The 64,716-nt window shown below is 33.0% G+C and overlaps 5 protein-coding genes and 1 non-coding gene across 6 annotated transcripts; 3 read left to right on the top strand and 3 right to left on the bottom strand.

The window, feature by feature from the left end:
• Window positions 1-6,533: 6,533 nt before the first annotated feature.
• On the bottom strand, window positions 6,534-8,201 carry LOC128034843 (uncharacterized). Its single transcript, XM_052623710.1, has 3 exons — window positions 7,926-8,201; window positions 6,724-7,512; window positions 6,534-6,590 (listed from the first exon to the last, which is right to left on the bottom strand). Exons 1-3 carry the CDS (start codon window positions 8,199-8,201, stop codon window positions 6,534-6,536), a joined length of 1,122 nt encoding a protein of 373 aa, XP_052479670.1.
• Window positions 8,202-27,253: 19,052 nt separating this feature from the next.
• On the top strand, window positions 27,254-31,312 carry LOC105802390 (phytyl ester synthase 2, chloroplastic). The gene is made up of 14 exons (XM_012634000.2): window positions 27,254-27,684; window positions 27,765-27,816; window positions 27,916-27,971; window positions 28,081-28,239; window positions 28,331-28,435; window positions 28,539-28,645; window positions 28,839-28,960; window positions 29,096-29,204; window positions 29,300-29,430; window positions 29,722-30,097; window positions 30,278-30,391; window positions 30,552-30,637; window positions 30,808-30,917; window positions 31,057-31,312. Exons 1-14 carry the CDS (start codon window positions 27,285-27,287, stop codon window positions 31,254-31,256), a joined length of 2,127 nt encoding a protein of 708 aa, XP_012489454.1. The 5' UTR covers window positions 27,254-27,284; the 3' UTR covers window positions 31,257-31,312.
• Window positions 31,313-37,828: 6,516 nt separating this feature from the next.
• LOC105802397 (glutathione S-transferase U17) lies at window positions 37,829-40,168 on the bottom strand. The gene is made up of 2 exons (XM_012634006.2): window positions 39,799-40,168; window positions 37,829-38,966 (listed from the first exon to the last, which is right to left on the bottom strand). Exons 1-2 carry the CDS (start codon window positions 40,111-40,113, stop codon window positions 38,580-38,582), a joined length of 702 nt encoding a protein of 233 aa, XP_012489460.1. The 5' UTR covers window positions 40,114-40,168; the 3' UTR covers window positions 37,829-38,579.
• A 2,368-nt stretch (window positions 40,169-42,536) lies between these two features.
• On the top strand, window positions 42,537-42,608 carry TRNAQ-UUG (transfer RNA glutamine (anticodon UUG)). Its single transcript has one exon. It is a non-coding gene; the product is annotated as a tRNA-Gln (tRNA).
• Window positions 42,609-42,747: 139 nt separating this feature from the next.
• Window positions 42,748-48,405, bottom strand: LOC105802395 (serine/threonine-protein kinase PBS1). The gene is made up of 5 exons (XM_052624433.1): window positions 48,395-48,405; window positions 44,373-44,493; window positions 44,088-44,277; window positions 43,421-43,812; window positions 42,748-43,197 (listed from the first exon to the last, which is right to left on the bottom strand). The coding sequence occupies exons 1-5, from the start codon at window positions 48,397-48,399 to the stop codon at window positions 42,844-42,846; spliced, it is 1,062 nt and encodes a 353-aa protein (XP_052480393.1). The 5' UTR covers window positions 48,400-48,405; the 3' UTR covers window positions 42,748-42,843.
• Window positions 48,406-49,319: 914 nt separating this feature from the next.
• Window positions 49,320-56,281, top strand: LOC105802388 (protein ESSENTIAL FOR POTEXVIRUS ACCUMULATION 1). The gene is made up of 10 exons (XM_012633998.2): window positions 49,320-49,672; window positions 50,332-50,394; window positions 50,519-50,613; window positions 50,897-51,745; window positions 51,840-51,912; window positions 52,023-52,160; window positions 52,244-53,023; window positions 53,108-55,387; window positions 55,474-55,543; window positions 55,721-56,281. Exons 1-10 carry the CDS (start codon window positions 49,600-49,602, stop codon window positions 56,148-56,150), a joined length of 4,851 nt encoding a protein of 1,616 aa, XP_012489452.1. The 5' UTR covers window positions 49,320-49,599; the 3' UTR covers window positions 56,151-56,281.
• Window positions 56,282-64,716: the final 8,435 nt, after the last annotated feature.

Raw genomic sequence — 64,716 nt, forward strand, 5'->3', positions numbered from 1 at the left:
AAATGCAAATCCATGCTAGCATAATATTAATAAATTTATTTTCCTCCTCCTCCTCTCCATCCCACATCATTAATTTACATAACTTGCTTATAAGTAACATTGTCTATAATTTCACTATTTTCTTGTAAATTTATTTAAAGCTGTCTATTTGCGTCATAGTCACTAAATCATTTATATCTTGAGCTACAGAAATCCAAATTAAGATCCATTAATTTTCCCTGAAACTATACTTACATATCTTCTTTCCATAAAATTTTCAGAATTTTTGGTTCAGCCAAATAGTACAGTTTATTCTTTAAAGTTTCCCCTATTTTGCTGTCTGACAGTTCCGACCACTCTTCACTAAAAATGAATTATCTAATTGTACAGAATTTGGATGATGTTTCCGTTTATTTCATTTGAAATTAGATTCATTAAGGATTCTAATCATATAAATTATAACTCATAATTATTTTTCTTAAAATTTTGTTGATTTTCCAAATTCAGAACAGGGGAACCCGAAATCATTCTGACATTGTCTCACAAAATTTATTATATCTGATGATTTACAATTCTATTGCTTACACCGTTTCTTCTATGAGAAACTAGACTCAATAAGCTTTAATTTCATATTTTATTCATCTTCTAATTCAATTTCCACAATTTTTTGTGATTTTTTAAAAGTTAACCTACTGCTGCTGTCCAAACTGTTTTAGTGCAAAATATTGATTACTAAGTTTATAACACTCTTATTTTCTTTCTCTACACTATTTCTCATCACTTTCTCTTATTTTCTCTTCACTAATATACCAATAACATAAAACCTTATATAATAAAACTCTAGATTAACATCAAGTTCATACCTTTTCAATAATATCAAACTCAAAAATATATTGATATCTTGATGTTCTTACCTTGCTCAATTGATTTCAATCTTTAACTTGATTTTCTCTCCCCTCCAGCTTCTATTTCTTGAATCTAACTTGATGTTCTAGCTCCCCATAGTCTCCTTGTTATCTTTCTCTCTTGATGGATATGGAAATTCTTTTGATTTCCAAGTGAAAATGGTGAATTTTCGATAAAAGGACCAAATTGTAAAGAAAAGAAAGTTTCTTTCTTTCTTTCCTCTTCATACGTTGGTTGCATGGGGAAGAAGATGATAATCCCTCATCTTTCCTTTCATATATATACTAAATAGAATAATAATAAATTAATAAAATATCATTTAAAAATCATATTAAAATATTAATAAACTAATATTTATTTAATTAATTAATCTAAAATATCACCAACATCATCATTGCCTTCTAGATTTCTCTCTCTTCTAATTGATCATTTTGCCCTTAATAATCTTTTAAAATTCCATCATTGAGTCAAACTTAATTTGGTAAAGTTATGATTTAGTCCCTCATAATTCTTATCTTATTCAATTTGGTCCTAATTCATCCATTTTCCTTAGTTTCTAGATCATTCCACCCTTAAAATATTTACACCTTTGGTCCTTCAACTTTTTCATATTTACACTTTAACCCCTCAAATTTTGAGTATTTACTCTTGGGCAACAATAATTTTTCTCACTTTTGCGATTTAATCCTTCATTGCATTAATATTTATCTCCGACAAGCTTCCAATCCAATCGAGCTTCCGATAATCATTTCAGTGCATCTAATAATTATACATATTACCAATAATAATTCAATTCCAATAATAAAATACATATTTATATAATATTCATCACCAAATAACATTCACTTTAATTAAAATTATACAAAATATAGTTCATACGAACTTACCAAGCTAAATTATAAATACCAAAATTTAGGGACATTTTGGTAATTTTCTATTTTCCTCAAATTTTCACCCAATCTTGATCTAAATTAATATTTCATTCAATTTATTAATTTAAATAATAAAACAATTCATTTCATGCAATTTGGTCACTTTTTGACATTTTACAAATTTACCCTTAAAGTTTCACATTTGTTCAATTTAGTCCCTAAACTTAAAATATGTAATTTAGATATTTTTAAAATAATCTCATATTAGCTGAATATTCACATATATTTTCCTCCTTCTCCTCTCCATTCCACATCCTTGGTATATACATAATACCACTATTTACTTATTTACTCATAACAAGTTGTTCACTTGAGTCATGGTCACTAAATTAATTATATCTTAAGCTACAAAACTCTGAATTGAGATCCGTTAATTTTATATGAAACTAGACTCACATATATTATTACCACAAAAATTTTAAAATTTTTTGGTTCATCCAATAAGTACAATTTATTTTTTAAAGTCATCTCTGTTCTGCTGTCTTACAGTTTCGACCCTTCTTCACTAAAAATTAATTATCTCCTCGTACGGAATTCAAATGATGTTACCGTTTGTTTATATTGAAAATAGACTCATTAAGTATTTAAAAATATAAATTTAAGTCCATAATTATTTTTATCCAATTTTTCATGATTTTCCAAAGTCAGAATAGGGAACCTGAAATCATTCTGACCTTGTCTCACAAAATTTATTATATCTCATGATTTACAATTTCATTACTTACACCGTTTCTTCTATGAGAAACTAGACTCAATAATATTTAATTCAATATTTTTTCATCCTCTAATTAGATTTGCACAATTTATGGTGATTTTTCAAAGTTAACCTACTGCTGCTATCTAAAACTGTTTTAGTGCAAGATGTTGATTGCTAAGTTTATAACTCCCTTATTCCCTTTCTCTATAATATTTCCCATCACTTTCACTTATTTTCCTTCACTAATATATCAAGAACATAAGAAATTATATAACAAAAACTCTACTATAACATCATTTCCATGCTTTTCAATAATATCAAACTTAAAATGTATTGAAATCTCGATGTTCTTACCTTGCTCTATTAGTTTTAAATTTTAACTTGATTTTCTCTCTCCTCCAGCTTCTATTTCTTGAATCTAACTTGATATTTTAGCTCCCCATAGTCTCCTTGTTATCTTTCTCTCTTGATGGATATGAAAATTCTTTTGATTTCTAAGTGAAAATGGTGAGTATTTGGTGAAAGGACCAAATTGTAAAGAAAGTAAAACTTTCTTTCTTTCTCTCTTCTTCTCACGTTGGTGCATGGCAAAAATGGTGGGATGGTGGCTTTTTTTTCCCTTTCTTTCTACATATATATACTAAATAAAATAATAAAATATCACTAAAAAATCAAATAAAATATTATAAACTAATATTTATTTATTTATTTATCTAAAATATCTCCAACATCATCATTGCCTTCTAGATTTCTCTCTCCTTATAATTGACCATTTTGCCCTTCATGATATTTTAAAATTCATCCTTGAGTAATCACTCAATTTGGTAAAATTACGATTTAGTCCCTCATAATTCTTCACTTATTCAATTTGATCCTAATTCATCCATTTTCCTTAGTTTCTAGATCATTTCACCCTTACAATATTTTCACAATTAATCCTTCAAATTTTTCATATTTACACTTTAACCCTTAAATTTTAAAGATTTACTCTAGCCAACAAAACTTTTCTTACTTTTGTGAATTAGTCCTTTATTTCATTAATATGTCATAATATACTTCCCATTGTTGACATAAATCAAAATTTTGCTTTTTGTCACTTTATTTCCTTATTTTACTATATCAAGTATACCTATTTTCTTCTGTAGTAATTTTCGAGATATTACAAGACTCAAGTCCAAGTTTCGGAAAATGAAATAAAATAAATAGTAATTATTATAATTACTTCGGAAAAAATATTGTTTCTTATCCTGCAAGAAAATTTCAAGCAAAGATTATATCCTAGAAGTACAAGGACATAGAGTTTTACGACTTTGACAAATATGACCTATAAACGAGGCGACAAGTTTAAGGGTAGAGGAAGATAGGAGGACCATTTTTTTTCGGAGCATTAGGATCCACCTCATTGGCGCCACCAGTGCTACAACCAATCGGTTTCCTTAACGGTGGATAAACATTACATGAAAGAGAAGTTTATGGCTGGAGGGGCAAGATAACGATAGAGAGACTATTTCTATTCAATTATTATTTATATTTATTATATTTAGAATTTATTATCATTTAATTTAAGTTAAATAGAAAAATTAATAATTTAATTTAAGTATAATTAAAATAAATTATTATTTTAATAATTTAGAATTTCATTTTTTATTATGATTATGATTTTATTATTTTCTTTTCATTCATCATTTAAATTATATTAAGGGAGAAATTTTTTTTTGGAATAATTATAAGGACATCCCAACATTTTAGTCAAAAGTAAAAAAAAAAAGTGTCGCGTGTCATCAATTGACTAACGTGTCACGTCAACAATCTATTAATGGATTAACATAATTTTTAACGACAGTAACCAGTTCAAATAATTATCTTAATTAAAATGACTTAATTGAGAAGAAAAATTATAATGATCAAAATAAGACACCCTATTTTAAAGCAACTTTAAGTATTGTTTACCCTAAATATTAAGATAAATATTATTTATCTTCATAATAATTAAATAATATTTATTTTATTATAATAAATAAGTATTAAATTTAATTATCAAAACTTTTCATACTAATGAAATAAAAATAATAATTGGTTAAAATATTTTTTACACCAATAATAAGTTAATTAAAATTCATGTTTTAATTGAATGATGGATGCTTATTTAGCAATTTTTTTTTTAAACTGTGCTGATATTTATATTATGAATAGAGAAGATGAAAATGAATACAATCTTAAAAGTAGCAAAAAGAAACAAAAAAGATTGGCTACCTAAACGATGCCTTGAGAAAACAAAACTTTAAAGCTGTTCCTAGAAAATCAAAATCACCTAAAATAAAAAATGAATGAACATATGAACCCTTCATCTCCTCTCTTCTTCATCAAACAGCAAAACTCCCTTATCAGCCATTCAAGAGACCTCTTATCTTCCAAAATCTTACTTTCTTGATTTCACAGTCTCTCTTCAAAACACGAGTTCTTCGGGCGCACCATCACCTCAAACCCGGACTCTACATTTCTCTCATACCACTGTGCCTGTTATTTCTCCTTTCTTGATTTACCAGAAACTCTACTGCATGCGGTGCTTCCTCAATCCAAAATCGAGGATGCTCGTATCGTTCTCCATATTTCGCCATCGCATGAGCCACTTTATTAGCTTCCCTCAGTATATGATGAAAACTCAGTCTTCTAAATCTACGTCCTTTTTCCTTAATCTCTTTAATCAAGCTGCGGATGCACGATTTATCTTCATCCGTGGCTCTCAGTTTGCGTATTATGGTTAGCGCGTCCCCTTCAAAGCATACATCCTGGAATCCCATTTCTTCCGCCAAAATAACAGCTTGCAGACACGCCCTTGCCTCAGCCATAACTGGATTTGCGATATTTTTCCATGGGTAGGTACTTGCTGCCATTATCAGTCCATCTTTGTTTCGTGCAATGGTTCCTGTGGTAGAGAAGTTTGCTGATTGATTAAAGGAAGCATCAAAATTGATTTTTATGGTGTCATTGTCAGGTGGTTCCCAAGTGGATATTCTACCATCACATGACCTCGCTAGCTTTTCCCTTGTAGCAGATATCTCAATGTCGTAGGCCTTAATAAAACCCACTACTTCAGTTGCTGTCTCCCGTACACCCTCATGATAACTTTTATTGCGATTATGCCAAATTGCCCAATAGGTGATAGCTCTAAGTTTACAATCTCTTATGCTCTGATTTTCAAAATCTTTTACTAACCAATTTTTCCAACTGGTTTCTTGATTGCATGTTGTGATTGTCACTCCCAATTCCCTCAAAACCTGTTGCGTAAAGATACAATCTCTAAAGAGATGTTCCACCGATTCCTCTTCAACTTGACAACCAGGCAAACAGTATTACGGGCCAAGCTACGGGCTTTTAGATTCTGTAAAGTAGGAATATAGCCATTAACAATTCTCCAAATTAGGATGCATATTTTACTAGGGATCTTGAGCTCCCAGAGCTTTGTAAAGAAAGTGGTAGTATTTTCATTATTTAATTTTGTACCCCCTCTATAATAAGCCATCTGTAGCCACTTTTTGCTGTATATACCCCGGAGTTGTCACCACGCCATACTAGAGTATCCTGTAATCTGCTGCTCACTAAAGGAATTGAAGCTATGTTCTGCCATTGTTTCTCTCCAAATAGCGTGCGAATAACTCCTTGATTCCAGGTATTCTCTTCCTTATTAATTAAATCAGACACTCTGGTGTACCTTATATCAATATTTTGACATTCAATTCTGCCATTGCCAGGTCCAGGAAGCCATTTATCATTCCAAATGTTCACTGATTCCCCATTACCGATTCTCCAGCCCATTCCTTCCTCAAGAAGATATCTAGCTCCCAAAATGTTGCGCCAAGTATACGAAGGGTAGGTTCCTATCCCCGCACTCATAAAATCACCTTTTGGAAAATACTTGGCTTTCATTACGCATGCCAACAAACAATCAGGTTGCATAATAATTTTCCACCCCTGCTTCGCTAACATGGCCAAATTAAATTTTGACAGATCTTTAAATCCTAATCCTCCATTTGCTTTGGCACTGCATAACTCCTTCCATTTACACCAGTGAATCCCTTTATTTGTTTTAGAATTCCTCCACCAGAATTTACATATTAGAATCTCCAATTCATGACAAAATGTAACTGGTAACTTAAAACATTGCATTGCGTAAACCGGAATTGCTTGAAAAATAGATTTTAAAAGTACCTCCTTCCCTCTAGCCGACAAAAATTTCATCTTCCAGTTGCCCAATAACTTCATGCATTTTTCTTTTAACTCAACAAAAGCATGCTTTTTTCGGCGACCCACCATGGTTGGAAGCCTCAGATATTTTTCTGGATTATTGGAATTCCTGACGCCTAATATCCTTCCCACTTGATCCTTTGTAAGCGAATCCACATTGCCGCTGTAATAGATAAGGGATTTTTCAAAATTAACCAATTGTCCAGAAACCTTTTCATACTCCTGTATCACACTTTTCATACGGTTAGCTCCTTCTGCTGAAGCTTCTCCAAATAGAATACTATCATCTGCAAAGAACAGATGTGACACTGACACGTTACCTCTCCCCACTTTTGTCCCAACAAGACTCCCTTCCCTTTTTGCAAGTGCAATCAGTCTTGAAAATCCTTCGGCACAAGTGAGAAATAAATATGGACTTAATGGATCACCTCGTCTTAATCCTCGTTGTGGCCTGAATTCTTCCCCGTTTTTCCTGTTAACCACCACTGTATATACTACATTGGTGATACATCTCATAACCGGTAAGGTCCAGTTCTCACAAAATCCCATACTGTGCATCATTTTTTCTAAAAAACTCCATTCAACTCTGTCGTATGCTTTGCTCATATCTAGCTTCAAAGCAAAACTTTTTTTCGATGTTCCTCTTCTTTTTTTGAACGAGTGCAATACCTCATAAGCAACTAGGATGTTGTCTGTTATTTGTCTTCCTGGTACAAACGCTCCTTGAGTATCCTCAATACATAAGTCCAGTACCTGTCGAAAACGCGAAACAAAGACTTTTGAGACAATTTTGTAAATAACATTGCACAAGCTAATGGGTCGAAACTTGTTTATAGACTTTGGCGATTTCTCTTTTGGTATAAGTACTATGTTTGTTTTGTTTATCTCTTTACATTTCTTCGTCCATTAAGAACATCCAAAAAATATTTTGAAACTCCCTCTCCAACAACATGTCAGTACTTATGATAAAAAATTGCTGGAAATCCGTCTTGTCCTGATGCCTTAAGGGGTGCCATGGATTTTATCGCCCTCACCACTTCTTCTTCTTTTAATTCATCCATTAAAATACTATTGTGTTCCTCTGTGATGCATGGTAAAAACGTTTAGTCATTGTTTTCCACTGGTTTAGATGAGAACAAATCTGTGAAAAACTTACTAGCTAGAACCGTGATTTCAGACTCATCAGTGGTCAAGTTTCCAACTTCATTTTCCAGCCCCTGAATCCTATTTTTCCTTCTGCGATGTGTTGCATTCTTGTGAAAAAATGCCGTATTCCTGTCTCCCATTTGAAGCCAGTTAACTCTTGCCCTTTGTTCCCAGAAAAGTTCCTCTTTATCTGCCTCGAGATTCAAATCTAGCTTAATATCAGTAATCTCCTCCAATACAGCATCACTGATATCGCTAGCCCCCAGTTTCAGTAGTCTACCATTTAAATCTTTCATTCGTTGTTCTTTCTATCGTTTCTTCTTCTTCGCCCAAGTACTCAGATTCGTACCCACTTTTTTCAACTTCTCAAGCACATCCAGATTATTTGAATTCCACTCTCGTGTTATCCTCTCCTCAATTTCCTTGTTTAGAATCCAATTTGCATCAAAACGAAAATGCCAATGTTTTTCCTTCCCTAGTATCCCTTCATCCCCAAATGTATCAACCATGACTGGACAGTGATCTGAAATACTGTGTTGTAAGTGGCTAACCTTAAATCTTGGAAAAAGATCCCACCATTCCATATTTGCAACATCTCTGTCCAATCTTTCCCTAATGTTGTTGTTAGCCAGCCGGCCTCTTTCCCATGTGTACCATTGTCCAGAAAACCCCAAATCATATAAATCGCAATACTCAAGTGTTTACCTAAATGCATTCATCTGCCTTTCATCACGGATTCTACCCATTTTTTCTCAAAAGAAAAGAGAATTTCGTTGAAATCTCCGATAGTCAGCCATGGTTTGCTACTTTCACGTTTTAGGAGCTTTAATAGATCCCAAGTCTTTTTCCTTTCATTCTCTACTGGTTCTCCGTAAAATCCCGTGAGTCTCCATGAACCCATCTCCTCTTCATTTTCGATTTCTACATCGATATGAGATTTCGAAAAACTTTTCAACGATACATTCCCTCCCTCCTTCCATCCTAATGATAACCCTCCACTCGTGCCTACTGCCGCCACATCAATACCACATGTAAACCCACATTGTCTTCTTATTGATTCCATTCGTTTACTTATAACCTTTGTTTCTATAAGAAACAATATTTAGGGCTTGATATGTCTCAATTTGTTTTTGAGACGTCGTACAGTTCGAGGATGCCCCAAACCCCGAACATTCCAACTTAAGATTTTCATTGTGCCCGGTCAGTCACCTTTGGAGTGACCGCCGATAAATTGATCTCCACATTTCCTTCTGTTAGGCTCTTACTATTTCCTAAAGACACCTTTTCAGGATTAATCATTTGCCGCTTTTTTCCATCAACAAGCTCTACTGGTAAATCTTCCATTTCTTCTTCAAACTCTTTTTCCTCTAAATTTCTCAAATTAAATCGATCCCTTTCGTTTATGATCCGAATTTGCCGAGTGATACGTCCCAATGCACCTCTTTCCCCCCTGAGCTCGTTCCTATTATTACCCTTTTCGTCAGATCTTCTTAGCCTTCTTTCCCCATCAATCTCCATATCATTCCATTTTTCCTTTTCTGTATCCTCTCTTAGCCTTTTGCTCACGGCCTGTCCTCCCCGTCTTGGCATTGCTCTTAGCGACAAATCCCACCCAAACTCCACTTGTTGGTTCCCAAGTGTTAATCTTACTTCACAGAAACTCTCTCCATGACCAAGTCGGCCACAAATAAAGCAAAAAAGTAACAGTCTCTCATACTGAAATATATCATATATAAATTTATTCTGCTCGATGCTGATTTATTTTTTCCTTTTCAGTGGTTTTCGAATATCAAGTAGAACCCTAATTCTCATGAATTTACCTCCCCCTCTTGTCACCATTGCAAAATCATACTCCATAAATTTGCCAATAAAGTCACCCAGCTGACGCGCTATTCCCTCTGATGTTACTCCTTTGGGTAGGTTGTGGATTTGAACCCAAAAAGCTGCATTCCATAGGGGGATCAAATTAGGATCTTCATCTCTTGCTAACCTATGAAAAATAATGAGATGTCTATTAAAAAACCATGGCATCCCATCCATGACACGCTGTAAATCAATCTCACTGTAGAATCTAAATAAAATCCTTTTATTCTCTAATTCTGTGATTGATACTCCTCTTAATGGATGCCATAAATCAGCCAACGTGTTTCTTAAAGATGTGAAATTTACAATGCTATCCGTAATAACTCTCCCCACCAGACATAGATCATATAACTCTTCATCAGCCTTATTTTCCTCCAATACCACCTTGGGATCTTCCTCTTCATCGTTGATATTGAGGTTGGCTAACTCATTATCCACCTGATTAACATTGGCCATGACCCTTCTTTGTCTTCTAGTAATTAACTTCCCTTTAACCGGCAGAACCACCGTCTTAGATTTAAGATTCGTGACAAGGTAAACAAAAAAACCCTAAACTTTAAGTCAAAAATTCCTTCCAATCGGCAGTATTTCAATCACCCTAGAATTTGAATTTCGTGCGACAAGGCAGACAAGAAAACCCTAACTTCGTGCAACAAGGCAGACTTCAAAAGTGAGAAAAGTGAGAAAAGTTTAAAGATAAATTTTAAAGGCAGACTTCTTTATAAAGAAGTATAGTTTTTAGGCACTAATAAAATAGTGTCACGCTATTAAATTTTAAAGATAACAAAGTATTATTATTAGACCTGTCCATGGGTAAGGTCGGGTTGGTCGAGCCGAAAAAATTGACCCGACTCTTAGGCTCGGCCCGGCCGACCAAATATAGGCCTAAAATTTTGCCCAGGCCTACCGAAAAATAATAAGCCCGAGCCCGACCTGCCCGGCCCGATTTTTAATAAACACAAAAAATATTTTTAAAGTATTTTAAAATTAAAAATAAAATAAAATAAAAATATATTTATTATATTCGGGCGGACGGTGCAGGCTCGAACAAAAAGTTGAGCCCGAGCCCGCCCATTTTTAAACGGGCCTCATTTTTTGCCCAAGCCCATATTTCGGCCTATATTTTTACCCGAACCCTCCCATATTTTGGGCGGGCCGTCCCGGGCGGGCCGGCCGACCGCCCGGCCATGGATGTCTAATTATTATACACTCATCTATATCTACTATCTTCTCTAACTTAATTTAACTTTAATTAAATTACTTAAAAATTAATTTTTAAATTATAAATAAACATATTTTCTTCTTTTACAATTTTTAATCATTTTTTTTCAAAAGTTAATATTTTTGTGCAATCAAATTTTTTAAAAAATTAACTTCTAAAAGTGGATTTTTCTTTTTCCTTTTAAATTTTTTCTATTTCATATTATACATTTTTAAAAGTAAAATTTTTATTGCATTGAATCTTTAGTAATAGAATTGTGTATGTCATTGGCTTTTTCTTATTTTAATTAATTATGTTTTTAAAAATAGAGTTGGAGAGTAGGATGAATATAGATGGTCGTATAATAATAATTTCATGTCTTTAAAATTTGATGACGTGTCAAAATTTTATTGGTGCCTAAAAATTTAATTTTAGGATCATCTTAATATAAGTTATTCCTATGAAATAAATTGTATTAAGATTATCCTAAAAATATAGTTTTAGACACCAATAGAATAGTGCTACGTTATTAAATTTTAAAGATAACAAAGTATTATTATAGACTCATCTATTTCTAATATTTTCTCCAACTTAATTTAACTTTAATTAAATTATTTAAAATAATTATTTTTTAAAATTATAAATAAACATCTTTTCTTCTTTTACAAATTTTAATCATTTCGTTTTTTTCATAAGTTAATATTTTTTATTTTTGTGCAATTTTTTCCATATCATTGACACATCAGTTTGGTAATTATTTTACCCAGAATCTTGAACTTTGACCTCGAACTTTGAACCTTAAACCGTGAACCTCGAACCTCGAGGTTCGAGGTTTGGGTTCAAGATTAAAAATTCAAGGTTCGGGTTTGACTTCGAGGTTTAAGGGTTCGAGGTTATGAGTTATGCGTTTGGGATTCGAGTTTAGGGTTTTAGGTTTTGGATTCAAAGTTCAAGATTCTATATCCATGATTCAGGATTTACGATTTGAGGTTCAAGGTAAAAAAATTACCAAAATGATGTGTCAATGATATGAAAAAAATTGTTGAAATGTTATTAAATAATTTCTCTATGGATGAATGTATAATAATAATTTCGTATCTTTAAAATTTGATGGTGTGACAAAATTTTATTGGTATATAAAACTTTAATTTTTAGGATTATTATTAAGTTAATCCCTTTATATTAAACAACCATCTAATCTTATTTTATTGATTTAAAATTGTTAAAAAAATAATTACTTACGTCGGATTTAAATAAGTCGTCCAACTCAACATTGAATCTTGTAATATATAATGTGGAAAACTATTTTGGAAGGGTTTGCAGAAGAGGGGAAAAGGACTCTTAATATAGAAGAAAGAAAGCTAATGGTATAGATTTGAAGAGAAAACTCAACAGTGTAGATGCGTCCGTATTTCTGTAAAGGAATCACGGATGGTGAATTAATAGTTTTCCATAAAACTTACTGTTTATGACGGACTGCCAGGAATGTAAGACCTATATGATTATATATATTACATTGATGGTTGCTTGGAAAATCCCAGGTGGCATGGCATCTTCTACCCTGTAATCATGAAGGAGAATCCACCACAGAAATAAATATACAGTGGATGAACATGATTTTCTGGTACATGGGTTTGGTTAATTATGAGAAACCATCCAAAGCATACATGTCTCAGAGTCTTTACAATTTTGTAGCATTAAGACAGGACTACGTATATTTACAGGATTCTTAATATTTGTGGTTTCTTTTTGGAAATTTCTCTTGGATCTCTCTTAGCGTTGGATCAGTATTCTTGAAATTTACCCAAAAATTAATCATTAAGCTCTGATCAGTATCCCTTCCATGAAAATATGATTAGGTTTCATAAACTGATAAGTAAATATAAACAGCTTAAAAAAGCAAATTGAAAATCGATCTTCTTCCTTGAACAAACAAACGAATGTATCAGTTTCCAGATTAATTTCTCTTGTGTAAAAAGATTGATCTTATAGCTGGTGGTACAGCCTCTGTTCAATTAATATATAGGCATCAGACAAGAAATGATATACTGACACATGATCCATATCATCAAAGGAGTGGCTCATCACCTCACCTGCCATTCTGTTTCCTATCTGTAATCTCTGAAATGAAGTGATCAATGCATGCCCCTCGACTAACTTGTTTAAAGGAAGAAGAGAAGGGTCTATCATGAAAGAGAAGAACCTGTCAGCTTAACCAAGGATGATTGCCTGCAAACCAAAAACAGGGCTAGCCTTAGTGAAACTTGTCGTGAGGTGCAGGCAAGTCATCCTTGGCTACCAAACTAGGTTCTTATCTTCATGGAAGACCTCTCTTCCTCGATCATATGCTTATGTATGCATGCATGCATGCTCCCATTGTGATCCCCAACAATTCCTTATCCAAATGTTAAGCCAAGATGGGGAAGACAAGGACTAACATGAAAGAAAAGAGCCTGTCAAGTTAGCCAAGATGACTGCCTGGTACCCAACAAGGGGTTCTCAAAGAAAATTTTTTGAAACCTCTTTGAAAGGAGCAGCAGGCAAGTCATTCTTGGCTACCCAACTCAATTCTTATCTTCATGTTAGACCTTTCTTCCTCAAATGCGATGCCAACACCAACATTTTGAAGTCTATATTTATAGTAGATGGAAATGAAAAAAAAATTAATTTGATCAGATTCGTATTGCCATTCATTATTTTGATCCCTTCTCATCTATTTGCCTCATCCATAGGTTTTCTCTTTATGAACTTTTTTATTTTGGTTGCTTCCATTCTCGCTGCCCATAATGGAATATATTCGCTAGGGACCTCATGTTATGAGAGGTAAAGAGTCTACTCAAAGATTATGGGAAGTGTCTTGAAGTTTCTGACCATATACCGGTGCCATTAGTCACCTGCCCTAAGGTTTAGCCCCCCCCCCCCCCCCTGAGAAAAATATAATGCTAGGGTTGTTGTGGCATAATCCAGATATGCATACCAATGCCCTTCTTAGCAAGGTCTCGTTTATGCTACCATGTGGATTCGTTAGGCTTTAGATTTAGCTCAACCCCTCTGTTTTTTATGTATTTTTTTTCAGGACTCAAAAAGCATGTAGCTCTTTTTTTGGGGGTCTTGGCTATTGTCTTCAAGCTAATATCGTGTGACCATCTAAAACCCAAGAACATTCATACGAATCAACAAGTTCATTAAATTTGCGCCTTCCAATCTTGATCAGAAACCAATTTATTCGCAACCAAAATCAGATGAATTTTTAAACCATAGATTTCAGGACATTGGTATGAGAGAAAGTGTGCTTAGTGAGGGCAAGGCCAAAGTGCATACATTGCATGCATTTGACTTTAGACAGAAGGAAATGGAACGAGTTAAAAAGAGTTCTGAGCCGTTCATTTAGGCCCCAAAAATTTAATGTTGAATTAAATGAATTTGAATTATAAAATAATAGATTTATGACAAAATTAAATGTTGAATTCAATGAATTTGGATTGTAAAAAAGTTTTTATAAAAATATACTTGTTAAAATTTGGTTTAAATGGTAAAAATAAAAGTTGTATATGTATGTTCTTATTCAAATCTAAATACGAAAAAGATGAAATTATTCTCATAATTATATAATTTTTTGTAAATAAAATGATTTTTTTTTTTGTAATTCTTTAACTGAGCTAGGATAGATTGATAGGTGACACCAACTTAACATTGTTTCTAAGAAGCACTTTTGAGACAAAAAATACTTTTGAGTTAAAAGTATTGTTAAACATTATGCTTTTGAGTTTTTCAAAAGTGCTTTTGGGACAAAAAAATATTTTTAAAAGCACTTTTTTAGCCAATAACAGAAACAAAAGATTTTAGCTTTTGAGAAATAAAGCTTTTGAGAAATAAAATATCTATTTTAAACATGATATTATAAAATAACAAATATGCATTTAAATAATATTTAAATTAATTAGTACTATGATATTTTAGTATGAATATAAAAATAATTTATTATAACTTGTTGTTAATATTTTAATATATGAAATATAAATTTTAAATATTTTTAAACAATTAATATTAATTATTTATAAAATTTAATTAGAATATATAAATTATATTTTAAATATTTAAATATAACCATTAAATATTTTTAATTAGATATTAACACATTTGTATTGTTTTAAAAAATAATAGTGCGAAATAGCAGGTTTCTTCCTTCTCTATGGCGATAAAAGTAGATTAGGGGATTTCACGGAGGAAGAATATGGTGACAAGGCAAACAACAAAAGGGATGGCAGCAAGCAAGACGAGGAATTGTGCTAGGTCATCGAAGAAGAGGGCAGAGCATAAGTCGAAGAAGACAGCGGTGTTGAGACCGACATACCCTTTAAAGATTCCAGAGACCGGACAACAGTTTCGCCGGAAGTTGTGGATGCAAGTGACACGGCAGTGTTCATCCATGTGGTGTTGTTGCCTCCCAAGCACATAAATATACACATCAGACAATAAGGAACTGGTTGAATTTTCTAACTGACGACAAGGCATTGAGCACCATAACCAATCAAGCCTTCAATGGGACCAATAAGGAGGATGACGGGAGTGGGCAAATGATCAGAGGCAAGACCAACAAGGAGGCTAAAATGATAGAAGGGAAAGGAACGAGGGATGAAAAAGTAATTAATTACTTAAAAGTGCTTAAAAATTTTAGTTTTTCCATTTGACCAAAAGTGCTTTTAAAAAGTCAAAAATCTCAAAACAAAGTTACCTATTTAGTACAACTTTTCTCTCAAGGGTGCTTTTCAAGCTAAAAGTGTTTCTTCAAAGCATTATTAAACACGACCTTAGTAAAGAGTTTTATAAATAGTATATAGATATTTAGTATTTAGTGAAAATTAAGTGTTAAGCACAACAATGTTATTTGATAAATGTAAATTTAAATATTAAATAAAAATTATAAAGTTAAAAATGTATGTTTTTAAAAATATCCAAACATTAAAATAATTTAAATTATTATGATCCGATTTTTTATTTAAAAAGAAAATGTAAGAATAAGATAAGAAACTTAAATGATATTAAATGTTGTTATATATTTGTGATCACCAGCCCAAATCTCAGGTAGGATTTGGGTTGCCTACCCGTGACTTGGATAGGTCCCACCAGACGATTGAGTGTGAGGCAAACCATGAGAGGAAAGCCAGGGGGGCTTGCGGACCCAGCTCGCAAGGAGAATTCGCACGAACCAAAGGAAGGTCATGGTCTTAGTTCACATATACTCAAAGAGCTCGCAGAATGGAGATCGTGTGGTTTGACAGGCAACCCAGAGTGAAACACGTGTCCAGTATGCTTGAAGTCCGCTCAAAATGTTAGTCCTAGAAATAGTAGGGTCAAGTCATGAACATTGGGGTCATGTCGTGAACAGTAACAGTATGTAATATATATAAATACCCGAATATTCTCATTATTAATAAGATACGAGATTAAATTACTCTCATTAATAAGATACGAGATTAAATTACTAAACAAATATATTCTTCAATCTACTTGTTTTTTCAATCAATTTTATAAAAAAAATTCCAATTAAACATATTTTTTTAAAATTTGTCATCAAACAAATTTAAAATTTTAATATTCAATAAATTAAAACTAATCAATATACTTTACAAATCGCTTTATGACCACTTTCTGGATTTGAAAATATAAATGATTTTGACTTGGCTCAAGAATAAAATCTAGTTTTAAGGCACGATATTGGTCAAATATATTTTTGTAAATGCTGATAGAAACACACATCAATATACCAATTTTCATGGGGCACATGATTCTATTGACATCATACGTCCAATTAGAGATGCCCCAACTAACCAAAACCAAGCAAAATTGAAAACAAATTTAAAAATGTCAACACTATTTGTACCAAGCAATATGGCTTTTTGCCTAATTGACTTTCCTTGTGCATGCATTTTAGTATCTATTCCTCCTCCTTTAACCATCTTTGTCTCATTCTCCGTATCAATTAATAGGCAGATACTGCTTTCAACTTCATTTACCTTAAGCTATCCTCTTCTTTGTTATGGCCTTTATCTCTTCAGTAGAGTTAATCCATGGATCAGGTTGAATTCGAATTGGATCCTAACAAAATTTTAGGCTTGATTAATAGGTCAAGTTCGATTCCGACTGAAAAACAAACCTAAATTTTTATTCAAATTCAGCCCAGATTATATATGCTAAACTTGAGCTCAGCTCGACCTGGCTTGTATTATTTTTAAAAAAAAATTATTATATAAAATAAATTAAAAAATATAATATATCAAATGCACTAAAAATATTAAAACAAATGTTTCCTAACAAATTTTAAAAAAAATGCATCCGGGTCGGGTAAAAAAAAACCCGAGATCCGACTCATTTAGAATATAGGTATTATTTTTTGTTCAAGTCCATATTTCAGATCTATATTTTTTTGTCCAAAACCCTCTCATTTTTCGGATGAGCCTTCGGGCCTGGTTGGGTGACCCGACCCATCGACAATTCTACTCTCCCGTATAAATCGGTTATAACCAATTTAATTAATTTAATCAACACATTTGGTTAAATTGATGTCGATTATATCAATTTTATTGGTTAAATCAATTATGATCTTCATTAAATTGATTAAATCGAACGGTTTTAAATTATTAAAATTTATAATTAAATCAACAAATTTAATCAACTTAATATATATTATTGATTTCGTATTTATATTATATAAAAATAAATCAATTAACTGATAAACTGGCCAATATTAAATAATGTTAAAATTATCATTCAAATTCTAAAATCTGAACAAATTTATCGAAAAATTGAATGCTAAACCCGACTCTTAATGGATACTTAAAGTCAATTTTAGCCTCAAGTGATACAAATGTAAGGTTGATAGGATTGAGAGTTCATATATATATATATATATATATATTCATATTTATGATTTTTTCTAGACCTATTTTATACAATCTTCAAAGTTTTCAATGGGATTAAGGAATTCACATCATCAAATTTAGAGAGTCAAATTTATTTTTGGTTCATGTAATATTGTGTGAATTTAATTCTACATTTTTGGATTTCCAAAAAAAATGTAATTTAATCCAGCATTTTAATTTGTCACAAATCACTCCTCTCACTATTATATTTTACTTCAAATTTACATCATTGAAAATTTTCTATATGACTTATGTATATATATAACTCAAAACCAAAAATTTTCTATGGTATTTAAAAAATATTTATGGTATGACATTAAAATTCTAAATCTAATGATGTTGTGGTTTGAATTAAGGCGTAACATTATTAATAATAAGAGCACAAAATTTAATTTTAGAAATGAAAATATAAAGAAGAAAATTCATCGTAGTCGATATTGTATTGTTTAGTATATATCGTTTTGGTCCTAAATCGGTATCAAGTAGTTTAAGCTTTATTTCAATTAAAATTTCAAGTATGTTCGATTGTTCGATGTGCGCTAACTTGCTTTAATCAATACTGACTTGTATTGATGCATACAAGCTTGTACTAATTGATATAAATTTTGATATCTTAAACTAATTTAAAGTTACTTTTATCTTAACCATTTAATTTTACTAAACTTACATTTAAAATTAAAATATAATTATTAAATTAAGCTATTAAATCTAATTGATTTTAAAACTTATATTTTATATTTAAATGAATGTAATTGAAATATATTTGTGCTTATTAAAAAAATAAAAATATAAAAAATATTTAAAATATTAATGAAATCGTAAACGATATATAAATATACAAAAACGATAAATTGAACCAAAACTTGCGTGTGGGAGTGGATTATAGAGATGAGCCCATGCTAGACTCTCCCCAAATTACTCAAATGTTTCTTCTGTTTGAAGACCTTGCGAACTAAAAGCCTTCATATTACCAACTTTGGGCCTCAATAAGCCTACAAAGAGGTTGTGATCCAAAACTCGATCAGATTCTAGTCAAACTCCAAGCTCAATCCGCCATTAAAGAGAGCATTATGTTAGTTTTCTTCGAAGTTGATACACTGACCGAATCAAAACAAATGACATAATTGAAAAACAAAATAAAAGCTTTTATATTAGTCCAAAATTTATTATTAATGATTGTATTATGCGTACGTCGTACCATTTTAAGTTTTATTTTAATTTTAAAATTTTAAATTTTCAATATGGATTAAAAAGTCCTTAAAATCATTATATTATATTATTTTTATAATTTAATGCAACAAATATATTATCATATATGTGTGATGTCTCAACTTGTTATTTTTATAAAATACTAAAATAAATCATATTATTTTAATTAGTGAATTTAACCACAATGATTTCAGTTAAGATTAAAATTCAAAAAATATAAAATTAAAAATAAATGAATTAAAAATAACAATAAAACTCAAAATTTTCATATAATAGGAAATTAACAATAAAATTTCATTCACTATTTGAGTCAAAGCTTTAAATATTAAAAATACAAAAATAAATTTAATTAAATTAGAGGATATTAATTAAAAGTGAAAGTTGCGCATAAAACAATTACTAATACTACACTTTTGATATTTATATTAAATGTATTTTTTAGCTTAAAAGATGATTTAATTCATAACACTAATTCGATTAACATGGATATTGTTGTTAATATAGGAGGACGTGGGTTTGAGTATACTGAAGCACATTATCTTTCTATTTATGGGTTGATGAGAGACTATGTAATGAGATTGTTAAAGAAAATTCCTATCACCAATGTATGTATATATTTTTTGAGTAATCTCATTATAGATTATCCCAAACAATAAATAAGAATATAATGTGCTTTAAAGTACTTGAACTCACATATTCTTACAATGATAACAGTGGCGAATCCAGGAACTGGCAGGATCCGATCCCCTTTAAAGATATAAATTATTAAAATAAAAAATATATTTCTACTATCATAAGAATATATAATTTAATTTCGATCCGTACAAAATTTTCTGATTTCGGCCGCCATTAATAATAATAATTATACAAAATCATGTTAACACTCGTAAGGCGAATAATTTAATACGGTAAAACACAAGTACACGACATGGACAACCTTTTCCTTTTCTGAAAATTATTTTAAAACATTTTTCCTGCCAACTATTCAAAACTCGTGGAAGGGCCTGCCGTCGTCTTGTTAATAATATTATTTTTTGGTAGAGCTGTCGGCTTATTATTTATAGTGAAATAAACTATGCCGCCTAGGTAGGCTGATGCCGTCATTTGCGTAAAATCTTGATTTATATTTAATATTCATAAAACAAAAAAGACAACGTTTTTTTTTTAATCTATCCAAAAACGCAAAATAGTGAGAAATTCGGTTCAGTTTCATGGTGGCCATTGCAGCTTCTACGTACCTCGCAGCCGGTGTATCGACGCTTTCTCAGCGGCGCACTACCACCTCATACGGAGGAATAAGGAAATGTTGTCGGATTTTAGCTGTTTCGGCTGAGCGGGTAGGAAGAGGAACCGATTTTGGAGAGAATGAAAAGCTTGAGAAGAAGAAGATGAATCAGAAAATGGTGAAGGAAGAAAGTGAGGTAAAACCAAATATTTACGCAAATCCAGAGGAGTTACTGGAGTTTGAGGAGGATAAAAAGTGGTTAAAGGATTACTTTAAAGAGTGTAAAGAGATGATCATAGCGGACGGCGGCCCGCCTCGCTGGTTCTCACCTTTGGAGTGCTGTTCTTCTACCTCTCCAGATTGTCCTTTGCTTCTGTTTTGCCTGGTTCGATTTTGTTCTTCGTTCTCAATAGGACTAGAATCGTTTGATATATATAGTTTGCTATATTGAATGAGAATAAGTTAAACTATATTATATATTATTTTATTTTAAATCAATTGAGTTTTACTTTTTAATTTTTATGACAAGCTGATGAGAGTGGACTTGTGTTTGGTTATTTATTGTAATTATTATTTCACCAAACGTAAATTACATGAATAATTATGTTAAAGTATGTAGAAAAAGTAAATCCTGTGGGCACGATGGTTACGATGTTTTGAGTTCGTGTTATATTAGTTGTGTCGAAACTATTTTTTTGAAAAACAAAAATTTTAGGTTGTCGATTTTAAAAAATGAAAATTAGGAGTCGCCACCAATCTTTTATTGAGGTGTGATTGGATCACCTAAAAAAAGGGCTTTGGTCTACGAGTTTTAAAAAAACGGATCCGGGAGTCAGTTACGTACGAGGAAGGATTAGCATCCTCGTAACGCCCAAAATTGGTACCTAGTTAATTAATTAGTGTCTTAATGTCGAAAATTTAAAAAATATAATCCTTAGCAAAAACTTAAAAACGTTACTTATTAAGACCATTATCATTTCGGAGAAAGAAAATGTCACACCCAATGCGTTAGGGCACAACATTCTAATTTCCTCAAAAATGAATTAGTCTAAAACTCGTGTGATAAAAATTTAAAAGAATATTCATTTGTTTAAGATTTAAGAAATCGCGGCCTAATACGTTAGGGCACAATTCCTCAAAATCCCAAACTTGAAATATTTCCTTTATTATTATTTTTTTCAAAAAATCTTTGTCTCGAGAAATCAATACGTTACATCCAATACGTTAGGATACAACATATTTAACTCCCAACAACAAGCTTTTTATTTTATATATTTTTTATTAATGAGCAACCCTCGATCGTTGGATTTAACGAAGAAAATTGAAACCCAATACGTTAGGGCTCAATTTCCTTGAAAATCCTAAATACGAGTGTTATCTCAATTTTGAAAATTTTAAAATCGAAAAAAAATGATGTGATGCTACATTAAATATAAAATGTAATAATAAATACAACAATAGTATAGAAATAAACGAAATTAATGTACATAAACAACGACATGTAAAATATCAAATGAATATAAATGAAAACATAAATCAATAAGCAAATCAAGGAAATAAACAAAAAATATAAAGAGAAAAAGGTACAAAATATATATACATTTGAAACTGTGAAGAATAAAAGACATAAAGATAATTTACTCATAAAATTTTAGGTTATAAAACTTTTATATATATATATATATAAAATACATAATGCATTTATGAAAACAAGGAAAATATAAATATATACATATAAAATATATTCATGCATTTACAAAAAATGAAATATATAAGTATAATATAAAAACGTGAAAAATATTTATAATAAGCTTTGAATGGAGTATAAATATATGTGTATATATTACAAAAATGTATAAACATATAAAAATCATAGAATATGGGCAAACGTATAAATATTATGAAATATAAATGTGTATATATATATATGTATAAAAAAACTATGAAAATAAAATAATAATAAAGTATGTATATAATATGTATATATATTAAAACATTTAAAATATATATGTATATATATTAACATGCATATGCGCACATATATGTAGGTATAATAATATATAATATAATAATAAAAATAATAATAGAAAAATTAATAAAATAGACTAAAAACCTAAAATGAAAGATTAAGGATTAAATTAAAAATCAACAGAATTAAAAAAAAATGAACAGCCCAATTAAAAGGCGCGAATAACTTATAGGGCTCGAATGGGAAAATATCTCCATCCTTTGAAACGCGTCACTTTATTAGGGCTAAATAAAATAAATAAATAAAATTCACAGTGGTATCACCTTCTCCCTTTTTTTAAAATCGTAAATAAGTAAAAAATAATCGAAAAAGAAAAAAAAAAGAAAACAGTAAGCCACCTTTAAATAACTGTCAATCGTTCTCACTTTTTTATTGATTCTTTTTTTTTCAATGAAGGGAGAGACATCTATTTATAGCTGAGCCTCCCCAAATCCAACGGTACAGATCAATTACATCAACGGCGAAGATTAAAGGGTATCTATAAATTAAATCTCTAAGATTACAAAATCATATCTAAGATTGCATATCATATCTAAGATTGCATATCATATCTAAGATTACATATCCTCGAAGATTATGTTTCCATATGTGAGTCCGGGCTAAAATTGAGTATTACAAGTTGTATTGTTGTTAGAGTTTTACTCTCTTATTGTAATTTACCAAAAATAATAGTAAAATTACATGATGATACATAGTTGGCACGTTTTGTTTTACCATTTTTTAATTTTACTATGAAGATATATTTTTAAAAAACATTATTATTTTTATGAATATTAAATGCATCGTCCTCAACTCACTTGCTCCATTTTAATTTAATTTTACTACTTTTAATATTTAAATTTTTAAAGCTAAATAAATATATTTAAACATAATTTTTAGAAAAAATTAAACATAAAATATATAATAAAATTTATATATACAAAAATAAAATAATAATTTCATGTAATAAAACGAGACGGAACAAATAATTACCATAAAAAATTCATGCCATTTCGCCCCAACATCTATTTTTTTTTAAAAGAATGTACTTTATTCAAATCGAAGAGATTTGAAATCCATCGGATAGTTCGAATTTTATCTTCCCAAATTACAACATGTGTGAAATGTCAATTATGACATTAATCTCGAAATAATATAAAAAAGGATATGTTCTTTTATCACTTTTTTTGGTTTCTTATATAGTAAAAGTTGAGAATAACTTACATTAGGATGATTCTAAAATTAAGATTTTTACACACTAATAAAATTTTGCCAAATCATCAAATTTTAAATATATTAAATTATTATCATACACTCATCCATAGAGAAATTATTTTATGGACCTTTCCCACCACATTATTATCATACACTCATCCATAGAGAAATTATTATCATACACTCATCCATAGAGAAATTATTATCATACACTCATCCATTTCCAATTATTTAATTATATTTCAACAATATTTTCCATGTCATTGATACATAGTTTTGGTAAATTTTTTACCCTAAACTCTAATTCTTGAATCTCGAATAGAGGTGATTATGGGCCGGCTGGGCCCAGACAAAATTTTAGGCCTATTTTCTAGGCTCGGGCCTGATCCAGCCCGAAATATGGGCCTAAAAATTTGTCCAAGCCCGGCCCGAAAGAAAATTGTTAAGCTTGAGCCCAGCCCGGCCTGGCCCATATTAAATATATATTTGATTAAAAATAAAAAATATATATTTAATATATAATTCGGGCCAAGCCGGGTGGGCCAAAAAAGTTTTACCAGAGGCCCGACCCGTTTTCTAAACGGGCCTCACTTTTTTGCCCAAACCCATATTTCGGGCCTATATTTTTACCCGAACCCTCCCATTTTTCGGGCGGGCCGCTGGGCCGGGCCGGGTAGCTCAACCCATGATCACCTCTAATCTCGAGCCATGAACTCAAAACTTAAAACCACAAACCCTAAACCTGAACCTCAAACTTGTACTCTTGAACTCTTGAATATTGAACCCCAAACTTGTAACCCATAATCCCGAACCCTTGAACTTTAAATCTCAAACCCAAACCCTAAACCTCGAGATTTGAGATTCAAGGTTTAAGGTTTAGGGTTTGAGTTCAAGGTTTAGGGTTCTAGGTAAAATAATTACAAAAATTATGTGTCAATGACGTGAAAAAAATTGCACAAAAATTATATTTTTAAAAATTGGTTGCACAAAAATAAAAAACATTAACTTATGGAAAAAGAAAAGAGACTGATTAAGTTTTATAAAAGAAGAAAATATGTTTGTTTACAATTTAAAAATTAATTATTTTAAGTAATTTAATTAAAGTTAAATTAAGTTGAAAAAATATTAAAGGTAGATGGGTGTATAATAATACTTTATTATTTTTAAAATTGAATGACCTGCCACTGTTTTGTTGATACTAATAATTATTTTTATTGTTTTTTATAGCTTACAAAGTAAAATTAAAACTCTCAAAAGAATGTTCCACGCCTCATTTCAATCTTCTTAATTTACTGTTTTATTCATTATTCAAAGGTTAGCATAAGTTAACGAATTTTCAGTTTTCACATTTCAGGAATTGATGGCACCGGGCTTGGACTTATAATGCATCATCATAAGCTTGGAAAGTACGTAAAAAACCACAGCTAAATTTTAATCTGGCTGTTAACTAATTAACAAAGTTATCTAACATCCAAGTACTACACTTGGAATGAAGGATGCTCAACATTTGGTGCTTGCATATTCCTGTACAGGATAGAACTCAATTTAATGGTACATGTTTTTCTCTCTTTTTCAGTATCAGTCGCTTAATTAATGGTTATATATAGTATGACATTGTGTTTCTGGTTTAGAGCTAGTGAAGCTTGAGGAAAGAACAATTAGGTCAGAGAACTACAGGACGCCAAACAAGCCAATATATCTTGTTGCGGAGTCTCTTGGAGCATGCCTTGCCATTTCTGTCGCAGCTCGGAATCCAGACATGGATCTTGTACTTGTTTTGTCTAACCCAGGTCTAGAGTTACAGTCTTACACCTTTTCTATTTTACACAAAACTCTTGGGTTGATCAATGTGGAATGCTTTAAATGAATTGAGTTAGATGCTCTGCTTTATCCATGGAGAATCTGATCAATGCGTCTTTTTTTCTTTGTTTTCTTTCTAACCCACAGCAACATCTTTTAATAAGTCACAGTTGCCTGATCCGTTCCCACTTAATCTCCCTTACATGCTGAGTTTAGCAACAGGTTATTTTGCCACCATGTTTCTGGGATGCATGCATAGTGTCCTTTTACTATAAGACCTGAGTGAAATAATATGCTTTTATTAACAATTGCACTAGACATGTTTTATGTTTAGGTAATCTTTGAGGATGGGAATGGATAACATTGTAAAAAGAGGTCTTCTGCCCCAAACTATTGGAGAGCTGTCACAAGAAATCGCTACAATGTCAATGTACCTCCCAGTAAGATCCATAGCTAAAAGTCTAAAGCATGTGCCATTACTGTTTCTCATGCCACAGGCAATGCAGTACATGATTTTCTTTTTAAGTTGTCCATCCATTTCTCTGCAGAGCACACTGCACATAATTTTGAGCTAAATATAAACAAAATAACTACATGTTAAGCTACGAAATACAAAAAGAGAATTGATCTTTTGTTGACAGGTTCTGGCTGATATTTGACCCAGAGAAACGCTTCGATGGCAGCTAAACTTGCTGAGATCTGGTTCTGCATGTGCCAACTCATGCCTTCATGCAGTTAAAGTTCAGATGCTGATACAGGTCCTTAAACTATGGCACATGAAAACTCATAGATATACTTCGCTTCTTTGTCTTTTTAAAGCACTTACAAAACTCTTCAAAGTTTTATCATTTACAGATGTGTCTTTAAAAATTCAAACCTGAAATCCAAAACATAACATATAAAAAAAATGCATAAGTTGTTTATTTAAATTAAAAAAAAAACCAAATTATTTTTTGAGTTATACTCTCACCATGTAATCAAAATTCACATAAAAACATTTCACCACCAAAGTCTTATTCCTAAAGAAAATTAGTTATGGGTTATGCTCTCACCACACCAATAACTAACTAAATCCAATCGCGAGAATACCTAACCTAATTAACTCAAATGTTCAGTGTTCGAAGACCATGCAACTTAAGCCTCTACAGAACTTGGGCTTCAAGCAAGACGCATCAGCTTTTATCTAAGATAGCTAAGCAGACAACAGAAGAATATACTATCTACAATATCAGTACCGTTTTTGACACTTATTATTTTAATATATGAGTTAGTATTAAATTAATTTCAATGTATATAGTTAATCTATAATTTATTTTTAACAAAAAAAATTGTTTATTTTGAAGAGAATTTATTTTTTACAACAGTTATCATTAATCCTTTTAATTTCAATTTCAATTTTAAATTTATATTAATTAGTCTTTATTTTATATTAGTGTATAATACAATATAATTTTCAGTAAAGCTAATACCACAAACCAAATCAAATCACATCGCATAACTAAAAACAAAAAGGTTTTTTATACGTATTAACTGATTTAATTCATGAATCCATACCACTAATACAGTAGGGATAACATCGCCGGAAAGTTCAATAGAAGACAAACACGGTACAAAACAAGCTTTTCCTTTTCTGAGGAATATTTTAAAAGATCGTTCGTTCAAAACTATTGGTAGAGATTTGAGCAATAACAATGCTTGCCGTCTGCTAATTAAATATCTAGCAAATAAGCAATGCCGCCTAGGCTGGTGTCGTCATTTCATTTGTTTAAAATCTTAGTTAGTTAGTTAATTAATTAATTGATATAATTATCAGTTTTTCTTTTTGGCGCCATTCAAAATTCATATAATAAAAAGGACACAACGGTTTTTTAAATTCATCCAAAAACTCAACTACCATTGTTAGTAACAAATAGAGAGAGAATTTGGCTCCGTTTAATGGCGGCCATTTCAGCTTCTACATACCCCGCCGCCGGCGTATCGCCATTCTCTCAGCGGAGAGCCACCTCCTCATACCGAGGAATACGGAATCTCAGTCGGATTTTAGCTGTTTCAACAGAGCGGGGTGGGAGAGGAACCGGTTTTGGAGAGAATGGAAAGCACGAGAAGCAGAAACTGAATCAGAAAGTGGTGAAGGAAGAAAGTGAGGTGAAACCTAATATTTACGCAAATCCGGAGAAGATACCGGAGTTTGAGGAAGATAAAAAGTGGTTAAGGGATTACTTTGAAGAGTGTAAAGAGATGATCAGATCGGACGGCGGTCCGCCTCGTTGGTTCTCACCTTTGGAGTGTTCTTCTTCTACCTCGCCAGATTGTCCCCTGCTTCTGTTTTTGCCTGGTTTGATTTAACTCTTCTCATTACTGTGTTTTTCATTATTCGAAGATTGGAAATAAGTTTAACTAGTTTTCAGTTTACAGGGATTGATGGCACCGGGCTTGGACTTATAATGCATCATCATAAGCTAGGAAAGTAAGTCAAAACTATGGCTAAATGTTCTCCTTGATGTTAATTGATTACCAAAGTTGCCTATCATCCAAGTAATCCACTTTAAAAAATCTTTGAATGAAGGATGTTCAATGTTTGGTGCTTGCATATTCCAGTGCAGGATAGAACTCCGTTTAATGGTGCCTTTTTTCTTTTCCTCTCTTTTTCAATATCAATCGCTTAATTAATGGCTATATATAATAAGTTTGGTAATGTATTTTTCTATATAATTGTGTGTTTCTGGTTTAGAGCTAGTGAAGATTGTGGAAAGAACAGTTAGGTCAGAGAACTATAGGTCGCCAAACAGGCCAATATATCTTGTTGGAGAGTCTATTGGAGCATGCCTTGCCATTTCTGTCGCAGCTCGGAATCCAGACATGGACCTTGTACTTGTTTTGTCTAATCCAGGTCAGAATTTACAGTCTTACATAGACACAATGACTCTTCTGCTTGATCCATGGAGAATCTGATCGATCTGCTTTTCTTTTCTAATCCACAGCAACATCTTTTAGTCAGTCACAGTTGCAACCACTAATACCTCTACTGGAGATGATGCCCGATCAGTTCCCAATTAATCTCCCTTACATATTTAGTTTAGCAACAAGTTATTTCGCCAACATGCTCTTAAACTTTCTTGGATGCATTTCCAATAGTCCTTAGTGACAGAATAGGATTTTTTTACTAACAATTGAACTGTTTATGTTTAGGTAATCCTTTGAGGGTGCTGATGGATAACGTTGTGAAAAGAGGTCCTCTGCCCCAAATTATTGGAGAGCTATCACAAGATCTTGCTACAATGTCATCATACCTCCCAGTAAGATCCATAGCTAAAAGTCTAAAGCATGAATTTTAACATCACAGGCAATGCGATACCATGATTTCCTTTTCCAGTTGTCCTTCCATTCCTCTTCCAGACCACACTGTACATAATTTTGAGCTAGATATAAATAAAAAACCTACATGTTGAGCTACAAAATTCAGAAAGAGAAATGATCTTTTGTTGACAGGTTCTGGCTGATACTGTACCCAGACAAACGCTTCTATGGAAGCTAAACTTGCTCAAATCTGGTTCTGCATGTGGCAACTCATGCCTTCATGCAGTTAAAGCTCAGTTGCTGATACTTTGCAGGTCCCAAAATTCTAGCTTATAAAAACTCATAGATATCTTTGCTTATTCTGTGGATATGGATTGCATCGAATTTGCATATTTAAATTTGTACCATAATCATAGACTGAATTCACTGTGTTTCCTTTATATAATTAGTGGAAGAGATCAGCTGTTGCCTAGTCAAGAAGAAAGTCAAAGACTTCAAAAGGCACTACCAGATTGTGAGATTCGTATGTTTGAAGAAAGTGGTCATTTTCTCTTCCTGGTATGCTTCTCAATTTGAGTAGGCGCTTGATCTGAGTAATTCCAAACTGCAAGTTACTTTCTAATACCAAATATTTGTTTTGTTGACTTGTTCAGGAAGATAATGTTGATTTGGTCACAATCATCAAGGGAGCTTCTTTCTACCGCCGCGGGAAGCACTTTGACTGTGCCTCAGATTTCATGCCACCAACACCTAGTGAATTCAAAAAGCTACATGATTCGATTAGGTAAACATCAATTAATTTTACTACAAAATTTACTGACAGGGTAGCTGACTAGCAACTGTATTAGTGTCTGAACTAATGCTTTTTGTAAATTAAAAAAATTAATTACAATGTCTGAGCCGAATTTTAGAATATAGACCAGTTAACGAGGATCTATCCTCACCACAAACAAAAACCAAAGGGGTTATGTCTCAGAATTAACCTGCCTTTTGCATCATCAGTCTTGGTTATTAATCGGAAATTAATGGATTGATTTTAATTATGATTAAGTAATTAAATTGGTATTGTTCCTAGCTGGGTTCTTACAGCAACCAGCCCTGTGATGCTCTCAACATTAGAAGATGGGAAGGTGGTCAGAGGACTTGCGGGAATTCCATCTGAGGGACCAGTCTTGTTTGTCGGCTATCACATGTTAATGGGATTTGAAGTTATTCCATTGGTAGCTCAAATTATGATGGAGAGAAATATTCTAGTTCGTGGGATCGCACATCCAGCGATGTTTGTAAGAGTGAAAGACAGAAGGCCGCCGGAGCCGGAGCTATCAGATTTTGACGTAATTAGAGTAATGGGTGCAGTGCCTGTCTCAGCAGCAAACTTTTACAAACTTATGTCCTCAAAATCTCATGCTCTGCTGTACCCTGGTGGCGTACGTGAAGCCCTTCATAGGAAGGTAACATATACAATAAATATGCTACCAACATTTACTTTTACATACATAATATTTCCTTTAATTATAAAGCATTTCAGATATCCTTTTTCTCGTCAGCATTCCATGAGCTGACCCTGACTGAATATGAGAGCATGCATCACATTTTGTAGACGTATACTCAAGCGTAGAGTGATCCTGCAGGGCGAAGAATACAAGCTATTTTGGCCAGATAAATCTGAGTTTGTTAGGATGGCAGCCAGATTTGGAGCCAAAATTATTCCTTTCGGTGTTGTTGGAGAGGATGATTTCGCTGAGGTAATTGAGGCCAAGCATGAAAGCTTAATTTTTATTCTCCTTCATTTACTTAAAACATATTTTAGCTCAGGATCTTATACATGCAATTTATTCTATTTGTATAGATGATAGATATAGAACGAGTAGTTACTTTATATGGGATGTCTCCCTAATTTTCCAGATTATTTTGGATTACAATGACCTAATGAAGATTCCATGGAGGAGGGAAGAAATAGAACGCGTTACAAGTCGGACTGCAAAACTGCGGTAAAAATTAAAATTAAGCTGAATTTTGTTTTCTGTTCCATTGATCACGTACTCCATTCACGGAATCTATTACATAAATATATAAGTTAATTTGCAAATACCCCTTTTATGATAACTATGATTTTTCATTGCCGTCTGCATGGTTTGAATATTTTAACTCCCTTAATCAGGACTGATGCAAGTGGTGAGATTGCAAACCAACAAATGCATATACCATGGGTGCTACCAAAATTTCCTGGCCGGTTTTATTATTATTTCGGGAAGCCGATTTTGACCGAAGGTAAATTAGCAGAAATTAAAATCCATATATATTATAAATAGCTAGCATTGGAATTTGGCAATATATATGTAATGCATAAAGGAAAAAAAAATAATTAGTTAGTTGTTAATCATTGAATTAACTTGAATTGTACATGTAGAGATGAAGGTGGAGCTAAGGGAGAAGAAGAAATGTGATGAAATGTATTTACATATAAAGTCAGAGGTGGAGGGTTGCATTGATTTCTTGAAAAACAAAAGAGAAAAGGATCCTTATAGAAATCTATTATCTCGGGTGTTGTACCAAGCCTCTCATCCTGGTTCTACCTCTCCCTTTCATCTTCCATCTTTTGACCTCTGATTCTGATTTTGATTTTCCTCTTTCTTTCCTTTCGCATGTGTATGATATAAACAAATTATTGCTGCATATTTTAATCCCAAAGAAGTAAAGATTATGATTCTTAAACCAAGAAAAATGATATGCTCGTAGTCTATAAATTTATAGATAATTGTGAAGGGTTCGATCTTTTTTTTTCAAAGATAATTTTAAAATCTAGAATTTTAATATTTTAGAATTTAGGGTTTTGAATTTTTTATAAAATTAACATCATTTTTTTAAATCTTAAATCTAAAATAATAAATTATATATTGTTGGGGTTACAAAAGAGGGCAACAATCCTAAAACTTAGATAGTATATATGAACTATTCTTGATAAGATACCGCTTTCCATATCAGCCTTCAGTTGTAGAACACTTTGAGGAAGATGGTCCATGAAATGTCTTCTATCTATAATTCTCAAGCTCGTCTTTGCCATCCTGTCGGCCACGAAGTTCCTTTGTCTAGGAACAAAACACATATCACAATACCAATCATGTTGTATTAATTCTCTTATTATTGTAACAGGCAATATAGGGGATGCTTCTCGCCAACCTCGTTTTCGATCATTTCTAGCTGATGTTAGAAAATCAATTTGAGCAATCACATCCTTATACCCCCTTCACCCAAACCATCTGAAATCCTAGAAAAAATCCCCAAAGCTCAATGAAGTCAATGGAGCACTTGTCATAAAAGGCGTGAAAGCCACCAAGCCAATGACCCAAGGCATCCCTAAGGACCCTCCTACACCCACAATTCCCTCATGAATAGTACAACTGCTGTTAGTATTTATCTTCACAGTTTGACCAGTTGGCTTCTCCCATCCTAAGAGAATTTCGGTTTTTGGATTCATGTCCCTTCTAACTCATGCAAGCCATAATAAATACTAGTAACTTTTGCACTAATGCAAACAAATTTCCCAATGAATTGAAACTTGTTCCTCCATTTTCATAATCGCGCCAGTAGACATAATAAGATTGGGTTTGGTTCGCTTTTTAGCAAAGTGACATCCTTATGGCAAACTTCTAAAAGTTTTCAAATGATAGATCTTGAAAATGATTACTTCATGGTTAAGTTTAATTCATTTAAAGATTACTCTAAGGTGTTATCCCTCTCAATTTCAAGATTAGGTAAAAGATTTTTTTTGGTCCCTCTCAATTTCAAGATTGAGAAAATTAGTCTCTCAAAAAATTAAAAGTGAGCAACTAAGGTCAATTTGTAACCGCCTGAATTTTCAGTGGTAACAGAAACGGTGATTTGAAGTCACTAATTCCGACTAGTAAGCTTGTAAATTTTATTATTTACTATTTACGAGTTAAATGTGATTTAGAAATATTTGTGAAATAGTGATTTGAGTTTAGAAGTAATTATTAGGTTAATTGGTTTTGAAAATAGAGTATCGAGACCACAATTTTATAAATCGAGCTGTAAATATTTTTATAAATATTTATGGAGTGTCGTTAAGGTATTATTAAAGTTTTGTCAGAAAATTTTATCGTTTCGATAGTTAATTAATTAAAAAGAACTAAATTGAAAAAGGTGCAAAACATGCTAAAGTGATTAAATAGCATAAATGGTAAATAAGGGAGGACTAAAAGGGAAATTAGACACCCAATGAATGGCTGAGACGGCATAAGCAGAAAAAAAAATCTTGGAATTAGGTGATTTAAGGGTAAAATTGTAAATTTTGTGAAATTAACTTAAATAAATTGAATTCTAAATTTTTCTAGGCTATTCTTCTTCTAATTTTCAGTCCAAAAACTCCATTGAAGGTCCTCTAAGCTGGTTTTTCATATTTTTTCATCATGTGAGTTCAATTCTTTCTCTTTTCTTGTAATTTTTGTGTTTTTAAGATTTTTACAATTAGATCCAACTATCTAATTCATTAGTTTTTAATTCTATGGGTAATTTTGAAAGTTAACATTGATGAGTGCTGGATTTTTATGATGAATTAACATGGATTTGAAGTTTTAATTTTGTTATATGATGATTTTATCAAGTAATTTCAATAGAAATTGATTTTAGGATCAAATTGTGAAAAGATTAAATCTTAGGGTTTGGTATTAAATTATATTTATTAAAGGCTGTGTAATAGCTTATAATATTTAGATAAAGTGTTAATCAAGAAAAATTAGCTCATTTGATGAGTTAATTAGTGAGTGACTAAATTGCAAAAATTGTAAAAGTTGGGGTAATTGTGTAATTTTGAAATTTGAAGGGTATAAATTGTGAAGTGGACTGAAATTGAAATATATGCTAATGAATGAAAAACTTTACATTCTAGATCAAGAGTTCATAGATCAACGAGAAAATGAAAAATTAACTGAGTAGTCTCTAAACTACTACCAATTGTACAATCCAACCCAAGTAAGTTCATATGGTTAAACTTTCATGATTATTTGTTAATTTAGGAATGATATAATGTATTTATTCATATTTTGTTGTTGAAATTAAGATTATTGTAAAAGTATGAAAATTGAATTGAATGTTTAAAATGAGTAGAACGCAGGATTGAGTACGATTGTTCCGTGGCAAAGAATGAATTGACGGATAAGACCATGGTTGGACCATGGAAATGTTTAAATGTAAGATCATAGCTGGGCTATGGCATTTTAATGAAAAGACCATAACTGGGTTATGGCACCTTGAACGTTAGACTATGGTTGGACCATGGCAGTATATATATATGTAAGACCATAGCTGGGCTATGACATTCTGATGATAAGACCATAACTGAGTTATGGCACTACAAATGTAAGACCATGGCAATGCATGTGTAAGATCATAGTTGGACTATAGCACAAAAAGAATGATGTACTTATATCCGTAAGCCGTTCTTCGATTCAGAAAGAAATGGTAAAAGACTTATGTGATTGAATTGAAAGATTTATAGATTATTATTGATATTGATCTGAAGGAAGTGTGTTTATTGATTATATTGTAATTGACAGAAAAAAAATGTATGATTTATTTACAATTTAATTTATTATATTAAGTTCAGTAAGATCAATGTTTAACCTATTGAACTTACTAAGCTTCATTAAGCTTACTCGTGTTGTTTAATATTCTTGTAGATTAACATGTAGTCGGAAGATCGGATCAACACATCAAGCTACACTATCCAGTTTAATCCGGTTGTTTTTGCAATGTAAATTTTGGTTTATATGGCATGTATAGGGTTGAATTGGCAATGATATAATTTGAAATGTGGTTGTGAATGATATATATATTGTATGTATGTTTATGTAACTAGTAGTAGATTTTGATAAACCAATGAGATGGATTAAATAGGTAAGTTTAAGCATTTGAGTATTTAGGATGTATGTCATGCTTAAAACGTGATATTTGGCTTGAGTTAATTGCTTGTTTGGGATGTATTGAGGTATTAAAATGTTGTGTATAGGGTCATATGATAATGGGTGAGAAAAGTGGCCTTAAAATGACTTATTTTCGTCTACACGGACAGAAGCACGGGCCTGTGTCTAAGTCGTGTGTGATACACGGCCTGACATATGGGTGTGTAGTCTGGTCGTATGTCCCCTGTGCCTTAAATTTCAAAATAGAATACCCAGGTTTTTATATACGGCCTAGCACACGGGCGTGTGGCTTGGCTGTGTGACCCCTGCACCTTGCACACAGCCTAGCACATGAGCGTGTGGGTGGTCATGTAACCCAAGTCAGAGAGTTACACGGGTAAGGACACGGGCTGGGACACGGCTGTGTAGCTCATATCAAATGCCCACACGGCCGGCCACACGGGCATGTGTCCCCTGCTTCTAAGAAATTTTTTGAGATTTTGGAAAGAATTCCCTAAGTACCCGGTTTAATCCCGATTTACTTCTAAGGTGAATATTGGGCCTCAAGGGTCCATCTAAGGGACAATATGAGTGTTATCTGATTGATTATTAATATGTGTAACAAATGTTGGGAAATGTCCGTATTTAATTCGTACAGTTCGGTAATGCTCCGTAACCCTATTCCGGTGACGGATAAAGGTTAGGGGTGTTACACAATTAACCACAATATTAATATTTTATGTCAATTTTACATAATTTTAATTGGTATAATAAGAAATTTAGCTTTCAATTTTTACATATTTTATCAATTTGGCCTTAATATTAAAAAATCAACAAATTTAGCTAAGGTTAGTGTCAATAGATTAAAGATGGTTATGTCGATGTTAGTACCCAAAATGAAGTCAATTTTGTCTCTAGACGCTCCATTATTGATAATATTATTATTGCCCAATAGGTGATTCATTCCATGCTTATTAGAAAGGCAAGAAAAGTTGGATTGCTATTAAAGTCGATCTCGAAAAGGTGTATGATTGTGTTCGATAGGACTTTTTGAAAGATATTCTTTATGGTGCCAGGTTGCCGAGGAACCTGATAAAAGTGATTATGAAGTGTGTATCTACTTCTTCCATGCAAATCTTATGGAACGACTGATTTTCTGATGAACTTAAACTAACTAGAGGGATTCGACAAGGAGACTCATTGTCTCCTTATCTTTTTGTGCTAGGGATGGAGAGGTTGGGGCAAAGTATTGATACTTCTGTGATGCGAGGAGCTTGGAAACCAATTAGGCTTAGTCGGGTTGGACTGCGTATCTCCCACTTATTTTTCATGGATGATTTAGTTTTTTTTTTTTTTTGTGAAGCAGATAATTTTCAAATGAAAGTAGTTATAGATATGCTTAATTATTTTTGCTCCTTTTCGGGCTACAAAGTGAATGCAAACAATACTAGAGTCTTATTCTCGGTTAATGTTTCTGATTTTAGTGCTGATTTTATATGTCGTATCATGGGACTTAGTTGAGCTTTTGATTTGGGAAGCTACTTGGAAGTTCCTCTTTTCCATCAGACAGCCAGACGGATAACCCTCGCTAAATTTGTTTTGTTAACGATTCCTAATTTTTTATGCAACCTGCTCTTATTCCTGTAGGGGTGTGCAAGAAAATTGAGACAATTGCAAGGAATTTTGTTTGGGGATCAAGAAATGGTGAGAAGAAGATTGCACTTGTCAATTGGAAAACTTGTTGCCAACAAGTTGAAAATGGAGGGCTAGGGATCAGAAATTTAAAGGTTCAAAACAAATGTTTTTTTTATTTAGGTTGGGGCTTGGTATGGTGACAAAGCTGGATGCCTATTGGGTTAGGATCTTGAGGAGTAAATATAATATTCTGGAAGCTTGTCCAACTTCGCTAGCAAGATCCAATTGTTCTTTTTCATGGAGACCCCTTGTGAACATTTCGGACTCTTTTAAAGAACACCTTGGGTGGTCTATTAGCAATGGTAAGAAAGTGAAATTTTGGAAGGATGGATGGATTTCAGACTTAGGGCCGCTTAAAGACCATTTAATTGTGACCAATATTGATTTAGATGATGTTAGGGTGGTTGATATAGTGGATGGGAACGAGATTTGGAGGTGGGATGCATTTGCTCATTTAATTGATTATTTTGCTTTGGTGCAGATTGCATCTATGCCTCTCCCATGCGAAGCTTTGGGTGAAGATAAATTTGTGTGGCAAGGTTCTAATCAACATCCCTTTTCTGTTGCCAATGCATATAATGTGCTATCACAGTCACATTTTGATCCCAAGGATAATGTTTGGAAAAAGATTTAGAAGCTACATGTCCCGCAACGGGTTAGGAGTTTCTTCTGGCTTGCAATGAAAAATCGTTTGCTCTGTAATTATGGGCGGTGGAGACGCCATCTTACATATTGTCTGCTTCTTGTCAGCTTTGTGGACCGGATCAGGAAACTGTTTTGCGTGCCTTACGAGATTGCCATGTCGCCTGGTCAGTATGGTCAAAGTTGGTCCCTACATTAAGCTCGTCCATTTTCTACTCTTTGTATTTATCCCAATGGTTGATGGATGGTATCTGTGACAGATCCGGTTCGCTCATCGAGTCCTTGCTCAAGATGGAGCTGTTCATTGTTTTGAGCATCCGATTCCAAGCTGCTGGTCCTTGCTCAAAAATGATGTCCAGGATATGTTAAGAGCTTCAGTGTAGTTTGTTTTGATTTGTTAATCACGCTTTTATTACCAGATTTAAAAAAAAAAGACACAGAGAAATTTTTTTAAGCCTATTTATGGAATAAAAAGGATAAACTACTAATGTACTAAACACAAGTTAAAATTACAAATATTTATATTATATATAAAATTTCTGAGTTCTTTGTCACTAGTTGAGTCACACTAAATCATTTAATGAAGGTACAAAAAATAAAACCCAATAAAATCATAAAATTTTAAAAATAGTGATAATTGTGTACTTTTTTAATAAAACCCATTTAAAAAAACCTAATCCATTTTTCTAACTTACTATTCATCCACTTTTAAAGCTTATTCACTTCTCTATAATAACTGTACATTTAATTTTTAACCCTTAACTGAATTACCACAATTATTTAGTAATTTCTCATCTTAAAAATATTCAATTATTTCAAATGTCATTATTTTTATATATAATGTTGATCTTTAACCCTAATCGTGAAAGTGGTATATTCTAGTAATTTAAAATTTTGCATACATTTGCTTTGTTAAAAACCTAGTTCATAAAAGCAAAGCTTCCATTAAGAAAATGAGGGGTTACAACAAGCTTAAATTGCCCCAAAAAATACATAAAAGATAATAGTGGGTCAACAAATCCCAAGGGAAACCCTAAACCCACAAAGAGGGAGAGAGCACCTAACCCAACAAGGGTTTGAAGCCATCGCTGGAATGGCTGCCTTCGACTTGGGAGACCATTCTATAATTAGACCTCAAAAACAAATACCAGTACCACAATGAACTGAGCAAAAAATAGCGAAATCAATGCCAAACCACCGACAAATGTGGCTTTAGCCACCAAACCTATAAATCTGGAGTGTTAACCCTACTACTCCATTATTTCTCGGCTGACGTAACAGAGGGTGACGGGTGGAATATGAATATATCAAACCATTGGAGTCTTGGCCGAAAATCCAAAAGAAAAAGCCTAGGGAAGAGACCAGGGAAAACTCCCACTAGTAGGGGACCAAACCCACCACCTTCCGACAGCAAAAGACCAAAGAAAACAATTGCCGAATTAGGAATGGATCGAAAAGGCCATTGAGAAAAGAAAAAGGGAGCGACCATCGGAGGGATCACTTGGGTGAGGGGATGATGGTTGATCGCACGACCGACAACAAAAGAGAGAAACGACGAGAAGGAGGAGGAGGTATGACTTGGGAGAAAATGAGTTCAAAAAATGTAACATTCAAGGCCTAGTTAAAGGCCAATAAATATGACTTTTGAATGTTATCACATTCAAAGCCAATCAATTCATAATTTGGAAGCGGGAGAAGCCACTCCTTTCATTCTACCCATAATAATCTCATCAGATTCTATAAGACTTTCTATCGTAGGCATGACATCCTTAACGACAGCATTGGAGCAAAATCTGTGAGCCCATTTAAGCAAATTAGGTGTCTTGGTTTCACTAAGCAACTTGATCCCATTCACTTTTTCTTCCACTCTTAGCAAGCATAGAAAGCACCCAAATGCGATGTCAAGGTATTCAATTTGATCCCCTCCAAAGAATGCCTTCCTTTTGCTACACTTGCCAAATGCCCCCTCCAGCAGTACTAACCCTTTCTCCACTTGCCTTATTGCTGCTTTCCTTGTATCCTCTCCTTCAGCAGTACCAATAGCTTTCAAGGAAGGAAACCACTACAACAATTAACCCCAAACAAATCGCATTAAAAACAAGTTTTTTCTTTAATACATTAGCAGCTAAAATTTTTAAATTTAAACCCCTTTGTATAAGTGAATCTTTGATTAATATTATTTAGGCTTAAAAATAATTTTGGCCACTAATGTTTGCATGTTTTGTCAAAATAACCCTAATTATATTTTTGAGCTTTTTTTAGCCATCAACCTTTATTCTTTTTCAATCTGCTTTTCTAACTGGTTTAATGAAAATACCATTAAAAAGATAACGGGATGATATGAAATTTCATATGTGGAATATTTTTAGCTTTTCTTAGCCATCAACCTTTATTCTTTTTTCAATTTGTTTTTCTAACAGATTTAATAAAATTCTATTAAAAAGTTAATGTGGAATTTCAAATGTGAAATATTTTTAATGAGATGTAATTTAGTACTTAGAAAACTCAATAAAATAATTACATGTGAAAAATAATACAATAAATTAAAAAATAACTCTTAATTTGTACTGGGTGAAGTGTTTTTTTTTCAAATTAAGATAACTGTAAGAGAATTATAGTTTAAGCATCTAATTTAACAAAAAAAAAGAGAGTTAAATACCTAACTAAAAGGAAGTAGTATACTTATTCAATTAAACCTAGTATCTAATATATATTTGTGTTGATTTGATGAAAGCCATTAAAAATTACCGAAAATTATTCTTGAGATTACACTGCTTGTGATTACAGAAAGTAGGTATGGTAAACATGCCTCTAAAGGTATGTTATCATGGACCCTAAAACTCATCTAACTGTTGTGAATGAGTTTGCATGGATAAATCATAAATGTGTAATACCTGGTCTTTAAGATAGCCAGCCCAGAACCGAGCAGTGACACGTTGAAGAGGATCAGAAGGAACAATGGAGGGAGCATAAGGCCAAATCTCGTCGATGTATTCGACAATATTGAGAGACTCACAGATGGACTTATCACCATGAACCATGACTGGGTTTGACTTTGATTCGTGAAGGACCTGGCTTTGGCCATCCCATGGCCTCGCCTCAACCAACTCATAGTTGACAGACTTGATGTTAAGGGCGATCCTTGCCCTCATCGTAAATGGGCACTGCCATCTGCCCATTACTTTCACCTTCCCATCACTCTTTGCCATGCTTTTTTTCTTCTTTTAAGAGTTACCACTGTCTTTCACTTTACAAGTGTGTTTAAATATAAATTGAAGTGCAGGAGATGGAAACTGCTCTATTATATTAAAATGATAAAATTTTAATTATTTTAAAATATTTAAAAATAATTAAAATCAAATTTAAGAAAATAACTTAAACATATCAGCGATAATAATATTTTAATTAAGATGGGGAATTTGGAATTTAAATTGACGTCACTATAATCACCGACAAAGTACTGGGTACTGTCCTGGCTGATATTTAAATTGACGTCACTATAATCACTGACAAAGTACTGGGTACTGTCCTGGCTGATATTTAAATTGTTTGGTAAAAATATAAATGTTAAGTTCAGAAGCAGAAGAAGTGTATAATTAATAATTACATTGATTTCGAGGACAGATTTTATGCACAACAGAAAAGAGAAATTCTATGTATCTATTTATACGAATTAAATCATTATTATCATTAATTTATAAAAAATATTTTATTTTATTTTAAATTTTTTAATGAAGTGAACATCTAAATAATGTAAATTAGATTATAATACACTCAAGATTTAAGTGAAAAGTTTTGTATAACAAATGTATTAATAAAAATTATATTAAAAACAAATGAATATTTGATTGAATTGATAAATTTCACCATGTGTTAATTCAGATTTATTTTTAAATTTTATATAAAATATATAAAAAGGCAAAACAACTTTGAAATAATATCTATTGTTTTGTAAAAAGAGAGTGGATTTTAATCATTTTTAATTTGATTAACTCGTGACATCAACTCAAGTAAACACATTGTATATAGTATATATACATGTATGGTCAATTATCAAATATAAATTTTGTTAGCTTTAATTTTCAAATATTTTGATTTAATAAAATAAATTCTAAAATTATTTAATTAAATTTACAAAATTATTTTCCAAGTATTACAAATTCAATAATAATAATAATGTTAGTAAACAACTTAGAAACAATTTTAAGAGGATTCTGGAGTATTCAAAATTTTTTGTGAATTGTCTAACCCTTTTAAAGCAACTTTCCAGTCAAGTATTGATATTTCTTGAACAAAATCTAACAAAGTTTTTAAAAGAGGTGTAGTATAGAGTTTTGAACTTTTTTAGTTGATTTGGGCACAAATTAAGGATTGAGTAGTCAAATATTTTAATTGTAGTGTTTGGTGAATTGATGTTTGCAAGAGCTTATTGAGATAAAACCTTCAAAACAAAAACGCTCGGATGAACAACTTTTTTCAACAACTGATTGAGAAATGAGATATGTGAAATGACATATCTCACCATGCATGCTCAAAAATTACTCTCTTTGCCACATGCTCTCAAATCTAATAAAGTTGCCAAGATATTAATAGTCTTCAAAAAAACTCCACTGTGAAGCTACAAACAACATTACCGCCAAATTTTTTTAATCGGGCTCATTCATCCTTGAATATTTATATACTCTTCATTTATTTTCAATTTACTTGTATAAAATGATTTTTTATGCAATTTTATATTAATTGAAATATGCTACTTGACAAATTTATTCAGAGTGTGACTTAATTCTCACTAATTTACATACTAAGAACAGAACATAATTATCATTAAGAATATAGTTTACAATTATATTGATACACTATTAATATTCATCAATTTCTACAAGGTTAATATTTGCAAATAAGAAACTTAAGAAATTTGTTTATTTAAATTTCATAATGGATGTTTTAATTCATAGGAATAGTGTTTTAGTTCAATAATTTCACCCAATAAAAACTAAAGTAATATTAACAAATAAATACTTAACAATAAAATGTGTCGTGCACTTATTTGTCATTTTACACATATCACCTTTCAGCTATCAATTGAGTTTTACCAAACTCTTTTAAATAAACAGTTAATAGAATCACTTGGTCAAACTAGCTACTGCAATCAGCAACCAGTTATCAACCAATTGCCAAATAGGACCATTGAAACTTATGTTCCAAGTCTCAATACCTAACAACCAAGTCCTAAGAGCTGAGACTAATTTAGACCATAAGTAGTCACATGCTTTTTGTGTACAACAAGGTCTCGATACTTACTCCTCATGATATCGAGGCTTGCCTGTGAAGTCTTGATACCTTAATTCTTTTAATAGATATTTTTCAATTAAATTTTGATACTTATCTCAAATATCGAAACTTCACCCTGCAATCTGCATTTAATACATAAAATCAATACTTCACTAAAGATGATATGAAGAAGGCTTGAGAAAAATAATTGTGAAATTGAATGAGTTTACCAAAACAATAATTATGCATTAAATTTGGATATAATTGGAAATGAAAGAGGAATCAACGTTCTTCAACGAAAATGTTATAATGCCATTACTTATAAATTTTATATATAATTAAAGTACATGATGCCCAAAGGGGTTCCATGGTGTAGTGGTTAGCACTCTGGACTTTGAATCCAGCGACCTGGGTTCGACTCCCGGTGGGACCTTTTTACCTTATTTATGCCCCTTCACTTTTCCATTCTTTATGCTCTCTTTCTGTGAAAAAAATAATTATACATATGTAAATATACATGACATGAATCACGAAATGAAAAAGTTAACATGTCATGTACTAGAAGTTTCTACTCTTGATTCTTGATTTCAGTGACTCAACAACATGCTACCTAGTACATATGAATTAAGAAAGTAGAATTTCACCACATGATTCTTTTTTTCTGCACTCTATCCTACTGGTCCTTTTTTCCCTCTCCAACTCTCTCCCCACATCTTGGCCTCGGCAACAGCTCGTTCTCTTTCGGAATCAACGTCTAACATCCTAGTCGTTTTGTTTGGAGAGCCATTGTTCTCAAGCCCTTCGGGGTTATCCCTTTTGGCTTCGTTTGAGTCGTATGGATGGGTATTAAAATAATCCAGAGCAAGCACTACATCACAAATAGAGGGTCTGGAATTAGCATTTTCTTCGATGCACATCAAGGCCACTTCTAGAGCCTTCTTCAAGGTAGGTTTTGAAAAGTGACCTCTCAGCAGTGGATCTGCTAAGTTCGTAATGTTCATTTCATCTTTAAACGGTCGTACCTACAAAAAATTGAGTATATATAATGATAGGTCAGAAAGCATGCTGCTGGAGAGTATATTTAACAAGGAGAAAATTAAAATCCATGCCGTCTTCAGCATGAGCACTATATTCAGCAAAAATACATTATGCCATCTGGTTCACATCAAGGTATCCAGGGAAAAATACATCATGTGAAGTAAAACAGTTTCATTGATAATGTTATATCATGTGAAGAAGTATTACCCAATCAACAAGGAATCGTTCTTCACGACCACGGCTCTCATCGAAAGCTTTACGTCCAGTTATGAGCTCCAATAGGACTACCCCAAAACTAAAGATGTCAGACTTGGTAGTCAATTTTCCACTAGCCAGGTACTCGGGTGCACAGTAACCATGGGTTCCCATGACCCTGGTGGAAACATATGATTTATCTCCGCTTGGACCAAATTTTGCAAACCCAAAATCAGAGAGTTTTGGGATGAAGCCCTCACCTAATAGTATGTTAGATGATTTTAAATCTCTATATATAACAGGAGGACTGGCTCCACGGTGAAGATATTCCAACCCTTGGGCTGCACCAACAGCTATTTTCATTCTTGTGTTCCAGTCCAAAGGTTTCTGATCAGATGTAAGATCTGCAAAAAAACGTTGCTTATCTATTTAATTTACAGTAAAAGGTATCGTTCGTGGGAAATGAAAAAGAAAAAGGTTTGTGAAAGGATGCAGAAACATAGTCAGAATGTTTAACTGTTGAAAAACTAGCAGGAAAAGAAACTAACAAAGGGTTTTGAAGCTGTAATAGTGAGTGAGTGTCCCTGAGACTCATCCTGGAGGTCTAGATAGAACCAGTGAAAACGATTTTCTAACAAATGAATTCATTGACAAGTTTAAAGGAGAAGGCATGGATTACAATGGAGGTGATCTTCCAAGGATCCCTGTGGCATGTACTCGTAGACAAGTAGGCGCTGATCCCCTTCGGCACAGTAACCAATCAAATTGACAAGATTGGGGTGATGCAAAAGTGAAAGCATGAGGAACTCCACAAGGAACTCCTTTTCTCCTTGGAGACCAGTCTTGTCAAGTTTCTTAATAGCTACAACCTGCTAACAACCATAATGCATGCGATTACAAATGGATATATGGGGAAAATTTTGTCCAGTAAGGAGGAAATTTAAACAGGCATACAAGAATGTACCTGACCACTACTTTCTAATATTCCTTTATATACAGCCCCGAATCCACCTTGCCCGATCATGGATTCTGATCTGAAATTTTTTGTCGCCTTTGCCAGTTGTCGATATGTAAAAGTCTGAGCCCTATTGCCAGCATTAGGCTCTTCTTTCGGAGCTGATGGTTCCTGTCTTAAGGCTGCACTGCTTTTTGTTCCATGTCCAATTCCTGTTTTTCTACAGGCATAGTTAGATTGGCAGAATAAACTGTATCATGCCACTTTGTTAGTCATGAAACTTCAGAGATGTTTAAAATCGAAAATTGTTTAGGTGTATTATCAAAGTGTGCAAAAGAAACATATTTCGGTATTAGTTTGGTTCATTTAGGCAGATATGATAAAATCTTACAAATTACAGCCTCAAGAAAGATGCAACACAAGCAAAAGCCTAGTTCAGCTAATCAACAACAAGAATGCTTCCATTCCATGAAAAACCTAGTTGGCTTAGCAGCAATGTTTTTCAGCAGTAGTAGAAATAGGATGAAATTTTGTTCAGCTTCCTACCCTGTTGGGTGTTTCAATCTATAAATCAATATAAGCCATTTTCTATACATATTCTTATCATGTAACATTCAAAAGAACATAAATTAATAAACCAAAAGATTTCAATTGAACAATTTGACATCCCAAAAGGAAGAACAGCATTTACAAGTTTACAACCCCACTAAAATTCCCAATATTCTATCCATTAAATTCACATTGCTCCTATAATCTTGGAAAAGAAAACAATTGCATGAAAGAAACTGACCAGGAGATACAGGAGGCTTGGGTTTCTTTCCAGGTTCTTTCTTCTCACCACTCTTCAGCTTCTTACCTTTCCTCCAACCAAAACAAGGGCAATAACCCATTTGCTCCTATCAATCAACCAAACTCCAATTAAACAAAAAGCTTTCACCTTTTCTCTTGTGGAAAAGCTCTGAAAATTGAAATTCAACAACAAAAAAGCTTCACTTGACAATGAAAAGTTAAAAGACGAATCTGCATTTTGGCCTTCCGTGTTGATTTCACGGAAACAAGAATCAAATCAACATCTTTTGTACGTATGAAATTTGAGAACAATCAAAACAACCAAAAAAAAAAAACACGATTCAGAAGAAAACATGCGATGCTAATGTTATGGTAACAAAACATAGTTTTTTTTAGTAAAAATATCATCTTTCCAAATAACGTCCATTTTGGGATCATGGTTTGATAAAATTATGTATACAACTCATAAGAATAATAACAAAACTATAAACGTTGATCTACCCAAAAAAAAAATTTAATTTTAAAATTTTATCATTAAATCAAAATCTTATTAATATTTCCACCCATTAATTATTGAAGGAAAGTCACTCTTATAAAGACGTCTTCTATGTATAGATGGACCCACAACGGATTAATATATTCGGAATTTCATCTTTCCACTAGTCCTACCAAGCACATGTTTTCCTTAGTAGGTGGTTGGGCGTCATGCTTGACAGAATATTCTCACTCCATGAATCTTGTCTTTGACTCTCAACAAAGTAAAGAGAAACAATTTTGATATGACCTAAAGACAATATCAACACATTGTTTTTTATACAATGATGACTCGAACCCAAAATATTCTTAAGGAAGTTGATCACTCGACCAACAGATTACAACTTGGGATTTGATAATTATTTTTTCTTTCTTTAATCCTTATATTATTCTTATATCAAAATAATTTCTAATGTAAACATAAATAATTAAGGTATCATTCATGTCCGTTTTACGATCTGTGAAGATTAATCCTTTCATGGATCTAGGGTTGCTCCTCCCGATAATGTCATCTCTAATGTTGAAACTTGCATTTCTTTTAAGAATGCAATGTACCTTACCACTCTACCCAACTCTTGTTGGTTATTGCCCATGGATTTACACATTAATTTTTTAAAATAATGTATTTTAATTACTATTATTAGTTTTTAATTAATTATTTGAATTGTTGAACATAATTAAGATATAATAATTTATTTAAAAATTTAAAAATGATAATAAATTTTAAAAATCATAATTAAAATATTTATACAATTTCAATGTGCAATATAATTAATGTAAAGTAAAATTATTTGAATTAGCCTAAATTTAAATCATCATTGTATAAAAAGTTATTGGAAATAATAATTAATAAGCATAATTGAAATATATAAATTATTTTAATAATTAAAATATAGTGCTAATAAAAATTTTAATCATTTTTAAAACATTTCTACAAATAATTAATATAAATATAAGACATTTGATTAAATTGTATAAATGTATTTTTTTATAAAATTTTATATGTAAGATATAAAGTTACTTATTATATAAATAATTAAAATCACTATTTAAAACTAAATTAATTTAATTAATTTTTTTGGTTGATGAAAAATTAGTAATTTGACTATACTTTTATTTATTTATTATATAAATTCATTTAATAAAATTAAAATTTTTATTTATAAGCATGATAAATATGTATTAAGTGAATTTATTTAACCAAATAATTTGTAAAATTAAAATCTTATTTATAAATGTGATAAATATTATAAATAATTAAAATATGTTAAAATGACAAGTTTAGTGATTTAATGAAAAATATATATTTATCAATTCAAAAGTTTCTCCAAACCCGCTTTTATGGATTATAGAATATAGATTTGTATTTGCATCATTCTTTGTTTGTTTGAAGTATTTTGAATTTATGATAAAGTTTTAACATTATTTTAATTTGTCTTACGTGATTCCATATGTGCTACCCTTGTGTTCTTAATGTATTTTCTCAGTAAAGTATTACAAGCTTATGTAGTTTTATTTTCAAATATTCATTTTATTTCATAGAGAAAATATTACGAGCAAACAATGATAAAACATCCAATTCAGACCAAATTTAATAAAGTCTTCATCTCAATTACACATAATGAAAAAGCGACTGAAGACCTTGATTCCAAACAAGACAAAAAGCATTATGTAATCTTTTATACATAGATCATGGTTGATATATATATTTTAGCCTTTTCTTATACGACATATATTGGTTATTTTATTTTTTAAAAAATAATCTTCAACTGCAAATATGATCAATAAATAGTGTATCGTAAGTTTTTGAAAGGTCAAAGTGTAACATTATTATGCATTATTATAATTTTATCCTTTTTTAAAGGGATTGAATAAAAAATTTTTATTTTTGAGAGTTCAAGGTACAATTTTATTTTGTTTAAGAGATTTTCCATTGGGGAGGGGAAAGACCCATGCTTGTTGATCCCCTCTTTTTGGCTACAATATGACCCATCTTTGCACTTCCCACGTAGTCAACTGTAATTTCCCAGGCTTTTCAAAGGTTTCAATGTTTTTATAATCATTTGTCATTTGCTTTCACAATACCTTTTTTTTTTTTAAATAGAAGTTCAAGTAAGATCTTTTAAGGTTTGAAATGTGATGATTTCCATTATGAAAAGAAGCATTACAAGCAAATATGAAAATCAAGAAGTTTATACAATAAAGTATAAAATTAGAATAGGTTTTATGACCAAATACAATTTTTCAAGAAAATTCTACATGTGTTGTTTTTCTTCAAAGAAAACCATGCTACCACAAGAGAATTCAAAAGATAGGAGAGGGCATAGATAGAGTTCAACATCACACCCTTTCAAGTGGAAGTAACCATCAAATATGGTGACTCGCTACTTAAGCCCTCAAAAGAGATTGATTAACTATTAGATTTGAATAAAAAAATGTTGAAAAAGAAATATGAAAAATAGAAACGAAAGGAAGAAGAATGGAAAAAAAGAGAAGAAGCCAGCGGCTGTAGGCTCAAGGGTTGGCATCATCGCCCTAGGGCAACTTAAAGTTAAACAAGAAGAGAGAAACACATAATGAAAAAGAAAAAGAGAAAAAAAAAATATGAAGTCAATTAGGACGCAGAACTTTGGGGAATCTAGGTGCTGCGAGTAGTGTAAGTGCCCTTATCCGGGACAACTATAGTCATGGGGTGATTGGGACCTAACGCCATATTTCTAGAGTTACTAGTAGAAGCAGAACATTGAACACTACGTGATGCTTTCACCCTTGCACACGGTTTAAAGATTTTGAACATTGAAATTAAAATAGATGCTATTATTGTGCTTTATTTTATAAAAAATCCTTCTAATTATAATATTGTGTTATCTCCTTTTATTGATAAGTGCATCATGCTCCTCCGTTTTATAAATTCTAACCCTTTAAAATATGTCTTTCATGAAGGAAATAAATGTGCAGATGCATTAGTCCACTTGGAAAGTAATTTTTCTTTGCCTCTCCCTTGAATAAACTTTATTATTATAATGATTTGTTTCATATTTGCTCTAATCATTCTCGTTGTTTAAATTCTTTGCTACTAAATGATACTTAGAGACAACTATATATCAAGACTTAAGTTAATTATTTAATAAAAATATTTTTTCATTGTAAATGTTTTATATATATATGCAATATGTTTGTACCTTGTTTTGGAGGTAAATACTTCAAGTGATACCACTATACCTATACGGCGTATGCAGGAGGGCATAAATTTGGAGTAACAAGTGGAACCACCGGTGCCCGAGCTTAGTAGAAATCCAGGATTAAAATGGTAAATTTCTAATTTAGATTTTTATAATTTATAAATTTTTTAGTTAATAATAGTAAAATTATATTGATATCTCAAAAATGCTAAAAAAATGATTTATTCTTTTAAAAATAATAGAGAGCATAAAATTGGAGTAAGGAGTAACAAGAAAATTTGATTTTTTTTATGTTTTATATAGTTAATAAGAAATACAATACAAATTATCAGAAATATATTTTATAGCTACATTTAAATTTCAAGTAAAATAATATAAAATATTCATATATTTCTCTCTTTTTTTTCCATCCCAAAAGGAACTCCCCATTTCAAACGAAACGCATAAGTTTTGTTTTATTTATTATTTATCATCCAAGGTCTCTCCTTAAAAAAAAAAATCAAAATCCTGTTCGTCCTTATCAAAATCAGACCCGAACCTCAAGTTTTAGAAACCCTAGCCATTTCCGCTCTTTCGTTCTCTGCAAAATCATTCCCTCTTCAAATCCTCTATCTCTGTTGCTATTGAGCCATCTGATCTCTCTCTGTGTCGCCATTTTCCAGAACCTTGAACGCCGCCTATTGCCCGCTACGATCTCTGCCTTTTAGATTCTATCAATTTTCACAGTCTCGATGGCTGACGGGAAACTCGATCTACCTGATGATCTCTTACCCTCAAAAATCGGCTCTGACCACTTCGCTAAAGGTATTGACACATTTCCTCTTTCTTTCTTTTTTTTAGTTTTCGCTTTCGTTCTCTCGTTTTTTATACAACTTTTAACTTTTTGGATTCCGATCGCAGTGGTTTCACATTTTAATTCAATCCTCACGTTTGTCTCAAGTTTTATCCGTTTACGAAGTTTTTCTTTATTTGAATTTGAATAGTTTAATTTATTAATTCTAAATTTCAGATTGCGTTGATGATTCATTTATTTTCCCCTAAGATCTCGTTCAATTTTGTTTAATTTCTTTCTGTTACTGCGCATTAATTTAATGGTTTTCGCCAGAAAGGAAAAAAAAGGAAATTCACGATTGTTTCTATGTAAAATTGTATCAGCTCAAATCGCTCCTTTCAAATTCTCCGGTGATTAGAGAATATCACTTTAGTTACTTCTCAAAATTATTGGCAGATTTTAACTGACGGCCCTGAAGTTGATATATAGTACTACAGCACGTTTTATTCTAATTATGCGGAAAGATTATTAAAAGAAACGTTCATCTGTTGCAATTAGGAAACTTGGCAGTTCAATCTCAAAGCATTTTTTTTGTTTTAAGGACTGCATGAAAACAAGCTTGAAAAGTGAGGTTAGACAGTTTCTACAGCTTCCCCTATGCCGTACTTATCTTAGTTTCTGTTATTGTTAGATGAAGCTTGGGATAGGAACTTGGAGGAGAAAGGACTGACGGGGCTACTTGATGATAACAAAGGTAATAATATTTATCTTAATGTTGAAATCTTGTATTTTTAAAATCACAGGAAGTTCTTTTCTTGCAAGAGTTTAACTTCTTCTTTTTCTTTTTCTTTTTTTCTTTTTACTTTTGTGACCAATAGATCAACCAACTTCGGAGAGCAGCATACCTCTGTCCCCACAGTGGCTCTACTCTAAAGTAGCCGAAGCAAAGACATTAACTGTTGGAGCATCTGGGGTATGGCACTTTTATTTCTCTTATCAAATGTTTTAAGGGTGCTGGTTGCCATATGAGTGTTTAATTTGTTGGTTTCTAGTTTCATTTGCTTTTCTGTAGCGGAAGTATGGGTAAGTAGTGTATATGGTTTCAAAAAAAAGTAGCTTGACTGGATTTGAAGAAATTATTTTTATTTTCTTGGTTTATTATGCTCATCACAAATATATATTTGACTTAGAGCTTGTGGCTATTTTTCATTTTGGTTTGTATTGTTTCAGTTTTATAATTTGTTTCCTCTTAACAGGATACAAAAACTCCGAATTTGTTGCCTCATGGAACCCCTGGCGACCCGAATCTGAAAGATAGTTGGCGTTTAGATAGTTCTCAGGACAAGAAAGAATGGAGGAGGACTGCACCTGATCTTGAAAGCAGCCGACACTGGCGTGAAGAGGAGAGGGAAACAAGCTTACTTGGTCGAAGAGATCGCAGAAAAGAAGACCGTCGCACTGATATTTCTTCAACAATGGATGCTCCTGAAAATAGGACTTTGTTGTCTTCAGAACGACGTCAAGATGTTAGTAATCGTAGTTCAGGGCATGAATCTCGAAGGGACAACAAGTGGTCTTCGAGATGGGGTCTTGAAGACAAAGAAAAGGATTCTCGAAATGAGAAGAGGACAGATGCTAAGAAGGAAGATGCCCCTTCTGACAAACATGCACTTGCCGGTGGGGGGCGCACAGCTTCTGAGCGCGAGAATGATTCTCGTGATAAATGGAGGCCACGTCATCGGTTGGAAGTTCATGCAGGTGGGTCTGCTTCTTACCGCAGTGCTCCAGGATTTGGTTTGGAGAGGGGACGAGTGGAGAGATCAAATGTGGGTTTTGCAGCAGGACGAGGAAGGCCAAATTCCAATGCTAGCCTACAAATTGGGAGGCCACAACCTGCTTCTGTTATTGGAGCTCTTCCTGTGGATAAAAACATGACCCTCAATGCATATTCCTACCCAAGAGGAAAACTCCTTGACATGTACCGCAAACAAAGGACTGCTTCAAATTTTGACAACCTACCTGATGAGATGGATCATTTATCCACAGTAACACAAAAAGAAATTGTTGTGCCTTTGGCATTTGTTCCTCCTGATGCAGAGGAAGAGGTCTGATCCTTCTAGTTTGATTTATAGAAGAAAAATGTACTCATCTTTATCCTTCTATATGGTTGCCTAAAATTTTCTTGCGCGATTCTTACAGGCTGTCCTTGGAGAAATATGGAAAGGGAAAACAATAAGCAGTGAAGTGGTCTACAACTCATTTATGGATGCAAGTAGGGATCAAATGATAGCATTGCTTCTAGTGTTTCATTTATGTTGTAACTTACCTAGTAAATAATTAAGATACCCTTGACATGATAAGTTATTTGCCCTGTGATTTCAGGTGAAGGAAAAGAGTGTTTCTCAGTTAACAGGAAGGATAGTGTTGAACCTGGTGAGAAGGCTGCTGTAAACAATAATTTTGAGGGGAGTCATGCTGAGACATTTTATGTGTCAGATTCACAGATGATTATGAGCAAGGGTAGGAAACTTTCGATTTTAGTTGTTGGCTATCGGCAGTCTGTTAAGGATAATATTAATGAAAATTTCTGTTTGTCATTACAGAAATGAATAGTTCAAAAGGTGGACAGAGATGCATGCCACCATCTGATTTAGATGTAACCAATGCTTTGGGGTCAGATAGGGAGATGGGTGGTTCCACAAATTACATGGATGAATTAAAATCTTTTGATAATCGGCAAGTAGCTGATTTGAAAATACAGGACTCTAATGTGAAAGCCAATGGATCATCCCTGAAATTTGGGGGGGGCGAGCTTCCTGAAGACTCAAGTTCTCTGTTTGGTTTTCCGTCACTTCAGCCTACTCTAGGCTGTAACTCGATAAATGTTGAGGGCAATATTCCTGCACATTCACTGGAAAGTGCTATGCCTCCTGAGGATATGAGCCTGTGCTATCTTGATCCTCAAGGGGTTATTCAGGGACCGTATTTGGGGATCGACATAATTTCATGGTTTGAGCAAGGTTATTTTGGTACAGATTTACCTGTTCGATTGGCAAATGCTCCTGATGGGTCGCCTTTCCAAGAACTTGGTGAAGTCATGCCTCACCTAAGAATGAATCGTGGTTTAGCCTCCAGTGTTAGTGCAGTTACCAGAATGCGAGTACCTGATCGTTTTGAAGGGAGCTTGGAAGAGACCATATCTTCTTCTGCTGCTGCTTCTGCTCAGGGATCTGCCATTGGACGTGAGCAGCAGCAATCTTTGTCTCCTTTTGAGACATCTGGTACTAACTTTCATTTAAGAGGGCCTTCTCAAAGTTATAATTCTGAGCACCAATTTTATGAAGATCCAAACATCCATAATTTTGCTGTTGCTCAAGCTGATGGTAAGTTCAATGTGTTGCACCTACTGTTTATATTGTTAATTATTGACTCTGTTAATGATGCCTGCCTTTCCATGTGTGATGCAGAAATCGTTTTTCCGGGAAGGCCTGGAAGTGCTGGTGTTGACCCTTTGAAAGTTTCAGCTGAGATGCAAGATCCTTTGCGTCATCCTGCAAGTCATTTATCCATTGCAAATGAATTTTCAAAAACCAATGCACCTCATCGAGGTGATGAGTTGCTCCCAGAGGCTTGGTCTGATGATCATAGAAGAAATGCCGTGTTTGATCCTAACATTCATCTAGGCACTACTGGTGCTAGGCCATTATCTCACAGGGACCAAGAACACAAAGGTTTGGACCTGGTACAGCACTTAATGTCACAAAAGTTGCCGAATGAACCTCTTCAAGAGAAAAATAATTTCTTTCATGCCCTTCCACATTCGACCGGATTTGGTGTGGAGCACATCCATAGTTTTGATCTGATGCAGAGCAAGAATCTCAACCATCAGCAGTCAGTCCATCATTCAGCTCCGCATATGGAACATGTTTTGGAACTTCAATTTGAACAGCAGCGGCAGTTGGAACTACAACGGCAGCAGCATCAGTTGGAGCTTCAGAGGCAGCAGCAGTTGGAGCATCAGCGGCAGCAACAATTGGAGCATCAGCGGCAGCAGCAATTGGAGCATCAGCGGCAGCAGCAATTGGAGCTTCAGCGGCAGCAGCAATTGGAGCTTCAGCAGCATCAACGTCTGTTGGAGCTTCAGCGGCAGCAGCAGTTGGAACTTCAGCAGCATCAACGGCAGTTGGAACTTCAGCGGCAGCAGGAGCTTCGTCACCACCAAATTGAACTGTTGCAGCAGTTGCAACAACAACATCTACAGCAGCAGAATTCTCAAGCTCAACAGATTCTTCTTGATCAATTGCTTGAGCATCAGATTTCTGATCCTGGCTATGGTCAGGATGTATTTGATGCTGCTAGAGACATCCAACTCGATCAGGTTCAATTACAAAGGCATCTTCTAAGTGAATTGCAGAATAATTCTCAAGCATCAAGGCACCTGGATCCATCACTGGAGCAGATCATCCAAGCAAAGATTAACCAGAGTGCAGTCCAAGGGCAACAGGCTGATTTTTTGGATTTCATGTCGCAAGCAAAGTATGGAAATATGCTTCCTTTGGAGCATCAGCTCCGTCTTCAACGAGAGCAGTTTCAAGTGCAGCAGTTATCTAGGGCGCTGAGCCAACAATTAGGAATGGAGGAGGATAGACAACTTGCTGGTTCTTTGTCTGTAGATGAAGTTGGTCAGTTTGTTAGGAATCCTGGCATTCATCCCCGGGCTCAATCAATGGAGTTGAATGGTTCAGATCTTCACCAGAAGAGGCTTTCATCTTTTGAAGAGCAAATCAGCAATTCTAAAAGGAATCATGCTTTGCGGGAGCAACAGCAGCGAGGAACTTTTGACCCCAGCCATACAGCATTTGCCAGGTCTGTTCATTCTGCTGCTGCTCCTGGGATGAAAGTAGACAATGTAAATTCTCTAGATATTGCTGAACATCTCTACATGCACTCTAACAACCAACCGGGTCCATTTTCTTCTGGTAACCACTCTTTTAGCCAACAAACTTTGGGTGATGTATATGCATCTCGTCCAGATTTAGTCTACCACTCTGGGGAAAATGAGCAGCTAGAAAATAGTTGGGCTGGAAAACAGATGCAACAATTAAATCTTGAAGCAGATTTGCAAAGAAGGGAGTCCGAAGTTGATTCAAGCACTTGGGCATCAGCTGGAGGGATTCATGAAAAGTCTAAGAAAGCTTTAATGGACCTTCTTCACCAAAAACTTGGTATTCAATCGACAAGGTCATCAGAAGGAGATTATCAGTATTCTACTTCATCTTCCAGGGGCAGGGAAAGCTTTTGGCCTGTTTCTGAGCCACAAGCTTCCAATTTTCATGTAAACAACTCATATCTGGAAGGCCCTCAAAATTCCAATTCAGGTGCCTTATTGCAAGATCATTTGTTTGGAGTTGCAGCCAGTGGTGGTGTCAACCAAGTGGTTAACTGTGAACGAATGCCTCATAAATCCAATCCGGGTTCATTTGCTGAAGATCAGTCATTGTTGTTGGGCGCTGAAGATCTGTCTTCTAGTATTTATGCAGATGCTAGCTTAGTGTCAAAATCTGCTGTGGATAAGGAATTGGGCGAACTGGAGGGGAAGGAGAAGAAAAATGGATTGAAAAGCATGATTTCAAGGTCTGGTTCTCTGTCGGGGTCTGAGGACAATATCTTAGAGCAAGTAGAGATGCCTTTGGACTGTGCTGACCTACAAAGTAGAACCCATATCCGTCACAGTTCACTTAGTACCGGTAATCTTCAGAAAAAAAGATCTTATTAAATGGCCTTTAGTTTTTTTTTTCTGTATGAATTAAATCATAAAAGTGAAATGGTGCAGGTGGGAATGGCAGGTTGTACAGTAATGAAATTGGATTAGAGAAATCTGTAGAAGACCGTCCTAATGAAAGGTGACACTCTCTTCTCTCTAATGTTGATGTTGGTGATTTTTTTTTTGTGGGGTGGTGGGGGATTTTATTTGCACCGCTATGACGAGTCACCTCAGAATTGACATTTGACACGAGTGCACATCCAACTAACTCTTTTTAAAAAGCCATCTAATCTAAATATGCTCGTCTTATTGATAGGTTACTGTCTGGAGTGCCGAAAGGGGTTGATAAAGTTGCACAGATTTCATCATCCCAGGATGTATTTTCCGATCAAAACACAGTGCCATTTGTGAAGCAGAAAAGCCTTACAAGTCAGGCAAAGAGGACAGTAGAAACAGAGGCATCGGGCAAGAAAGATGTGAGTATGAGAAGGACCTCATCTTATAATGAGGCTGCAGTGTCTGAAGCATCATTCATGGAGATTCTTAAGAAGCCGGCTCTTCATGGCGCAGAGGTCCCCGTGTATGGCTCTGCTTTTGAGCCACCATCATCTGATGGTGCTTCACAAGCTGGACGAAGTGGCAAGAAAAAAGGGAAAAAGGGAAGACAAATTGATCCTGCCTTGCTTGGTTTTAAGGTTACAAGCAACCGCATTTTGATGGGTGAGATCCATCGTCTTGACGATTAAATTTTCTCATTTACACGCACCATATCTTGTTGTACATTTTCGCTGTAAATTTTTTTGTTAGGTTAAATGCTTAGCTTGGGCAAACAAACATTTAAGGCGACGAGTAAATGGGAGTTGATATTTGAAATTCATCGATTTAGATTTTTACCCTTTTTTACGTAATTTTTTTCCTTCTTTGATAAAAAAAAATTGTTTTCTTTATTGTACTTGCATATCAAAGTTATTATGGATTCTGATATGTTGGGAACTGATAACAAATGAGAAAATAATGCTACGTGTTGTGGTTATGGTTCTCGATTTCGAATTTGTTCTACTTTTTTTAAGGTTAAGGGTAAGTTTGGATGGACGATTGGGTGCGGTGCGGTGCGTTTAGCTTATTTTTTGTCTCACGGTACAGTATTGCTACAGTATCTAATCTTACCGCCACCGCTGTTTTTACACTAACCGCAGGTAAACGCACCACTCATTCAAACTCACCTAAGTCTCTTAAGTTTTTCGCGTATAGGTTGGTCTTTCATTCTATACCTGTGTATTTTTTTCCCATAATCGAAGAGCTTTAAGAATGCATAAATTTTGGGATATCAAAAGAAACAACATGAAGTTATTTGAGATCTTAGTATTTGATAATCGACTAAGATCGTTATTAATTTTTAGCTCTATTTGAAGTGTCAGCATAGTGGTTACCTTCTCAAAAGGAATGTTGGACGTATGTACCGGGGAATCTCATCAATAAAGTTCTGCAATCATGAATGAGCTCCGAGTAAAATATTTTCATTTGTTTCATAAGATCAATAACAACCAAGCTTAACAATAACATGAGTAATGTTCGTTCTCTGAGCGAATAAAGGTTGGTCCCAAACAACCCAGAGTTGGTCCATAATGTTGGTGGTGTGGCCATGGTTAAAGTGACCATCAGCAACCCAATTGCCACTAATCATGTATAATGGCTCTTGTGTTAGTGACTCTTGTATTATCAAGGGAGGAGCTGTCAACAATTGACTTTGAACAAACCTTGTAAGGGGATTTTGCTTGACTTGAAAAGTTGAGGGATAACCACAATCTAGATCCATCGGAAAGAGTGAAGAATTCCACGGTGAGAGAGATAGCTTTGGACTGAATATCGCTACCACTTAAGGGTGTATCAAGGATGACTGCATTTCTAGCAATTCAAATGCTCGAAGGAAAAAAGCAAACATGGTTAGCCAAGGGATACGATGACAAGGAAAAGGTGATTTGGAAGTTCTTAAGCCAATATGAGAATATTCCTTTGAGCGCTAGAGTTCAAACCCCACCAAAAAGAGTTCACCATCTTTTGTAGAGCATCACAAGAGTTAAGGGGAGCAAAAAGACACTTGTGCAGAAAATTGATAACGCTTGGGCAATCATTTTTAAGACCACCTCCTTCCTGAGCTTTGACAGAAGTTTATTCTTCCAGCTATAAATCCTTTTACTCAAACGATCCCAAAAAAAGGAGAACACCTATTTCTTTTTCTTTCCCACAAGCAATGGCCCAAATAATGACTATGGTTCAAATGGGCCCAGACCCCCAAAGAAGAGCACACCATTTGTCTATATAAAAGTTCGATGTTAGAGCTAAATAGAATTCTAGATTTTTTATAATTAATAGATTGACCCAAAGTCGCCTCATAAGTAGAAAGAATAGTCTTAACGATTTGGCACTTCCCATCCTTAGCCTTGAAAAGAATAAGTTATCATCGGCAAACAAAAGATGTGAGACACTCGAACTCCCTCTACAAATAGAAATATCATGTAGCTCCTTCTACTTTCCGCTTGCTGTAGAAGAAAATCGAGCCTTTTAGTACACATAATAAACAAATAAAGAGAAAGCAGATCACCTTAGCAAATACCTCTACTCGAAATAACTAGCCCAACATCTAACCTGTTAAATGCCATATTATATTTAACCCGTCACATCCCAAATTTGGCATATTCGAGAGGAAGACAAATAGAAGTTAAGATTATCTGTTTTGGTGTACTTTGGTAGTTAGTTCGCCAATTTAGAAGCTTCTGGTGAACTAATGTTTGGCGCATAAAGTATCCACCCATAGAAGTATTTAAGGATTTATTCTTGTAATATTCTTCAATTGAAGAAAGAGTATGACAAGCAAAGAGTACGCATCAGAATGTTGATTGAGCATGATGCGCCTACTAAGTATATGTTAAAGTTGTAAGGGACTAAAGTATCTTTAAGGCCACGCCATATACGAGTTATTGCCATAGGTATGGTACGCCAAGTGTGCTCGAAAGATGTGGAATATGAGTTTTGTAATGTGATTGGTTGGGAGTCAACTAAGTTAACAGAATAGTCGCCGGCATCATACTCGTAACGTTTTTGTTTAGGTAAGTTTGTATATTGTTTAAACTTGTTATTTGTTACTTTTGGTAACATGTTAACTATTATTCATGTTAGGCATAGTTTAAATTGAATAATAAATGACAATTGGTGATTTTGGACTAAATTGTGATATTGGCTAAATTATGATTATGTTGAAAAATGAAAATTTTATGGTTGTGAGCTTGTTGTGGTACAATAAAAATGAAGTTAATTTATTTGGAAACAAAAAGTGACCCATATGAACCTCGTGAATGCTTAGGATACTTTGGAAACAAAAAGTGACCCATATGAACCTCGTGAATGCTTAGGATACAAATGACATGTCATTAGGGTTATTATAGTTCGGGTGCTGGTCTTGGATGTCCTACCGATGGCTGAAGTGTAACACCCCTATCCCGTATCCGTCGCCAAAACAGGGTTACAGAGCATTACCGAAGTTTACGGATCAATCAAACAGAAATTTCAAATGTTTTATTACATATCAATATTCATAATAAAACCAATTAAAATCATATATATTGTCCCTTAAACGAGCCCTCAAGACCTGAAATACATACTAGAAACAAGTTGGGACTAAATCAGAAACTCAAAGAATTTTTCAGAAATATTTAAAATTTTCAACATTGCAGGGGTCACACGGTCGTGTGGCCAGGTCGTGTGACTCACACGGTCAGAAGACACACACGTGTCTCAGGCCGTGTGAGAATTCGAAATAGGGACACATGGTCGTGTCAAGCCCGTGTCCATACCCGTGTAACTCTCTGACTTGGGTCACACGCTCGTGTGCTAGGCCGTGTGAGCATATTGACTTGCATTTTAAGATGATACAGGGGACACACGGTCGTGTCACTTGACCATATGTCACACATGGCTGAGACACACACCCGTGTACCTACTCGTGTGGACGAAAATAAACCATTTTCTAGGCCACGTTTCTCACTCAAATTGACACCAACCTAGCCTCAACAAATTGTACATCCACAACCCATAACAAGTCATGCAACACAAGCTAAAATCAAGTCTTAAACATATATTATTACCATATACAACTAATAAACCCTTAGGCACCTCAAATGACAACTTAGAAAAATGCCAATCAAGTATCCAACCTTACCTAATCAGTTTATCTAACCAAGTTACCAAAGTTCACTATAACTCAATTACATACATACATACATATATCACTTATACTAACATCACAATCATGCCTTAATTTCATACCAATATGTGAGTTGGTTATATAAACAAAATATTATTCATAATATTTTCATAAGCTAAACTTTGACTAAGTCCGTACGAAAGCCTATACATGCCATATAAACTATATTAAATGTTTCAAAAACTACCGAGATAAGTTGGATAGTGTGACTTGAGTGTTGATCCGATCGTCTAACCTTCTAAAAATCTACAAAGATATTAAACAATACAAATAAGCTTAATAAAGCTTAATAAGTTCGATGGGTAAAATAAGAATCTTATCGAACCTACTATAACAAGTCAAATAAATAAAATTATTCATGTCAACTTCCTGTCATTCACAACTTCAATTGACAAATACATTCGTATTCAAATCAATACAAAATAAATAACATGTCTTTCAAATTCATTAAATAAATCACCTTACAGATTTTTTTTCCATTCGAAGAATGACTTACGGATAAGAGTACATCGTTAACAAAAGCTCATAAGAACTGGTCCATCTGAATATGCCAACAGAAGCTTGAAAGCTGAACAGAAGCTCATAAGAGCTGAACAGAAGCTCGTAAGAGCTAATTCACCCAATTACGCCAAACATAAAGTAAAACACGAGAGTTCGCAACAAATGCTGAACCTTATTTTACCTGGGTAAAATGCTGATATCTCCCTCCAATACCATCATACGCCAAATTACGATTGTACTCAAATCTCGCGTTCCATTCAACCAAATATCCAATTCAATGTTATAATTCCAATAATAATTCATTTCCAACAATAGAATAAATGCATAATACCGTTCATCGAATTTATACAAATATTAAATTTTAACCGTACGAACTTACCTGGATTGAATTGTAGTAATTGTAGAAGTTCAGGGACTATTTACTATTTTTCCTTTTTCACGAGTATTTACGGGATCTTGATCTAAAATATAAAAAGTATTCATTTATTAGCATATATTTCATTTTCAATTCATTTTACAATTAATACCCTTTTATTTTTAAAAATTTAAACAATTACCTAAAATTTTTACAATTTTACAATTTAATCCTTAATTAGTTAATCTATCAAATTAACTAATTTTCTCAATCAATAATCTATCCAAATATTCTAGGCCTTCATACAACCCTTAATAAACCAAAAATTCACTATTAAACCCTAATATTTTAACTTTTCACAATTTAATCCTAAAATCAATATTTAACAAAATCACTTAATAAAATCATCATACAACAAAATCAAAACTCTAAATCTATGTTATTCATCAAAAAATCTAATATTTATCAATCGAAACTTCCAAAATTTTTCATAAAATCAAAAACAAAGGTATGGTTTAATTGAACTTAATTGTAACAATCTCAAAAATATAAAAATTACAAGAAACGGTAAAAATTAAACTCACATTAAGCGAAAATTGAAGAACCAGCTTAAAAATTTCTCTCATGGTGGTTTAGGCCGAAACAAGAAGAAGAATGCATAAAAATAACTTACAAATTCAATTGGTTTTATTTTAATTTCAAGAAAATTACCATTTTGCCATTCAATGGATTTATTTAATTATGCCGCCTTATCTTTTAATTTAGGTTTATTTATTACTTAAGTCCTTCCTCATTTAGTAATCAAGTCATTTATTCATTTAAATATTATAATTAGCAAGTTTTACACCTTTTCTAATTTAGTCCTTTTAATTAATTAACTATCGAAACGTTAAAATTTTTCAACGAAACTTTAATGTCATCTTAATGACACTCTTTAAATATTTATAAAAATATTTACAGCTCATTTTATTGAAACGAGGTCCCGATACCTCACTTTTTAAAACCACTTGACCTAGTATCTTACCACTCGAACCTAATAAATCATTTTAAAACATAAATTACCAATTCAAAAACCTTTTTAAAATCATATTTGACTCTTAAATATTAAATAATAATATTTACAATTTTACTTACCGGATTTGGTGGCCTCGAACCACTGTTTCCGACACCACTGAAAAATCAGGCTGTTACATGATGTCCTACATTTGTTGCGAATTCTCCACAGCTCGTGTGCATAGGCCCATTTTATAGCTCATGTGAGCATTTACAGTTACAGTCATACTTTGTGTAAGCATTGTTCTTGCGTATCCGACGTTATTTCATTTGGTTCATCAGGTGTTAAATGTGTAAAACGAAACAACTATATGGAATGAAACAATTAATGGAGAATTTGATATGAAATATTGAAACAAAATGTGATATACAAAATGAATACATGTTAAATGTGTAAAATGAAATGGTTACTCAAAATGGTTATATGAAATGATTCTACGAAATTGTAATATGAGATGGGTATACAAAATAGTTATATAAATGAGTATATGAAATGATTATATGAAAATAGATATATGAAGTGATTGTACGAAATGTTTATATGGATAGATATGTAAAAGGGACATTTGAAATGAACACTTGAAATGGAAAGATAAAATGTTAAATGAATAGATGTTGTATGAATGGTATATCAAATGTGTTTACTAGTATATGTTTTATGACAGAATAAAGTTATAAGTTTCATATTTGCGAACTTACTAACCTTGTGAGACTTGTAATATGTATATATTAATAATGAACTCATGACCTTATTTATGAATTTAATTGCGAAATGTTTAAGTTACGACCGTTACAGTAAGTTAAAGTTATGTTCAATACGAACTTACTAAGTTTTACGCAAGCTTACCTCATTTTTGGTTTTTATTCTTTGTAGATAGTCAGTTACGAGCTATCGATTGCATTGCTTTTGGAGATTGCATTATCCGACAACTTAATCGGTAACTAATTGTTCACTTTGGTTTGTTATAAGTGGCATGTAAATAGGGTTTTTGTATATATATGTTATAATCATTATGGATATGTTTTGTATCAATTGAAGTATGAGATGTGTTTATTAATGTGAAGCTTAATTAGTATTGTGGTTGATTGTGGTGTGTGATGGCAATGGTATGTCTATGTAAGTGTTTTTGACCATATGTTATATGCCTTATGAAAGTGGTTTGATGTTTGATTCAATGGATGTGTATGAAATAGATGCATAGATATGTTAGATTGGTTTATAAGGTAGGAACATGTGTATATTGAATGTGAATTTGGATCAGTGTTTGATTCTGGTGCCAATGTAGGCATATTGGTTAGACACAATGGGTTGTATATTTTTTGTTTGCTTTTGTCATATTTAGATGTGTTTTGAATTGGTGAAAAAGTTTGGAAATGGTTTGGCTTGATGCCTAAGAAATGGTTGATGAATTAGCTTGCATTAGGGGTCATTTTGGATGCACATAGTTGTGTGCTACACACGACCACCCCACACGATCATGTGTCTTATTGATTTTTAGGTGCGGGTTTGACCCGCACAGTCACATGTTGTTACATGGCTTGGAGACACGATCGTGTGACCCTATTTTCAAACTGTACACAACTTGGCCATACGGTTATGTGACCTCTATTTTTATATTTTCTACATTTTTCTGTTTTACTTCAAATTAGTCCCTAATTGTTTCCAAATTGATTTTTAGGTTCCATAAGCTCGAAATAAGGCTCGAAATTGTATATATGCTATGAATGATTATTGGTTTTGAATATTGATATTTAAATTAATAATTGAATGGTTTTATGTTGTCACTTGATTTGATAATACCTTGTAACCCTAATCCAGTGACGGATACGGGTTAGGGGTGTTACACATAATTTGTTCTTAATTTATTCTTTAAACAAATAGTGAATTATGATCAAATGATATTAGTGATGAACAAGTTTGAGGTATGTATAAATGTGACTACTTGATTCGATTGAGTTATGTCAATTATATAAATAATTGTGATTGTGAATTGTTATTGATAATGTGCTTCTATTTATGATACAATGAGATTTAGTAATAAAAAATAAAGAATAAAGCCTTATTACACATTACTTCGGTAATATACCAATGAACACTAGGTGCATATTTCTTTGGACGTACCGATAAGCATTGGGTGTATATATATTTAGCACCAGACGTATATTATTTCGGTAGTTCTCTCTACAAATTTAAGAAAATAAAGTGTCGTATCTATAAACATAGATTTTTCTAATTATCTCCTTACAAACACGCAACAGGCACTAAAAATCACTAAATCTTGCACCTACTCCCTGACAACAGTGCTAACAACTTGATCGACTCCTTGTCGCCATCGTGAATGATGAGAGGAAATCAACACTAAAAATAACAATTGAATAAAATATTAAGTGCGGTATCTGCAAGTGTGACAAGTCAGTTGTAATATTTGTAATGTTACAATAAAACACCGAAATCTTCCAAGAATCGAACCCAAAGGAGTCAACGATTCAATGATTTCTATTCAACCAAGCATGCAAAAAAGGAGTATAGCTAGCTACTCACTAATGTCTATATTACGGAAAAACTTAATTTAAATATTAATTAAGCTAATTAATTACCTAAAATAGAAAATGACTAAATTGTAAATAAAGCAAAATATAAAACTATCAAATACAATAACAGGGAGTGGTTGGTTGATTTCCATGTTGTTAATTAACCTTTGAATTAAGGATCTAAATCGTTAACACTCCTAAATTGGTTCTATTTTACCTTTTAGTCTCAACTTTACCAAATTAGACAAATTAGTCCGGTTTATCTCTCGACCTCACCCGACTAACCCAGGACTAATAAATTGGTGCCCAATAAGATTTCCTCTTGGTGTCACTTATCTTGATATTCCCTTAGGGGCATCAATCCTAAGTTTTAAAGTTTAATGAATTTAGTCTAATTTTTACGATTTAGTCCATGCATCAAAGACTAACTAAACAACATTTTCATCAACCAACCACCCTAAGATTTAGCTACTAATATTCATATATGAACCAGCAAAAACCAAATATTCGAACAACATATACATCAAGTTAACTTAAAGGAAATATGATAAAAACATGAACATTCTAGTAAAGACTTGAAGAAAACACAAATGACAATAATGGTAAGGAA

This window comes from Gossypium raimondii, chromosome 11 (genome assembly GCF_025698545.1).
Source record: "Gossypium raimondii isolate GPD5lz chromosome 11, ASM2569854v1, whole genome shotgun sequence".
Classification (NCBI taxonomy): Eukaryota; Viridiplantae; Streptophyta; class Magnoliopsida; order Malvales; family Malvaceae; genus Gossypium; species Gossypium raimondii.

Bases quoted from the DNA above. Each gene is read 5' to 3' on its own strand.
- LOC105802390 (XM_012634000.2), top strand. From the start codon at position 27,285: ATGGCGGCCATTTCAGCTTCTACATACCCCGCCGCCGGCGTATCGCCA. The intron at 27,817-27,915 runs GTAAGTCAAAAC...CTTTGAATGAAG, and splicing joins CATCATCATAAGCTAGGAAA to GATGTTCAATGTTTGGTGCT. The intron at 29,431-29,721 runs GTAAACATCAAT...TATTGTTCCTAG, and splicing joins AAGCTACATGATTCGATTAG to CTGGGTTCTTACAGCAACCA.
- LOC105802395 (XM_052624433.1), bottom strand. The intron at 44,278-44,372 runs GTACATTCTTGT...GGTTGTTAGCAG, and splicing joins TATTAGAAAGTAGTGGTCAG to GTTGTAGCTATTAAGAAACT. The intron at 43,813-44,087 runs GTAATCCATGCC...GTTTTTTTGCAG, and splicing joins CTTGGAAGATCACCTCCATT to ATCTTACATCTGATCAGAAA.
- LOC105802397 (XM_012634006.2), bottom strand. From the start codon at position 40,113: ATGGCAAAGAGTGATGGGAAGGTGAAAGTAATGGGCAGATGGCAGTGC. The intron at 38,967-39,798 runs GTATTACACATT...TAATTGTTGTAG, and splicing joins CTGGCTATCTTAAAGACCAG to TGGTTTCCTTCCTTGAAAGC.
- LOC105802388 (XM_012633998.2), top strand. From the start codon at position 49,600: ATGGCTGACGGGAAACTCGATCTACCTGATGATCTCTTACCCTCAAAA. The intron at 51,746-51,839 runs GTCTGATCCTTC...CGATTCTTACAG, and splicing joins CTCCTGATGCAGAGGAAGAG to GCTGTCCTTGGAGAAATATG. The intron at 51,913-52,022 runs GTAGGGATCAAA...CTGTGATTTCAG, and splicing joins CAACTCATTTATGGATGCAA to GTGAAGGAAAAGAGTGTTTC.
- LOC128034843 (XM_052623710.1), bottom strand. From the start codon at position 8,201: ATGAAAGATTTAAATGGTAGACTACTGAAACTGGGGGCTAGCGATATC. The intron at 7,513-7,925 runs GTTCTAGCTAGT...CGTTTTCGACAG, and splicing joins CTGATGAGTCTGAAATCACG to GTACTGGACTTATGTATTGA. The intron at 6,591-6,723 runs GTACTTTTAAAA...AAACAAATAAAG, and splicing joins TGTCGGCTAGAGGGAAGGAG to GGATTCACTGGTGTAAATGG.